The following is a 67606-nucleotide window of genomic DNA, read 5'->3' as shown; positions in this document are numbered from 1 at the left end:
TTGCAACCAAGGTCCTGTAGTGGCACCCAAATCTTGTATAAAGGGGGTCAAATGGGGTGTCTAGGACAAGGTTATGGTTTACTGGTTATAATTATGCTGTCTATATGTGTGTATCAGTTGGTAGTCAAAGTTATGAATATTGGCTCTATACTGTCTGTATGGCAAACTTATGCTATGCTTCTGGGTGACATCCCAGACAAGCTGAGATTAGCTCTGCCTAGCCTGCTTGATGGCCCATTAAGGCCCATCAGCTATACAATGGACCCATTGAGAGAAGGCAGATACGCCTTGTACCTCAGCAAAGTATGCAGGGACTGGCCCATGTGACTCCAGACTCCATTTTGCTGTAATTTTCCACAGTAAGAACAAAGAGGTGTTCTTACACCTGGAAAAGACTATATAAGGCTGATGCCTGATCTCCATCTGGTCTTCAATCCTGCTTCTTACCTCTGGAGGAACTTTGCTACAAGCTGAAGCTCTGAACAAAGGACTGAGGACCCATCCCAGCGGGGGATGTATTCCAGAGACTTGATTTGAACCTGCAGTTTATTCCATCGCTGCTGCAAGCCTGAACCAAGAACTTTGCCATTACTGTATGTAATTGATTCCATTTAACCAATTCTAACTCTCATCTCTATCTTTTTCCTTTTACGAATAAACCTTTAGATTTTAGATTCTAAGGATTGGCAGTAGCGTGATTTGTGGGTAAGGTCTGACTTGTACATTGACCTGGGTCTGGGGCTTGGTCCTTTGGGATCAGGAGAACCTTTTTCTTTTACTGGGGTATTGGTTTTTATAACCATTTGTCCCCATAACGTGTGGCACTGGTGGTAATACTGGGAAACTGGAGTGTCTAAGGAGATTGCTTGTGAGACTTGCGGTTAGCCAGTGGGGTGAGACCGAAGTCTTAGTCTGGCTGGTTTGGTTTGCCTTAGAGGTGGAAAACCCTGGCCTTGGGGCTGTAACTGCCCTATTTTAGCAATTTGTCCTGAGTTGGCACTCTCAGTTGGTTCCGCCAGAACCGCATTGTCACAAGGGGAGAGGGAGTTTGTTGTTACACAGGACCGGAGAGGGAACTTGGGACCCCAGCCAACGGCCTGGAGAATGGAGACCCCAGTGACTGGTGACTGGGAGGCCCAGCTCAGGAGTCGCAGCCGGTTCTGGCCAGTGGGAGGACAATGGGCTACGGAGAGAGGACCCCGGTAACCAGCTGGGAACAGGGGGGCTCGGAGCTGGGGGATCAGGCAGAGCCCACCTGGATGCTGGGAGTCTGGATGTGCTGGGCTGAGGGAGGCCAGCCTGAGGTCTGGGAGTTTCCTGTGCTAGGTTCAACACTCAATAAACCCTCCCGTTTTTACGCTGGCTGAGAGTCGCTCTAGTCTAGAGAACAGGGCGGGGAGGAGGGCATTATTCCCTCTGGGGGTGGAGGCCCCAGGGGTCCAGAACGAGGGGCGAGAGACAGGTGTGCTAAGGCTCCAAGAGGTGCGGCTCCAGGAGGTGGAGGGGCCTAACCCTGAGAGAGAGTGGACCGTGCTGTCTCACTGAAGGGGGTTCCCCCAGGGACTACACAGGGCCGTGACAACGGGACCAGGGGTGTGATTGTCACAGAGACCCTAGAGGGCAGGTGGGACTGCTGACGGGCTGCAGAGAACGGCCGACACTCGTAGCCTGGCAGCTGCTGGCTGGGCCCCATCCTCTGCAAGGAACAGGGGGGGTGGGGACGGGTTGGTGCAGCCCAGGTGACCGGCTGGACCCGGAAAGGGACAAAGGACGGGGGAGGGCAACGGGTGTGATGGAGGCCAGGCAGCTGGAAACAAGTCAGTCTCCTGGTTGGGGACTCGGGTCGAGGGCCCAGGGCCCTGCCCCTCCCCCCGATGGACTTTGCCGAAGGTCCCTGATCTCGGTGCTACCAAGCTCTGGGTTCCCAACAATAATAACCCGTCTGTGCCACACGCGGGCAGGGAGTCACAGCTGGCTGCGGCATGGGGGGCAGGGCCCTTTGGGGGTGAGGCTCCCCAGGGGTCCCGCCCAGGAAGACTCGCTGTGGGAAGCTCCCGGATGACCAGGGGGCTGAACGCTCCGAGGTCAGGAGGTGCTGAAGCAGAGCAGGGTCCTTGCCCTGGGACAGGTGCCCTGAGGGGAGATGCTGCCCCAGAATCCTGCTGGGTGTCATTCCAAGTGGGGCCAGAGCCCCCCGTCGGGGCGCCCAGGACAGGGGAGCAGTAATAGAAGTCCCCTGACTGCCCCCCCCCATCAGTATTCTCTCTCCCATCTCCTCCAGCACTAATTGGCCTGGCTGGTGCCTTCCCACAGTGGGGGAGCAGACCCAGCCCAGTGCTTGGGGGGCTGACGCAGGGGGAACACATACAGTCCAGTGCCCATGGGCAAGAGGGGAGGCAGACCCAGCAGAATGCCAGAAGTGGCGGGGGGGGAGGCAGACCCAGGGCATCAAACTCAGGTGGTGGCTGGGGGAGTGGGGGAAGTGTCACAGATCCACAGCATTGGGGCTACACCCTAGCTTTTAAACAGGCCTTTGGAGGAACCCTTCAATGTTCTGGACCCCCAAAGACTCCCACTCTTCCTCCAAGGCAGGCCACAGGGTCTGAGCGCCTCTGGGCTCCCGCCTCCTGCTTCCCAGCGGAGCTCTGCCCAGCGCCTCGTTTGCTAACCATGAATGTTCTGCTCTTGGGATGCTGCATTGACGTGGGTCACTTTCAGCAGCTTCCAGCCACTGCCTTAACAAGGTGACACCTGCACCTCCTGTCCTGCACTGCCCCCCAGAGCAGACAACCCCTGTCATAACTATAAAGGGAAAGGTAACAGCCCTCTGTGTACAGTACTATAAAATCCCTCCTGGCCAGAGACTCCAAAATCCTTTTACCTGTAAAGGGTTAAGAAGCTCAGGTAACCTGGCTGACACCTGACCCAAAGGACTAATAAGGGGACAAGATACTTTCAAATCTTGGTGGAGGGAAGGCTTTTGTTTGTGCTCTTTGTTTTTTGGGGGTTGTTTTCTCTTGGGACTAAGAGGGACCAGACATCAATCCAGGCTCTCCAAATCTTTCTGAACAAGTCTCTCATATTTAAAACTTGTAAGTAACAGCCAGGCAAGGTGTGTTAGATTTCTTTGTTTTCTCAACTTGTAAATGTTCCTTTTGCTAGAGGGTTTATTCTGTTTGCTGTAACTTTGAACCTAAGGGTACATCTACACTACAGGGGGGAGTCGATTTAAGATACGCAAATTCAGCTACGTGAATAGCGTAGCTGAATTCGACGTATCGCAGCCGACTTACCCCGTTGTGAGGACGGTGGCAAAATCGACTTCTGCGGCTTTCTGTCGGCGGCGCTTACTACCACCTCCGCTGGTGGAGTAAGAGCGCCGATTCGGGGATTGATTGATAAATCGATCCCCGAGAGGTCCATTTCTACCCGCCGATTCAGGCGGGTAGTATAGACCTAGCCCAAGGCTAGAGGGGGTTCCTCTTTAGATCCTGTAGAGTTATTTTCTATCCTGATTTTACAGAGATGATTTTTTACCTTTCTTTCTTTAATTAAAAGCCTTCTTTTTAAGAACCTGATTGATTTTTCCTTGATTTAAGATCCAAGGGGGTGGATCTGGACTCACCAGGAATTGGTGGGAGGAAAGGAGGGGGAATGGTTAATTTCTCCTTGTTTTAAGATCCAAGGGTTTGGATCGGTATTCACCAGGAAATTGGTGAAGAGTCTCTCAAGGCTACCCAGGGAAGGGAGTTAGTACTTGGGAATGGTGGCAGCAAAAGCAGATCTAAGCTGGTAGTTAAGCTGAGAGATTTTCATGCAGGTCCCCACATCTCTACCCTAGAGTTCAGAGTGGGGAAGGAACCTTGACAACCCCCTTTTTCCTCCAGAGGCGGTAATGCCAAATACAGACGGAAACTGAGGCACATGGCAGATTAATAAATAGTCCAGATGTGACAAAGTGGGGATTTTCCTTGTTATGATGGGAATAAGCAGGTATGACTTTTGTGGGGGTTGCTCTAGCTGCCTGCATGGATGCTATGGCCGCCCCTTCGTAACCTGAGACCCCAGAGGGGGATGCAACCCGGTGACTCTTGGCCCGGAAGCGAGACAAAGCCAGAGGAGCAACGGGCAGGGCAGGGGCCAGGCAGCTGGAAGCGAGTCAGTCTCGGCTGGCTCTGGGCTCCCCTCCGCACAAGCTGGACTTGGCTGAAAGTCACTGATTTCTGTACCTACAAGCTCTGCCCTACACTGTGTTCCCGTCAACGAATAAAGCTTCGGTGTTCCTGGCTGGCTGAGAGTCACGTCTGACTGTGGAGCTGGGATGCAGGGTCCTCAGGCTTCCCCAGGAGCCCCACCTGTGAGGACTTGCTGTGGAAGCGCACGGAGGGGCAGGGGAGGCTGAATGCTCCGGGGTCAGACCCAGGAAGGTGGAAGCTGGGAAGCTTCTTGCCCTGGCGACAGTCTGCTCACAGAGAGGAGGCTCCCCCAGAGTCCTGACTGGCTTCGTAGGGAGCAGTTCCAGAGCATTGCCAGCAGGACTCTGTGACAGCAGAAAATTCCCACTTTGTCACCGGGAGAAGCCGCAGCACAGTGCCAGGATGGAGGGCGCAAACAACACCCTGGGAGGGCAGGGGACAGACGCAGCCCGTGGTGCAGGAGGAGCCGACCCAACGCAGAGCTGGGAGGGGATGGGGGGAAGCAGGCCCAGCAGGCAGCACAGGGGAATATGGGGGGAGCAGGTCCAGCTTGGTGCCAAGGGGAGCAGACTCAGCACAGCACCTCGGGGGGGCAGAAGGAGCCGACCCAGCATGGTGCCGGGGGGCGGGGTGGCAGGAGCAGACCCAGTAGGGTGCCGGGGGAGGATAGCATACCTAGCAGGCAGCATGGGGAGTGGTATGGGGGGAGCAGATCCAGCACGGGGCCCAGAGGGGGCAGGGGGAGCAGGCTTAGCGCAGGTGCCCGGGGTGGGGGGCAGGAGCAGTCCCACCACAGCACCTGGGGAAGTGTGTGGGGGGGGAATCAGGCCCAGCGCAGTGCCCGGTGAGATGGGGGAGTGCACCCAGCAGGCAACACAGAGAGAGGGGAGCCCACTGGCACTGGGACATGGATCCCTGTCTTGAAACCGTTCACCAGAGCCTGGGTAAGGCCAGAGCCCTGGGGGTCAGGGGTTTGGTTCCCACAGGAAGGTCTGTCTGAAGCCATAGCTCCAGGAGGTTTCACTGCCGGGCTCAGGGTCCTCAGCGGGGCCCGGACAGGGCTGGGACCTGTGTGTGAACCAGTCCCCTGCCCCAGCAAGCCCAGCTGTTTCTCATGCTGTTGCTCTTGGAGCAGCTGGCGGGGGGGGTGCGCGTGCTGGCTGAGCGAGAGCTGAGGGCCGCATAGGACAGCCTGGAACAAACGAGGGAGCTTCGTGTTAATCTCTTTATTACCCATGTACAGCTCTGGGCATTCCACTTGGCACAGCTGCCCCTGAGTGGGAGAGAGGCTTTCCTCCCAGGGACAGGTGCTGCAGCCATCTCAGCACGAGAGAAGCTGGATCGCAGCAGAGCAGGGTGCTTCAGGCTGTGGTGGCCGCCATTCCGAACACCACACCCAGGCACTACCTCCTTGTTCTGACCCAGCCGGCTTGTCATTTGCTGTGCTCCCGAGGCCGTGAGGGGTCTCTGAGCAGGAGTCTACCTCGAAGGACATGCTGGGCAGGGCTCACCCTAGTGACGCAGCGTCGAAACCTGGGTTCGTGCAGGGGCCCTATGGACAGAGAGCGAGGGACAGAAGCAGTACCAGAGGGCCCCCGCCAGACGGCTTCAGGGCAGGGACAAATGACACCCTGTGAGGGTCCCAGGCCTTCCAGCAGCTGTGTGAGCGGGCGGGGCCCTGACCAAAGCATCCCACGCACCCGGGGAATCAAGAGGACACGGATTTACTGGTAACAGAAAATAGCCTTCCGGAGTGGCTGCTGTGACTGACGAGCCCTCAGCAGGGCACCCCCACAGACTGCTCCAGACGGCCCGACCCCGGGGGCGATGGGCCCGAGCAGCTGCTCAGAGCCCATTAGGCAGGCTGGCCCAGCCCAAACGCTGCTGGAACTTGCATGGTTCTGCTCTCAGGAGGCCCGGACTGCAGCTGGCAGTTGCATCTAGGGTAGTTCTGATGCTGGCACTAATCGGCCAGTCCCGAGTGAAGAGGGAGGAAGTGCCCATCTGGGCTGGATCCAGTGCTGGGAGGAAGCCCAGCCCACGGTGCACCTGCAATGCGCCAAGAGGCTCTTTCACACCACAGGCCCAAGTCCAGGTGCAGCCATGGGGGACGAGGAAACGCTGGGAGGCAGTGGGGCACTAGCTGACGGTGTCTGGGGCGCTCTCCGCACTGGGAGCCACCTGCCGGCTAGGGTGGGTTTCCGTGCCAACCGCTGCTGGCAGGGCTGCCGGGGCAGCACCAGGGACCTCCTGCGGGCTGGAGGCCGGGGCCACCTGGGCTGCAGCGGCCTCGTAGTCAGAGATGCGGCGCTGCACAATGGAAGGCATGAGCTGCACGTAGGCCCCCATCAGGCGGTGGTTGGAGTGGACGAGCTTCCAGCGCAGCCATCTAGACAGGCCTCCTGCAAGGACAAAGCACAGGTATCATGAGGGACCCGGCCTCCATGGGGAGCAGATTTCCATTTCTGCCCACAGCTCCCACTGCCTGGCCCCCTGCCATCCTCAGTACCCGTGCCCATGAAGCTGGCAGCCCACGGCTCTGACACACGGGGTGCAGAGCTAGGAACAGAGCTCCTCGGCCTGGAGGCAATGAGCTCCCCCGCAGCCCCAGGCCTTGGGGACTGGGCAGGGGGCTGAGCTCACCTCCTCCCTGGTGGGTGCCCGGTAGTTCAGGTTGGAGATACAGCGCAGGAAGCAGAGCTCCGTCATCCTGTTGTAGACGAGCAGGAAATCCCGCAGCTGGAACGAGAGCGGTGGGGGGGATGGGGTTAGACCCTGACTCTGGGACACTCCCCCAGGCCCCGGCTCTGCACAGATCCCCCCGCACCCCCCGCAAACCGGTACCCCACCCCCTGGCGGGATAGCCAGCTCCGCCTCCCCCCCCCCCCGCAGACCGGTACCCCACCCCCTGGCAGGATGGCCAGCCCCGCCCCCCATCTCCCCCCAGCCAAACCCCCGTCTCCCCCCCACCCCCGCAGCCCGGTACCCCACCCCCTGGCGGGATAGCCAGCCCCGCCTTCCCCCCCCCCCCCCGCAGACCGGTACCCCACCCCCTGGCGGGATAGCCAGACCCGCCCCCCATCTCCCCCCCCCCCGCAGACCGGTACCCCACCCCCTGGCGGGATAGCCAGGCCCGCCCCCCATCTCCCCCCCACCCCCGCAGACCGGTACCCCACCCCCCTGGCGGATGGCCAGCCCCCCCCCCCCCCGCAGACCGGTACCCCACCCCCTGGCGGGATGGCCAGCCCCGCCCCCCGCAGACCGGTACCCCACCCCCTGGCGGGATGGCCAGCCCCCGCCCCCCATCTCCCCCCCCCCAGACCGGTACCCCCCCCCCACCGGCGGGATGGCCAGCCCCCCCCCGCAGACCGGTACCCCACCCCCTGGCGGGATGGCCAGCCCCGCCCCCACCCCCGCAGACCGGTACCCCCACCCCCTGGCGGGATGGCCAGCCCCGCACCCCCGCAGACCGGTCCCCCCCCCCCCCCCGGCGGGATGGCCAGCCCCGCCCCCCATCTCCCCGCCCTGCAGACCGGTACCCCACCCCCTGGCGGGATGGCCAGCCCCGTCCCCCATCTCCCCCCCCCCGCAGACCGGTACCCCACCCCCTGGCGGGATGGCCAGCCCCGCCCCCCCCCGCAGACCGGTACCCACTGTGACGGAGCAGGGAGCAGGGCAGATTTGACCTGGGAATGTTGCAGGGGGGTTGCAGTGGGGATGTGGGACTTCCCTTGAAGGAAGCTACCTGAGCTGTAACCTGAGCCAGGAACGGGGGTGGGGAGATTAACACTTCTGCCGGGAGACTGGACAAAGGAGAGGAGCAGCGGGAGGAGTTTGGAGTTTAGTTTCGGTTGGGCTGGGTGGTGCAACGCAGGGAACCCCAAGCTGGGGTCTAAGCTCCCTGAACCTCCCCGAGGGACCTAATTGAGGGGGTCCGGTCGTACCTACACGCTCTGCTTGAGACTGTGTTCCTGTCCTTAAATAAACCCCGGCTGGATAGCCAGCCCCGCCCCCCGCAGACCGGTACCCCCGCCCCCCGGCGGGATGGCCAGCCCCGCCCCCCGCAGACCGGTACCCCGCCCCCCAGCGGGATGGCCAGCCCCGCCCCCCGCAGACCGGTACCCCCGCCCCCCGGCGGGATGGCCAGCCCCGCCCCCACCCCCGCAGACCGGTACCCCACCCCCTGGCGGGATGGCCAGCCCCGCACCCCCGCAGACCGGTCCCCCCCCCCCCCCGGCGGGATGGCCAGCCCCGCCCCCCATCTCCCCCGCCCTGCAGACCGGTTACCCCACCCCCTGGCGGGATGGCCCAGCCCCGTCCCCCATCTCCCCCCCCCCCGCAGACCGGTACCCCACCCCCTGGCGGGATGGCCAGCCCCGCCCCCCCCCCGCAGACCGGTACCCCACTGTGACGGAGCAGGGAGCAGGGCAGATTTGACCTGGGAATGTTGCAGGGGGGTTGCAGTGGGGATGTGGGACTTCCCTTGAAGGAAGCTACCTGAGCTGTAACCTGAGCCAGGAACGGGGGTGGGGAGAATTAACACCTTCTGCCCGGGAGACTGGACAAAGGAGAGGAGCAGCGGGAGGAGTTTGGAGTTTAGTTTCGGTTGGGGCTGGGTGGTGCAACGCAGGGAACCCCAAGCTGGGGTCTAAGCTCCCTGAACCTCCCCGAGGGACCTAATTGAGGGGGTCTGGTCGTACCTACACGCTCTGCTTGAGACTGTGTTCCTGTCCTTAAATAAACCCCGGCTGGATAGCCAGCCCCGCCCCCCGCAGACCGGTACCCCGCCCCCCGGCGGGATGGCCAGCCCCGCCCCCCGCAGACCGGTACCCCGCCCCCAGCGGGATGGCCAGCCCCGCCCCCCGCAGACCGGTACCCGCCCCCCGGCGGGATGGCCAGCCCCCCCCCCCGCAGACCGGTACCCCCCCCCGGCGGGATGGCCAGCCCCGCCCCCCGCAGACCGGTACCCCGTCCCCCAGCGGGATGGCCAGCCCCGCCCCCCATCTCCCCCGCCTGCAGACCGGTACCCCACCCCCTGGCGGGATGGCCAGCCCCGTCCCCCATCTCCCCCCCCCCGCAGACCGGTACCCCACCCCCTGGCGGGATGGCCAGCCCCGCCCCCCCCCCCGCAGACCCGGTACCCCACTGTGACGGAGCAGGGAGCAGGGCAGATTTGACCTGGGAATGTTGCAGGGGGGTTGCAGTGGGGATGTGGGACTTCCTTGAAGGAAGCTACCTGAGCTGTAACCTGAGCCAGGAACGGGGGTGGGGAGAATTAACACCTTCTGCCCGGGAGACTGGACAAAGGAGAGGAGCAGCGGAGAGGCTTGGAGTTTAGTTTCGGTTGGGGCTGGGTGGTGCAACGCAGGGAACCCCAAGCTGGGGTCTAAGCTCCCTGAACCTCCCAGAGGGACCTAATTGAGGGGGTCTGGTCGTACCTACACGCTCTGCTTGAGACGGTGTTCCTGTCCTTAAATAAACCCCGGCTGGATAGCCAGCCCCGCCCCCCGCAGACCGGTACCCCGCCCCCCGGCGGATGGCCAGCCCCGCCCCCCGCAGACCGGTACCCCGCCCCCCAGCGGGATGGCCAGCCCCGCCCCCCGCAGACCGGTACCCCGCCCCCCGGCGGGATGGCCAGCCCCCCCCCCCGCAGACCGGTACCCCCCCCCGGCGGGATGGCCAGCCCCGCCCCGCAGACCGGTGCCCCGCCCCCCGGCGGGATGGCCAGCCCCGCCCCCCGCAGACCGGTACCCCGCCCCCCGGCGGGATGGCCAGCCCCGCCCCGCCCCGCTGCCCCGGCTCTCGTGCCCCGCCCCCACTCACGCTGCGAAGCTGCTGTTGCTCACCCGGCGGCTCCATCCCCAGCCCACGTGACCTGCGCCGGCGCTTTGCATAGGCCACGTGACTCACTTCTCCTCCGCCTGACCCTGCTTGCCTTCAAACGTCACTTCCGCCCTGGCTACAACGTCACACACGGGACACGAGCCCTGGCTGCTCCGAGGAACGCTTCCCTGGTCATACCCTTACGTCACTTCCGTCCTGCTTTATAATCTGTTTCCGGGGTCAGGTGTCATTTTCATCCTCCTTACCTGGAGCGGCTTCCGGTCTCTGGTGATGTCATCAGTTCCGTTCCCCCTCCTGCGCCGCTGCCCGGCTCCTGACGTGGCTTCCGGTCTGTCCCGGCCGAAGCGGATCCGGAGCCGCCGGCGCTGGGGACCCGGCAGCGGCCGGAGCAGGTGGGGGCGGTCGGAGGGGCCCTGGCGGGGGGCGGAGGGGCCCTGGGGGGGGGCGGAGGGGCCCTGGGGGGGCGGGGGGCGGAGGGGCCCTGGCGGGGGGGGCGGGGAGAGAAGGGGGGGGCGGGGGGGGGCGGGGAGAGAAGGGGGGGCGGAGGGGCCCTGGCGGGGGGGGGGCGGGGAGAGAAGGGGGGGGCGGAGGGGCCCTGGCAGGGGGGGGGCGGGGAGAGAAGGGGGGGCGGAGGGGCCCTGGCGGGGGGGGGCGGGGAGAGAAGGGGGGGCGGAGGGGTCCTGGCGGGGGGGGGGCGGGGAGAGAAGGGGGGGGCGGAGGGGCCCTGGCGGGGGGGGGCGGGGAGAGAAGGGGGGGCGGAGGGGCCCTGGCGGGGGGGGGCGGGGAGAGAAGGGGGGGGGGGTCGAAGGGGCCCTGGCGGGGGGGGGCGGGGAGAGAAGGGGGGGCGGAGGGGCCCTGGCGGGGGGGGGGCGGGGAGAGAAGGGGGGGGTCGAAGGGGCCCTGGCGGGGGGGGGGCGGGGAGAGAAGGGGGGGGTCGAAGGGGCCCTGGCGGGGGGGGGGCGGGGAGAGAAGGGGGGGGTCGAAGGGGCCCTGGCGGGGGGGGGGCGGGGAGAGAAGGGGGGGGTCGAAGGGGCCCTGGCGGGGGGGGGCGGGGAGAGAAGGGGGGGGCGGGGAGAGAAGGGGGGGGCGGAGGGGCCCTGGCGGGGGGGGGGCGGGGAGAGAAGGGGGGGGTCGAAGGGGCCCTGGCGGGGGGGGGGCGGGGAGAGAAGGGGGGGGTCGAAGGGGCCCTGGCGGGGGGGGCGGCGGGAGAGAAGGGGGGGGTCGGAGGGGCCCTGGCGGGGGGGCCGGGGAGAGAAGGGAGGGGCCCTGGCGGGGAGAGAAGGGGGGTTGGCGGAGGGGGCCCTGGCGGGGAGAGAAGGGGGGTTGGCGGAGGGGCCCTGGCGGGGGGGGGCTCACTTCTGCTTAGCATCCCCTTTGTCCGGGTGTCCCTCACCCTGCACATGGGCTCGGCAGGGGGCACTTGTATGGGGAGCGCGTGACATCACTGGGTTCCCCTGGGGATCCCCGCTCCCTGCCCAGAGCTCTGTGGGGTGGCGGTCGGGGTAGTGCCCTGGTGGGGATGGGGTTTGTCTGGAGGCCCTGCTGGGAGCTGCCTATCTCCCTGCCCCGCATGTGGGACAGAATGGGGTGGCCATGCGGCAGGGTTCAGCTGTGGTAGAGAACAAGGGCTTTGGCCCCCAGAGCCTGGCTAAATACCCCCAGGGTGCAGGCCCCAGTGGCTCTGTGCCTCCTGGGCTCATAGGAGGGGGAGAGAGTTGGCTGATTCCCATTGCTAGACACCCCCCCCCCCCCCCATCCCCTTTCGCCCGGTGTCCCTCACCCCGCACATGCCTCCCAGTCTGGGCTGGTATCCCAGGCCTAGGGGCCAGGGGAAGGTAACAGGAGCGGTGGGGTGGGGTGTGGTGCTGCCTGCTGTGGAATGTGCCCTGGCCGGTCTGGGCAGGCTGGGCTTTGGCTTGTGCTGGAGCTTGCAGCCCCATGCCTGTCCCCCTTGCTGACTGCCCGCCTGCCTCTGGGCTGGGAGCTGGAGTAATGCTGTAACCCCCAGTGTGCAGGCTGCCCATAGCTCCCTGGCCCTCTGTGCAGGAGGGCTCGGTGCTGTCCCCTCCCCCTGGCCCGGCATGGGGGCCAGCTGGGCCCAGGTTTTCTGTCAAGCTGAGTGAAGTGCCCTTGTGGGGGCCTGGCAGTGCTGGGGTGGGTCCCTCTAGCTTGCTTTTCTGTGGGGTGCGGGGCTGGGCTGCAAGGCAGGCTCAAGGGGTCCGGTTGTGTCTTAATTTCTCCTGAACGTGCTGCCCTGGAAGCAGGAGCCAGTTGCAGATTGGCCTCTGCCTGCTGTTTGCGTGGGGTGGAGCAGTGCCCCCCACGGAGCAGTGCCCCTGGCATGGGCTGAAGGTAGCTCCTGCTGCAGAGCCTTGGGGACGTGGCTGTTGGCACCTGCTCCCTGGGCACCGGGCCAGGAGCTGCTCAGGTGTGTTCCCGGGGCAGCCTGCGCGTCCTGGCCCCATTGTGGAGCTGTGTGCTGAGAGCTCAGGAGATGGTGTGAGGCAGGGAGCTGTCGCTGCCCCAAGGGGAGGGGCCACTCAGCCTGGGAGGTGGGGAGCAGATGCTACTCCCTCTCTGTGAATCGAGGGCCTCCTGTTCCACACAACCCCCCCCCCCCCCCCCCGCACACACACACTGAAACTGACAGGGAACAAAGGAAACGCTTCTAAACACAGGGCACCTGGGCCTGTGGAACTCACTGCCAGCAGGTGCCATGGCACAGGAAGGTCCCAGCATCTCTGTGGAAGACGGGCCCCAGCTGTACATCAGGGAAGGGGTACACAGGGGAGACCTTCGGGGATGGGGGCAAGCTATTGTTTCTTGAGGGTGGGGAGCCGATCGCTTGGGCAGCCCTGGGGAACAGGCTGGGGACGGGGGGAGCCCAGGGGGACTCGGCTTCTTCAGCTGTGCTGTCTCTGGTGCTAAGGCAGCCACCTCTGGGGTGAGTCCCAGCCACACAGCTGTGTCTGCTAGGAGCACATAGTGTGTCCGTGAGCCCAGTCCTCAGCAATGCGATGCTGCCTCTAGCCAGCAAGGCCTATAGTCCACTCTGCTCCATGATCCCCAGCCCCAGGGGGCTGCTTTGAGCCTGGGGCAAGGGAGTCCCAGCCCTGGAGGTGGCAGAGAAGTGTGGGTCTGTGGGCCCTGGGCCTGCACTGCCCTGAGTGGTCCTGTGTTGGGAGTAGTGGGCACCCACCCACGCGCCAGGCAGGAGAGGCAGAGTGGGGGTGCCCCCTGCCTGGAGTCTTGGCAGGGATCTGGTAGCCGCTGCCTCTGGGGCAGGCTCCGGACCCCGTGCACATAGAGCCCATTGTTCTCAGCTTGTTTTTTGTTTTGTTTTAATGGAGATATCCCATCTCCTAGAACTGGGAAGGACATCGAGTCCAGCCCCTGCCTTCGCTAGCAGGACCAAGTACTGATTTTGCCCCAGACGCCCAAGTGGCCCCCTCAAGGATTGAACTCACAACCCTGGGTTTAGCAGGCCAATGCTCAAACCACTGAGCTATCCCTCACCCTATACTGATTTTGCCCCGATCCCTAACTGGCCCCCTCAAGGATTGAACTCACAACCCTGGGTTTATCAGGCCAATGCTCAAACCACTGAGCTATCCCCCCCCTTATCGGGCGTGACTGGCAGGTGTAGGCAGCGATGGCCTCTGGGGGTGGGAGCAGGAGGTCTTTGCCACAGGCTCTGGCGAGGGACTAACCTGACTTACCCACGAAGGTGCCTGTGGGCAGCAGGCGGCCGGTGATCGCTGGAAGCCAGGACATGCTGTCAGCACTCCTGCCATTCTGACCAGGGGCCTGGGGAGTGCCCAGGGGGCTGCCTCTATCGCCTCAGTGCTCAAGGCAGCCTGTGGGCAGGGCCAGGCCTCCTATGGGCAGACAAGATGCCCAGGGGTGGTGTGGGCTGTGCTCAGGGGCTGGTATCCTGGAGGGTGAGGGTAAATCTGTGCCACTCTCTGAGGGCCGTCCGGGCTGAGTCCCAGGAGAGCTCCTCGGAGAGCTGGATCTGGCCAGGGCAGTGTCTCGCAGGAGCCTGGGGGACAGACTGTGGAGAGCGAGGCTGGGACCTGCTGGCCCCTCAGCATCACCCTGTCTCTGCAGATCCTGACCATGACGGATGGGCTCATGAGCAAAGCTGCCACGATGGAGATCCCCATCAATGGAACCGGGGACACGGGCAGCCTGCCGGAGGACGATGGCCTGGAGCAGGTATGTGGGCTGGAACGGGGCTTTGAGAGGGAGGCCGGGTTAGATGGGCACGTTGGGGAGACAGCACCAGGCTGGTGGGAGGGGAGGCGCCGGCCTAGAGGGGCTCTGGAACTGCTCCCTACGAAGCCAGGCAGGACTCTGGGGGAGCCACCTCTCCCTCGGAGCAGACTGTCGCCAGGGCAAGAAGCTTCCCCAGCTTCCACCTTCCTGGGTCTGACCCCGTAGCATTCAGCCTCCCCTGCCCCTCCGTGCGCTTCCCACAGCGAGTCCACCTGGGCGGGGTCCTGGGGGAGCCAGAGGGCCCTGCACCCCCACTCTGCAGCCAGACGTGACTCTCAGCCAGCCAGGAACACAGACGGTTTATTAGACGACAGGAACACAGCGTAGAACAGAGCTTGTTGGCACAGAAATCAGTGACTTTCAGCCAAGTCCATCTTTGGGAGTCCTGGGCCAGATGCCCTGGATTCCCCCCTCTAGTCCCCCCACGCAGACTTCCAGCCACCCCACCTCCGACACCCCCCTGGATGTCCCTCCTCCTTTTCTTTGTCCTGCTTCCCCAGCAAAAGGTGTCACCTGTTTGCACCCCCCTCCTGGGTCTCAGGTTACACAGGTGCAAACAGCTGGGCAGCCTCACCTGCCCAAAGGGCCTCAGCAAAATCACACCCCCAATTCCCATTGGTGCAGCACACAGGGAAACTGAGGCACACGCAGTATTGGTATAGGACAGTAAGACTCACGTGCACCATAACAAGATGAATAAAACCCCACTTCGTCACAGACTCACATAAACTTGAGTACAATATAACAAGGGAAAACCCCAATTTGTCATGGGGGCACCGGCCTAGGGGGGACGTGTCGGGGGGAGGGGAGGAGAGGTGCCAGGCTAGGGGGGCCTGTTGCGGGGAGGGGAGGGAGCGTCAGGTTACGGGGGAGGGAGGCAGTGTGTATTGGGCTCTAAGGACCCACAGCTCCCTCCTTGGCTGGGCCTTTGGCACCAGGGACCCGTCATTCCGCGTGGCTCCCTGCGGCGATTCCAGCCTGGTCCCGCTCCCCGGGAGTGTTTGCAGCGAGTCACCGTTTGTCAGTCACCCGGCTACAGAGCCTGGGTGCCTTGGCCAGCACACAGGGCAAAGGTGAAGCCAGGCCACAAGCAGGTTCTTAAGAAGAGCTCTGTGGCTCCTGCAGTCATTGGCCCAAGGAGAGGCATTACCTCACCGTTGTCTGTCAGTCCCAGGGGAGAGCCGGGGGGTCCTTCCTCCGGGCAGCTCCATTCCAGCCGCCTGACCCTCCAGCAGCATCCACCCGTCCAGGGGTTACTGCCCTCGGGGTTCGGTGTGGGCGGCTGGAAGTGCTTTGGGGGAGGAGGGGCTGATTTGTCTCTCTGGATCTTCTGTTGATCTGGGTCAGTTTCAGCCATTTCTTTAGTGGCCAGTCCTGCCCCCAGACACGAGGTGACCTGTCTCCTGTGCACCTGCCTCGCCAGGAAAGTACAGAGGGAAACAGACACACAGAGGAGTCACAGGGATGGTACAGAAAATCCCCCCTTCCTCCTAGGTTGGCAGCAGGGCCAGGCTGACTCCTAATCCCAGGGGCCAGGCTGAGCCCAACTTCCCTGGACTCTGCTCTTGTCCGTTTCAGGACCTGCAGCAGGTGATGGTGTCGGGGCCCAACCTGAACGAGACCAGCATTGTGTCGGGGGGCTACGGGGGCACCGCCGAGGGGATTATCCCCACCAGCAGTGTCAAAGGTAAGGAGCCCTGGGGCAGGGAGCTGGGGGTCCCTGGAACTGGTGCCTCTGCTGGGGCACTGCCGCCTGCAGTCTGCCAGGCAAAGGGTGCTGCAGGGCGAGAGATGGGCTGCCTCAAAGTCTGGGTCAGGAGTGGGCCCCTGGGGGCTCTAGAGGGCAACGGTGTAAGGGAGGAGGCAGCTTTGCTGTGGGGCAGGAGCTCTGCGGTGGGGCACTAGAGCCCCTCCTCTGCAGTGCCCCCGGTGGCACAGCGCCCCATTGCAGAGGAGGGGCACAAGCCTCTGCTGCCTGCGTCCCTGCCAGGGCAGCCAGATTGGGTCTGCTGAAGTCATGGGGAGCCCCGACTCCCCTGGGCAGCCTAGGAGAAGGGAGCCGCTGAGCCGCAGCGCCAAGCCAGCCCAGCCCCGTCTGGCCCCGGGGCTCTGCCGGCAGGAGCGCTGGAGCACAACTGCTGCCCCTCCCCTGGAGTGGGAGGCTAGCTCGGCTGGCCGTGCCCAGCGGGCAGCTCATGGGGCAGAGGATCTGGCTTGCCGCATTGGGCCCCAGGCTGGGAGGCCAGGCCCGCTGGGTGGGGGCACCCGGGGTGTGTGCCCCGCTCCGACCCTGTTGTGTGGTTCTGTCTAGGCCCTGCGGTGCGATATAACGCCTCCTTCCCGGGACTGCGGCTCCTCCATGCACAAGGTGGCTCCGTTTTCCCTCCTTGGGGCTTCACTAACTGGCTCTCTGTAGCCTGGCCCGGGGCTGTCAGAGGCCCGTGGGCTGGCTGGGCCCTGGGGGGCGTCCGGGCTGCTAACCTGTCTGCTCCCTGCCGCCTGCTTCACACCCGCACTGACTGGTGGGGAGGCCTGGCTGGGGGCTCCCCTCACTAATGCTTCCTGGCCTTGGCTGGGCCCTGGGACCCCACCTCACTCCCCGTGGGGTCTAGTGCTGGGAACGGGGCCTGGGCTCGCTGGAGGAGCGTGTTGGGGAGGGGAGCGCTGTTGTGTGGTTCTCGGGCCATGTGTGGGTGTGTACAAGGCACCCTCAGGGGGCACTAGCTCATTGGGAGCCCCCTGCCTTGTTCCGGTGCAGGCCTGGCCGCCGGCTAGCACAGGAGGGAGAGTGCTGTCCCCGGCCTGGGAGGGGCAAAGTAAAGCCAGACAATTCCAGTGTCCTACCCCCTGGGCAGGTCCCCACCATGGGCCCATGAGGGGCGGGGTTGGCATCTTGTCCCCACTGTGCACATCCCCATGGGTGGGGGAGGGGGGGGGTAAGAACCTGCCAGGTTGCACTGGGGATCTCTACCAGGGCCAATGTCCAGATGCTGGTAGCCAAGACCCCAGCCTGGCCCCCCCGCTCTCCCCCCCCCCCCCAGCCTCTGTTCTGAGGCAAGGGCGTCAGGGCTGCCCTGACCATGAGGCTCCTGCCCCATGGAGGGAGGCAGCCCAGGCATGGGGTCCCCTGCTACCCAATTAGCTGAGCCGCTGGCTTCACCCCTGCAGTCCTTTGGCTCAGAGACGGGGTGGTGAAGAGGCTGCGTTGGCAGAGTCCCGGCAGGTGGCCTGCGCCTAACAGCCAGGTGTGTAAGTGGCCCAGTGTGTCACTGCTTGGAGTGAGAAGGACAGAAATCTGTAAATTCCGACGGGGGCTGTGCAGGGGGAGGGAGATTGGGGCTACAGCAGAGGGGCGGGGGGACGGTCTATGGCATGGAAAGGTGCGAAACGGGAGTGTAATTAGCCTGTGGCACTCTCTGCCACAGGATGTCCCTGAGGCCAAGGACCTGGCCATTCTGTGGGGACGCACATAGCCAGAGGGATCGGAGGGAAGGACAGTTCTGGCAGGGATAGGAAACCTGGGCCGAGGTTTATGCCAGTCTGAGCATTGGTGTCCCGGATGAGACCTTCCAGGGGCAGGTTCCTCACCACCACCTCGGACACAGGGCCTCTGGTGGGTGAGGCTAGCTGGGCCCAGGTCTGGTCCCTGTGTGCAGTGCTGCTGCCTGGGGGTGCCTGTCCTGGGACAGTCACCAGGCCGGAGACAGCTGGCTCAGCCCCCCCTTCTCATTGTCCCCTCACGCCATCTCCATTTCCCGCCCTGGCACTGCCCTGCCTTTCCAGGCGCCTTTGTCACATCTCATTCCTCCCGAGGACCATCCATCTCACCCAGTGAATCTGCTGCCAGCCGGATCGCCAGCCAGGCAGATGCATCAGCAGGTACCGCAGGGCCCCTCCTTGACCCCTCATGGACTCCCTGCCCCGGGCCAGAGGGTGCCTTCCAGTCCCTGCGAGGGAATCGGCCCTGGGGAGCTGCCCCTGCCCTGCCGTGGTGTAGGGTTGAGGCCCCCGGGGGGGCTGTGGAGCCCCCCTGCTGTGGCTGGCATTGCAGGGCAGCCTGGAGGGGCCCAGGCAAAGGTGCCACTGCCCCGTGAGGCTACAGGGGCACCATGGCCTGGTGACTCGCACCGCAGTGACGCTGGCCCCTGCCAGCCCTCCCTCCCCCCAGCTGTTGTCCTGGCCCTGCGTGGCTGAGAGGCTGAACTTGGCAGCGCCCGCCCAGAGAGGGCTTGCCGTCCCAGCTGGCTCGGAAACCATGGGACGACGGGGGTGGTGTACATGTGCCAGGGCCAGTGGGGCTGCTGCGGGGGGGCAGTAGGGCTGCCATGGGGGCAGGGGAGCGTGTGTACCCTGGGGCCAGCGGGGCTGACGTGGGGGCTGGGGTGTATGTGTGCTGGGGCCAGTGGGGGGAGCGGGGGATGGGTGCGCTCTAAGGCCAGGGCTGACGGGGATTACGTGCCCTGGGGCTGTCATGGAGGGGACATACGTGCGCCTGGACCAGTGGGGCTGACCGGGGGGGGGGGGGAATGTGTGCCCTGGGGCCAGTGGGGCTACCCGGGAAGGGGGACTCGCCCTGGGGCCAGTTGTACCGCCAGTGTGTGTGTGTGTGTGCTGGGGCCACTGGGGGGAGCGGGGGATGGGTACGCTCTGAGGCCAGGGGTGAGGGGGGTGGGCTTCCCTATGGGCACCCAGTGGGTCACTGTTTTGAGCTTTCCCTCCCACCTAGGTGGGCTGTGAAGTGGTTTCTCCTCAAATCCACTGGCTCCGGGAGCTGGGGCTTTAGGCAAACCTGGGAGAGTTGGTGGCACCAGGTCCCCCGTCCTCCTGTTGGTGGGGCACTGGCCCCACCTTCCCCGTGCTGCTGGGGGCACCAGGGCGCTCAGCCCAGCCGTGCGGAGTGGGTCTCGGGCTGGGGGGTCCCCCAGAGCAGGGCCCCCAGGGACAGTGACTAGGCCTTGCAGGAGATGCTACCCCACATCCCATCCAGGGGGCTGAATAAAGGCCTCAGTGCAGGGGGGGAGGGTGTGTCTCACTGCCTTGTCCTGGGCCCCCTGTGTTCCAGGCTCTGGGCTGCACCCGCCCCACCCCAGCCCCCTGGCGGCAGGAGACGAGGCCACCCGGGGCATCGCTGTGGAGAAGTTTGATATTGTCAAGAAATGGGGTATCAACACATACAAAGTGAGTCTGTCTCAGGCCATGGGCGGGTGGGAGAGGGAATGGGCAGTCCTATTTGGGGAGGGGCCAGCTGTCCCATGGGGTGGGTGGGGAGGCCCAATGGGGGGATGGGCTGCCCATGGCGGCGGAGGATGGGCTGCCTAGGGGTGAGAGACCAGCTGTCCCATGGGGCGGGAGGGGGGAATGGACTGCTTGGGGTGGGGGGAGGCCGGCTGTTGCATTGAAGTGGGGGGCGAATGGGCTGCCCCTGGAGCTGGGGAAATGGGCTGCCTGGCAGAGGGAGGGGTGGCTGTCCCATGGGGTGGAAGGGGGGAATGGGCTGCCTGAGGGGAGGGACCGACTGTCCCATGGGGCCAGGGAGGGGGCTGGAATACAAATTGCATGAACTTCCCTCCTAAATATTCAGTGGGGGGTTGTGGGAGCTGCCCCTCGTGGAGCCCCTCCTCCCCCGGGGCCCTGAGGAGCTCTTGACCCATCCCCCTCCCACAGTGCACCAAGCAGCTGATCTCGGAGCGCTTCGGCCGGGGCTCGCGCACGGTCGACCTGGAGCTGGAGACGCAGATCGAGCTCCTGCGTGACACGAAGCGCAAATACGAATGTGTGCTGCAGCTGGCGCGGGCGCTGACCCACCACTTCTACAGCCTGGTGCAGACCCAGCACGCCCTGGGCGACGCCTTCTCCGACCTGAGCCAGAAATCCCCCGAGCTGCAGGTGTGGGCCCGGGGCGAGGGCCGGCCGGCTGGGGCGGGGCCCGGGGCGAGGGCCGGCCGGCTGGGGCGGGAACCACTTGGTACCACTATCATGGCCTGTGACCTGGGCCCGGAGCCTCCCCTCCTGTGCGAATGGGAGGCTGATAGGGCCCGGCCACACGGGGTGGAGAGGGGAGGTGCAGTGGAGGTTGCAGAACTGCAGTCAATGGGCCAGGGAAGTGCCCCAGGCTGGACCATGGCACAGGAGGGATGGGCTCTTTCATGGGGGGGCAGGAAGGCTTCCAGCATCCTTGGGGCCCTGACCCGCCCCATCCCAACCCCAGGAGGAGTTTGGCTGTAACGCAGAGACGCAGAAGCTGCTGTGTAAGAACGGAGAGACCCTGCTCGGGGCTGTCAATTTCTTCGTCTCCAGCATCAACACCCTGGTGAACAAGACTATGGAGGACACGCTCATGACTGTTAAGCAGTACGAGACGGCCAGGTGAGCGGGTGAGGGGGGCCCAGCCAGGAAGCGCTGGGGGCCGACGCAGTGGAGAGAGCAAAGGGTTACGGTTCCCCGGCTCAGGAGAGGGCGGGTGGGGATGAGGGGGGCCCAGGCAGGGGGCGCTGGGGGCCAGCACAGTGGTAGGGGTGAGGGGGGCCCGGGCCAGGGGGCACTGTGGGCCGGCACAGCAGAGGGAGCGATGGGTTACGGTTCCCCGTGCTTGGTAGAGGGCCCATAGGGGCAGTGTGGCTCTGACCCCGTCTCTGCGCAGGTTGGAGTACGACGCCTACCGCACAGACCTGGAGGAGCTGAGCATGGGCCCGCGGGACGCCAGCACCCTGTGCCGCCTGGAGGCCGCCCAGAGCCACTTCCAGAGCCACAAGGGGAAGTACGAGAAGCTGCGGGCCGACGTGGCCGTCAAGCTCAAGTTCCTGGAGGAGAACAAGGTGAGGGGCGGGGCCTGGCAGCCATGGGTGCCAGGGGCTGGGCCGGCCTCCCTGCGGCAGGAGCAGGGCCAGGCCTCCCGAGCCACTCCATCCTGCCCAGTGCTCGGCGGCCTGCCCCACTGTGAGCCCCAGAGCCCCCGGTGTCGCTGGGCCAGGGGTGTGGTGACCCCATAGAGGTGTTGGGAGGGCAGGGCTGGGGGGCGGGCTCAGGGGGTGTTGGGCAGCAGGGGGCCGGGGCGCGGGCTCAGGGGGTGTTAGGGGGGGCAGGGCCGGGGAGCGGGCTCGCGGGGTGTAGGGGGGGCAGGGCCGGGGAGCGGGCTCGGGGGTGTTGGGGGGGCAGGGCCGGGGAGCGGGGAGCCAGGGCGGGCTCAGGAGGTGTTGGGAGGCAGGGAGCCGGGGGCCTGGCCTGGGGTTGATCTCTGCCCCCCCCCCCCCCCCCCCCCCGCGCAGATCAAAGTGATGCACAAGCAGCTGCTACTCTTTCACAACGCCGTCTCCGCCTACTTCGCCGGCAACCAGCAGCAGCTGGCGCAGACCCTGCGGCAATTCAACATCCAGCTGAAGACGCCGGGCGCCGAGAAGCCCTCGTGGCTGGAGGAGCAGTGAGCGGCCTGGACTCTGAGCTCTGGCCGGGGCCAGGCGCCTGTGGGCGAGGGGGACCCTGCACAAGCCCCGCGGCCTGGACCCCGGCTGGGTACATGGGGTCCCCGTGCCTCGGACGGCCCTGGGCTCTGTGCCCGGGTGGGGGCTGGAGAGGGGCCCCCGTCTGCAACTCTGCCCTGGGAGTTCGGTGCCCCCAGCCTGGGCTGCTCCTAGGGGTGCGGCGCTTCAGTGACCCCCACCCAGTGCAGCTGCAGGGCAACGGGGGTCACTCCTGGGGGGCCGACGTGTCCTGTGTCCCATCCCCCACCCCCAACAGGCCTCACTCCTGGGGCAGGGGCGACGTGTCCTGTCCCCACCAACAGGCCTCACTCTTGGGGGAGGGGGGGCGACGTGTCCTGTCCCCACCAACAGGCCTCACTCCTGGGGGTGGCAGTGTCCCAATCCCCACACCCCAACAGGTCTCACTCCTGGGAGGGGCTGGTGGGTCCTGCCCCCCCCCCCAACAGGCCTCATTCCGGGGGGGGCGTGCCTCTCCCCCCTGCACTTCAAGGCCTTCTTGGGAGTGGGAGGGGGCAGTGTCTCCTGTCTTGCCCCTCCGTGTTCTTGGGGGGAAGGGTGGGGGGGGCTGGGAGCCAGGACTCCTGGGTTCTATCCCAGCTCTGGCTTGTGACCTGGGGCCAGTCCTTCCCTCGCCTTGTGTAGTTGGTCTCTGGCATTTCCGGAGGGGGCGGGGTCAGCTGCTTTCATTACTTCCTCCCTCCTCGGACTCGCACACTACAGCCCCTTCTTCCCCTGCACTGGGGCAGCAGGTGTCTGGGGACTACCCTGTCCCTGGGCTCCAGCCCCCTCCCCAGGGGCAGGGCAGGGGGGCGGGTTGGGCTTGGCACACTCCTGCCGGCTGCAGCCTTTCCATTTGCACAGAGCTGGCCTCCCGTGGCCAGTGCCGGCCACTCCAGCAGCACTGGGCTCCTTCGGTGGGCGGGGGGGTGGCCTTGTCTGACCTGTACTGGCCACGCCAGGGCCCCTCTGCCGCCGGGCCAGGAGTGCTGGGCCCTTTCTCCTCTGCCAGGGGAGAAGTGGTTTGTTTTTCTTGCTAATTTAATCCCTGGTTCTACCCCATCCCCCACGTCTGTGAAGGTTCCAGAATAAAAGGGTACGAAGTCACCCTGCTTGTGCTGGGGCTGGGAGCCGGAGCCGGGCTGGGCATGGGGCAGGGCTGAGGATCGGACGGGGGCTCAAACTGCGGGACTGGGCAGAGGGGAGGGGGTGGCCTCTCACGGGGGCTGTGGCAGGACTCCTGCCCTTCCCCAGGACCTGCCAAAGGCTCTGCCCAGGGCCTTGCCGGGCTTGGGCAGGAGCCCCCGGGAGGCAGCCTCGGCGGGGCTGTCCTTCAGGGGGGTTGCTATGCTCATGCTGCCCCGTCCTGGCTGGTGCTCTGGGAAAGGACTGGGGTCATGGCAGAGCTGCTGCCGATAAGCTGCCCGGGCCGTGCAGGCAGGGGATGACTGGTAGGGGGCAGAGCCTCTGTATGCATCTGTGAGCTCATCGCTGTATATCAGGGCTGCAAGCATGGGCTGCCGTCCTACCGACTGGGCGCTAGACGCCCCAGCTGGCCTGCTGGATCCCAGCTTACGGGGAGCCCAGTACTGGTGCCAGACTCTGTCCACCCCGCCCTCACAGCAAGGTTCACTGGGCTGGGGCTCCCACCCACCACTGCCAGGCCTGTGCCCTGCAAGTGTATTATTTACTAGGGGGCTGCCCGTTTCCTTATTGCTGCAGGCAGACCTGTACCCTGCCGGGCCCCGGACTCCCAGGCCAGTCTGGGGCCCTGTCGCTCGGAGGTCTTTACCTCCCACTGCCATCCTGGCTCAGCAGCGTCTTTTCCTCGGGATGCCGCGAAGGCTCCCTGACGTTCTGGACCGGAGCGGCTGTGTGTTTCCACGTTACTGCTTGCGGACAGGCAGTGCAGAGTCGTGCCCAGTTGGATGTAGGACCATGTTTCCCTGGCCAGCCGTCGGTGGCCCAGGGGCGGCTCCACAGAGATCTGCTGTGGGCCCCATGAGCTGCAAGAAAACAGTCGTTGCTGCTAACGCTTGTGGATGCCTCTGATGGGTTGTTGCGGATTGTGGGGGAGTTAGGGCCCTGCACCCCTCTTCCCGAGATTCACTGCGACTCTCAACCAGCCAGTAAAGCAGAAGGTTTATTTAAGGACAGGAACACCGTCTCAAGCAGAGCGTGTAGGTACGACCAGACCCCCCCCAATTAGGTCCCTCTGGGAGGTTCAGGGAGCTTAGACCCCAGCTTGGGGTTCCCTGCGTTGCACCACCCAGCCCCAACAGAAACTAAACTCCAAGCCTCTCCCGCTGCTCCTCTCCTTTGTCCAGTCTCCGGGGCAGAAGGTGTTAATTCTCCCCACCCCCGTTCCTGGCTCAGGTTACAGCTCAGGTAGCTTCCTTCAAGGGAAGTCCCACATCCCCACTGCAACCCCCCTGCAACATTCCCAGGTCAAATCTGCCCTGCTCCCTGCTCCGTCACATCTCTCCCCCCTTCGAGACTGAACTGAGCGGGGTCACTCTGACCAGTGACCTGGGGAAGTTCAGGGCTCCCTCTCCGGGACAATGCGTCCGCTATCAGGTTGTCACGTCCCTTCACATGGACCACGTCCATGTCATAATCCTGCAGGAGCAGGCTCCATCTCAGGAGCTTGGCGTTGGCTCCTTTCATCTGGTGCAGCCAGGTCAGGGGAGAGTGGTCGGTGTGCACGGTGAAGTGACGCCCAAAGAGATATGGCTCTAGTTTCTTGAGGGCCCACACCATATTCCCCCTGTCATAATATGGCTTCATCATATTCACATGGTACACCCGCTGGTGGTGTGCCCGGTTCGACAGCTCCACCACATAGTTTACCTCGTTTAGTTGCTTGACAACCTTGAAGGGCCCTTCCCAGGCGGCCTGGAGTTTGTTTTTCCTCACGGGGATGAGGACCATCACCTGATCCCCAGTGGCGAAGGTACGGGCCCGTGCTGTGCGGTCATACCAGACCTTCTGCTTCCTCTGGGCTCTGGCCAGATTCTCCCTGGCCAGGCCCATGAGCTCGGCAAGTCGTTCCCGGAAGGTCAGGACATACTCCACCACCGACTCTCCGTCAGGAGTGGCCTTCCCCTCCCATTCGTCTCTCATCAGGTCCAGGGGCCCCCTTACCCGCCTTCCATATAGCAGTTCGAAAGGCGAAAACCCGGTAGACTCCTGGGGTACCTCCCTGTACGCAAACAGCAGGTGAGGTAAGTACTTGTCCCAGTCCTGCGGGTGCTGATTCATAAATGTTTTCAGCATCATTTTTAGCGTCCCATTGAACCTCTCCACCAGCCCGTTGGATTGGGGGTGATATGCTGAGGCCCAGTTGTGCTGGACCCCACATCTCTCCCACAAGCACCGGAGTAGGGCCAACATGAAGTTGGACCCTTGGTCCGTCAAGACTTCCTTGGGGAACCCCACTCGGCTGAAAATGGTCAGCAGCGCATCCGCCACAGTGTCTGCTTCAATGGACGATAAGGGCACTGCCTCGGGGTAGCGGGTGGCGAAATCGACCACCACCAGGATGTATTTCTTCCCAGACCGGGTCGTCTTGCTGAGAGGTCCCACTATGTCCATGGCCACCTTCTGGAAAGGCTCCTCTATGATGGGCAAAGGTCTCAATGCTGCCTTCCCCTTGTCCCGGGCCTCTACCAAGTTAACCCGGTGCGGGTTCGGTCTGCTCAGTCTGTCCTTGAACTTGGGGCACTGGGCCCGAACGTGGCCTCTTCGGCCGCAGTAATAGCAGCTCATGTCCCGTGGGTCCCCTCGAGCCGGTCGGTTGTCCCTGATGCTGGGCATTCCCCGTGGGAGGGGATTCCCCATATTCCCCCTTTGGGAGGTCCCAGGGTGACTCTCTCTCTGCATCGCGGCGGGCCTGTTCCTTTGGGGCTCCTCCCTGCCACCCCCTGACCGGCTCTTTACAAACTCATCAGCCAGCTGCCCGGCGTGTCGCGGGTTCTCTGGCTTTCTGTCCACCAACCACAGCCTCAGGTCGGATGGGCACCGCTCATACAGTTGCTCCAGTACCAGCAGTTTAATCAGGTCCTCCTTCGTCTGGGTCCCACCAGCCCACTTGCTGGCGTATCTTTCCATGCGGACGGCTAGTTGCAGATATGAGATCTCAGGGGTTTTATCTTGACTCCGGAACCTTTCCCGGTACATCTCAGGAGTCAGCCCAAACTCATGTAGCAGGGCCTTTTTGAATAGTTCGTAGTCCCCTTTCTCTGCCTCTCCCAGTTGGCGGTACAATGCCACGGCTTTGGGGTCCAGTAAGGGGGTAAGGACCCGGAGTCTGTCTGCGGGATCAACCCGGTGCAGCTCGCAGCCCGTCTCAAAGGCCTCCAGGAAGTCATCCATGTCCTCCCCCTCCTTGTATGGGGCCATGATGCACTTATCAAAGCTCCGTGCAGTCCTGGGTCCCCCCTCACTCACCGCAGCCGGGGGTTCGCCGCCCTTCAATCTCGCCAGTTCCAGGTCATGCTGACGCTGTCTCTCATTTTCCTGTCTCTGTCTCTCTTTCTCCTCCCGTTCATGCTGTCTCTGTTGTTCACGATCCTCCAGCTCTCTCAGTTTTAGCTCTTTCTCCCATTCCAGCCAATTCCGCTCCACGGATGCCGAACGTCGCCGGGAGGATCCTCTGCTGGCCGGCGAGCTTCGCCGGGAGGATCCCCTGCTGGCCGGGGGGGTCACGGCGCCCTCGGTGTTTGCTGGGCTCCTCCCCACCCTTCCCCTAGGCATAGGAAGGAGGGGTCTCGGGAAGCCCTCAGCAGCCGGCTGACCACTCCCAGCTGGGACAGACACTGGTGCCTGCGCTGCATTTGCCAGGCTGCTTCCCTGAGACACAGGGATCAGTTCATTCGCGCGATCTTCCGCCTCCAGCTGGGCAATGAGCTGTTCTTTGGTGAGCCTCCCAATGCGCAGCCGCCTCTGCTTGCACAGCTCCACCAGGTCGCTCTTAAGCCGCTTGGCATACATCTTCCTGCTGGCCACTCACCGGCCTGTGTGCTCACAGCTCCCCACAGTTCCCAGGGGGCCCCCTAGTGTGCCAGCCCTTCTCGAGGTCACCACCTCTCTGCCAGGGTCGAGCTGCAGACTCCTCCGCCCCTGGGACCACTTGCTGCGATCCCCCCGGGGGACCCTGTTACTGCAAAAGTCCTTCTCGCTGGTCACACACTCCCAGGGGTAATAACCATCTCTCTCCCACTCTTCAGCAGGCCTGGTCCCCGTCAATCCCCCTTCGTTTTACTGCTCCCCAGTCACTTACTGCAGGAAGCGCCGTCCACGGGGTGCAGTAGATCCCGCCGCTGCCACCAGTTGTTGCGGATTGTGGGGGAGTTAGGGCCCTGCACCCCTCTTCCCGAGATTCACTGCGACTCTCAACCAGCCAGTAAAGCAGAAGGTTTATTTAAGGACAGGAACACCGTCTCAAGCAGAGCGTGTAGGTACGACCAGACCCCCTCAAGTAGGTCCCTCTGGGAGGTTCAGGGAGCTTAGACCCCAGCTTGGGGTTCCCTGCGTTGCACCAACCGAAACTAAACTCCAAGCCCCTCCCGCTGCTCCTCTCCTTTGTCCAGTCTCCCGGGCAGAAGGTGTTAATTCTCCCCACCCCCGTTCCTGGCTCAGGTTACAGCTCAGGTAGCTTCCTTCAAGGGAAGTCCCACATCCCCACTGCAACCCCCCTGCAACATTCCCAGGTCAAATCTGCCCTGCTCCCTGCTCCGTCACATGGGTGGCGTGGTCAGTGCTGCTGGGAGCAGGCCAGTCCCTCTGAGCTATCTGTCAAAGCATGTTTTAATCCCGCCACAGGCAATGTCACGCATGTAGGCCCAAGGCCGGGGGGCTGCATCCTGGAAAGCTGTCACTCTGAGCAGGATACAGAGGCTGGAGCAACTCGACATGCGCTCCCAGCGCCATGCTGTGGCCCAGAGTGCTGATGTGATCCTTGCAGATGTAAACGGGAGCAGGGAGGTGATTTTTCCTCTTTGTACAGCACTGCAGTGATGCTGGGCAGTAGGTCGAACGCAGCACTGAAATGCTGGAGAGGGGCAGAGAGGAGCCAGGGACCTGATTGAAGGGCTGGAGAAAAGGCCTGAGGTCCCTGAGTGAGAGCTGTAAGGAGCGTGATCTGTTTAGCTTACCAAAATGACGATCAAGAGGTGACTTGAGTGCAGGGTCCTGGGGGACATCGCTGGGTCTGAGCAGGCTCGTTACGCTAGTGGGGAAAGGCAGTACAAGAGCCTGTGCCTGGAAGATGAAACCGGATTGGAAACAAGGTGCAAACGCGTCCCAGGGAGGCGATTAGCCGCTGGAACAAGGCCCAGGGGAAGTGGGGGATTCTCCATCTCGTGGGGTCTTCACATTCCCGCTGGAAGCGGGTTCAGCCAGTCGCAAGTTATTGACTCAATACACAGGAACTTGGGTGTGGTTCTTGGGCCTGGTCTACGCAGGATCTATTCAATATGTAAATTAGCTCATGTGATTTGCATCAAATACCACATGGGGCTGACCCACACTTGGCTGCCTGTGCCAGTTCTGGGGTTCCCATGGGGGGAAGGCTTGGAAAACTGATGGGATCAACACAAAGGCTGCAGAGCTTCCCTGGAGTGAGACGGAAGGAGCTCAATCTGTAGTGGAACAAAGAGAAGGCGAAGGTGACTTGGTCATGGTCACAGGGTGATGCTAACACTTTTCATTCCATTAGTACCTCTGGACGGTCATAGAATCAGAATATCACTGCTGGAGGGGACCTTAGGAGATCATCTAGTCCAACCCCCTGCTCAAAGCAGGACCAATCCCCAGCTAAATCATCCCAGCCAGGGCTTTGTCAAGCCGGGCCTTAAAAACCTCTACGGAAGGAGACTCCACCACCTCCCTAGGTAACCCACTCCAGTGCTTCACCATCCTCCTAGTGAAAAAGTTTTTCCTAATATCCAACCTAGACCTCCCCCATTGCAACTTGAGACCATTGCTCCTTGTTCTGTCATCTGGTACCACTGAGAACAGTCTAGATCCATCCTCTTTGAAACCCCCTTTCAGGTAGTTGAAAGCAGCTATCAAATCCCCCCTCACTCTTCTCTTCCGCAGACTAAACAATCCCAGTTCCCTCAGCCTCTCCTCATAACTCATGTGCTCCAGCCCCCTAAACATTTTTGTTGCCCTCCGCTGGACTCTTTCCAATTTTTCCACATCCTTCTTGTAGTGTGGGGCCCAAAACTGGACACAGTACTCCAGATGAGGCCTCACCAATGTCGAATAGAGGGGAAGAATCACGTTCCTCGATCTGCTGGCAATGCCCCTACTTATACAGCCCAAAATGCCGTTAGCCTTCTTGGCAACAAGAGCACACTGTCGACTCATCCAGCTTCTCGTCCACTGTGACCCCTAGGTCCTTTTCTGCGGAACTGCTGCCTAGCCATTCGGTCCCTGGTCTGTGGCAGTGCATGGGATTCTTCCGTCCTAAGTGCAGGACTCTGCACTTGTCCTTGTTGAACCTCATCAGGCTTTTTTCTGCCCAATCCTCTAATTTGTCTAGGTCCCTCTGTATCCGATCCCTACCCTCTAGTGTATCTACCACTCCTCCCAGTTTAGTGTCATCTGCAAACTTGCTGAGAGTGGAGTCCACACCATCCTCCAGATCATTAACAAAGATATTGAACAAAACCGGCCCCAGGACCGACCCTTGGGGCACTCCGCTTGATACCAGCTGCCAACTAGACATGGAGCCATTGATCACTACCCGTTGAGCCCGACGATCTAGCCAGCTTTCTGTCCACTTTATAGTCCATTCAACCAGCCCATATTTCTTTAACTTGCTGGCAAGAATACTGTGGGAGACAGTATCAAAAGCTTTGCTAAAGTCAAGGAATAACACATCCACTGCTTTCCCCTCATCCACAGAGCCAGTTATCTCCTCATAGAAGGCAATTAGGTTAGTCAGGCACGACTTCCCCTTCGTGAATCCATGCTGACTGTTCCTGATCACTTTCCTCTCCTCTTAAGTGCTTCAGAATTGATTCCTTGAGGACCTGCTCCATGATTTTTCCAGGGACTGAGGTGAGGCTGACTGGCCTGTAGTTCCCTGGATCATCCTCCTTCCCTTTTTTAAAGATGGGCACTACATTAGCCTTTTTCCAGTCATCTGGGACCTCCCCTGATCGCCATGAGTTTTCAAAAATAATGGCCAATGGCTCTGCGATCACATCCGCCAACTCCTTTAGCACCCTCGGATGCAGCGCATCCGGCCCCATGGACTTGTGCTCGTCCAGTTTTTCTAAATAGTCCCGAACCACTTCTTTCTCCACAGAGGACTGGTCACCTTCTCCCCATACTGTGCTGCCCAGTGCAGCAGTCTGGGAGCTGACCTTGTTCGTGAAGACAGAGGCAAAAAAAGCATTGAGTACATTAGCTTTTTCCACATCCTCGGTCACTAGGTTGCCTCCCTCATTCAGTAAGGGGCCCACACTTTCCTTGATTTTCTTCTTGTTGCTAACATACCTGAAGAAACCCTTCTTGTTACTCTTAACATCCCTTGCTAGCTGCAACTCCAAGTGTGATTTGGCCTTCCTGATTTCACTCCTGCACGCCTGAGCAATATTTTTATACTCCTCCCTGGTCATTTGTCCAATCTTCCACTTCTTGTAAGCTTCTTTTTTGCGTTTAAGATCAGCAAGGATTTCACTGTTTAGCCAAGCTGGTCACCTGCCATATTTACTATTCTTTCTACACATCGGGATGGTTTGTTCCTGCAACCTCAATAAGGATTCTTTAAAATACAGCAGCTCTCCTGGACTCCTTTCCCCCTCATCTTATTCTCCCAGGGGATCCTGCCCATCTGTTCCCTGAGGGAGTCAAAGTCTGCTTTTCTGAAGTCCAGGGTCCGTATTCTGCTGCTCTCCTTTCTTCCTTGTGTCAGGATCCTGAACTCGACCATCTCATGGTCACTGCCTCCCAGGTTCCCATTAGGGTGACCAGATAGCAAGTGTGAAAAATCGGGATGGGGGTGGGGGGTAATAAGAGCCCATATAAAAAAAAAAGCCCCAAATATCGGGACTGTCCCTATAAAATCGGGACATCTGGTCACCCTAGTTCCCATCCACTTTTGCTTCCCCTACTAATTCTTCCCTGTTTGTCAGCAGCAGGTCAAGAAAAGCTCTGCCCCTAGTTGGTTCCTCCAGCACTTGCACCAGGAAATTGTCCCCTACACGTTCCAAAAACTTCCTGGCTTGTCTGTGCACCGCTGTATTGCTCTCCCAGCAGATATCGGGGTGATTGAAATCTCAACTTCTGTTAGTTGCCTGAAGAAAGCCTTATCCCCCTCCTCTGGCCGGGCTGGTGGTCTGTAGCAAACCGTTAAACAGCAGCTCCTATTTTAAAATCATCAGATCCCTAGAACTTGCATCCAAGAGTTTAAAAGAGCTGGATGAGGAGCGTGCTGGACTGTTACGTTGATTTTTTGACCTTGGGGAAGTTCGAGACGATTGGAAGAAGCTAATAGGCCAATTTTTGTAAAGGGTAAATGGGGCTGACGCAGGTAATTACAGGCCTGTCAGCCTGACATCAATGCAGGGCAAGGTAATGGAGTGGCTGATACAGGACTTGATTCATAAAGAACTACAGGGGCGAAATGTAATTAATGCACATCAGCAGGGGTTTATGGAAAAGAGATCCTGTTAAACTGTTACGAGAGCACAGGCTGGGGGCCCTGGCCCCGCTCGGAGTGACGCCAGGCAGGGCTCTGGGGCAGCATCTCCCCTCAGGGCACCTGTCCCAGGGCAAGGACCCTGCTCCGCTTCGGCACCTCCTGACCTCGGAGCGTTCAGCCCCCTGGTCACCCCGGGAGCTCCCCGCAGCGAGTCTCCCTGGGTGGGACCCCTGGGGGAGCCTCACCCCCAAAGGGCCCTGCCCCCCACACCATAGCCAGCCGTGACTCCCCGCCCGCGTGTGACACAGACGGGTTATTATCGTCAGGAACCCAGCATAGAACAGCTTGATTGCTGAAGGTCCCTGACTTCAGTGGTAAGTCCGGGTGGGGGTGGGGGAGCAGAGCCCTGGGCTCCCCCTCTTCCGTCCTCCACCCCTCCAGCTGCCTGCCTGTCCTTTGTCTCTTCCCTGGGCAAACCGGTCCCCCGGCATCCACCTCTCACTTTGTTCTCCAACACCTCCCGCTGGCTCCTGCAAAGGGTGGGCTCCAGCCATCAGTTGCCAGGACCCAGAGTCTCCAGCCATTCTCTGTGCCCAGGCAGCCCGTCAGTAGTCACACCTGCCGTCTGGGGGTCTCTGCAAAGATCACACCCCCTTGTCCCACCATCTCGGTAATACATAGGGGAAACTGAGACACACACACTATTCAGAAACACATTAAGAACATTCCCTGATAGCTCTCTTTGATGAGATTACAAGTTGGGTTGATAAAGGTAATAGTGCGATGAAGGTGGTGGTGGGGGGTGTCTTAGGGGTTTGCATTAAGACGGTGTGTGTATTTCCCTATGTGCTGTATGTTTAACAAGGTGGTGGGAGAGGGTTTGTAGTTTCAGAGGGCCAGGGGTGACCTCGCCTACCAGCCAGGACCCTGGCCAATGGCCTGGAGATGGAGTACTCTGGTGACCAGAAGGCCCAGCTCAGGGTGGCAGTCAGCCGGTTCTGGCCAGTGCGAGGACAATGGGCGGACAGGACCCCAGTGACCTGACCAGCCGTTCCGCCCAGTGGGAACAAAGGATAGGGGAGCGGGGGGCCCCAGCAACCGGTTTGCCTGGGTGTTGTGGAGTGTGGGGGAGTTAGGGCCCTGCACCCCTCTTCCCGAGATTCACTGCGACTCTCAACCAGCCAGTAAAGCAGAAGGTTTATTTAAGGACAGGAACACAGTCTCAAGCAGAGCGTGTAGGTACGACCAGACCCCCCCAATTAGGTCCCTCTGGGAGGTTCAGGGAGCTTAGACCCCAGCTTGGGGTTCCCTGCGTTGCACCACCCAGCCCCAACCGAAACTAAACTCCAAACTCCTCCCGCTGCTCCTCTCCTTTGTTCAGTCTCCCGGGCAGAAGGTGTTAATTCTCCCCACCCCCGTTCCTGGCTCAGGTTACAGCTCAGGTAGCTTCCTTCAAGGGAAGTCCCACATCCCCACTGCAACCCCCCTGCAACATTCCCAGGTCAAATCTGCCCTGCTCCCTGCTCCGTCACACTGGGACAGAAGATGCAGGAGGGGTTCTTGGGGAAGGTGATATAGGGGGCTCGACTGCAAGGAGGGGGCAGCTGGACGGGTGACAGACAGACTGGGACGGACCCAGCTCGACGGGCTGAGACGGGCCAGGCCCGAGGCCTTTGAGAACTCTCTGGGCTGGGTTCAGACGCTCAATAAACCTGTTTGATGCTGGCTGAGAGTCACCGCAGGCTAGTGGGACGGAGTCACAGGTCCGAGGCTCTGGCTGCTCGGTATGAAGCCAGCAGGACTCTGGGTAGCGTGACTCCCCTGGGGGCTGGCCAGGGCAAGAAGCCTCCTCGGCTATGGCCTTTGTAGGATCTTTTCAGGGGGAATAAGACAAAACGCCACATTTATTAGTAATACATGTATTCATTAACACTGTATCATATGCATACAATATATTACACTTACACTCTCACACACACACAAACACACTCCGTCTTGTTGTTACCAATTAGTTGCTCCCCTTAACTTCACTGGCCAGGTGAGTTAGATGGGGGAGGGGGTGGAGCCGGGCTTCTGCCGATCCGGATCGATGCTCCCATGTTGACAAGACGAGACCCGGGGTCCTCTGCAAGACACCTCACTTTTATAGCAGCTTTCCTCTTATGCAAATCTAGACCAGATTCAAACTCTGTGTCTGTGTCCATTGGTCCTTTGTGCTGCTTTCTTTTGAGTGTTGTCCCAATGCTGCAAAGAGGGTGTTTCCAAAAGAAGGTGCTTGCTTCTAACCCCCGAGGCCGTCAGTATGTCTGCTTGTCTTTAATGAGCCCACTTGACACGTTTTATTGTCCTTGGGTCTGGCTCCCAGCCCCTCTCCAACAGTTGAGGCTGTCTGGAGGTGCTGCCTTCCATGCCTTGCTCATCCACACCTCATTCATTCAACAGGGCAATTGATTAAGGGTGGGGGGGTGGGGGAGAGCTCTTGTTCTACTGCTAGCAAAAAGACATTTTTCTTCTATCTTATCCTATCCTTAGGGGCTATAATATTATACCAAGGGAATGCAAAGTTTCTAAATGAGGCTTTGATACAAAGTCCCATGAAAACAGAGGTCACACGTGGGTAGACCCACCACAAGGTTATATGAAGAGGCACAATGTAAAGTCATATGAAAATTATCAGAGATTGATCTACACCTTCCTGGTCTGACCTGGGAGCATTCAGCCCCCTGTTCTCACCATGCACTTCCTGATCGCAGGTCCACCTGGATGGGACCCTGGGGAAGCCAGAGGGCCCTGCACCCCAATGCTGCAGTCAGCCGTCACTCTGAGCCAATGCGTGACACAGATGGTCTTTGTCTCCCTTCCCAGGCAGTGTCACCTGGTCACCTCCCCCTCTTGGGTCTCAGGTTCCGAAGGGCACCAGCCATCGCCTCTGTGCAGGCACCTTCAGCCGCCTCACCTGCGCCTTCCGCCGCCTCGCCTGCGCCTTCCGCCGCCTCGCCTGCACCTTCCGCCGCCTCGCCTGCACCTTCCGCCGCCTCGCCTGCACCTTCCGCCGCCTCGCCTGCACCGAGGGCCTCAGCAAAAGTCACATTCCCACCACCTGGGCATTGGTTCACACACAGAAACTGAGACACACACAGCATTCATGCAAAACAGTAACATCCCATGCAACCTAATGGGAAAACCCCACTTGGTTACAGCTAGAGCGCGGGGGCATTGTTCCCTCTAGGAGTGGGGGTCCGGAGGAGGGGACTCCCTGAGGGGGCCCACGGCAGAGACAGGCCTGCTGGAGGCTGGACCCCGAGAAGCGCTGCCACACTGAAGGGGGTTCCTCCCCAGGACCGTATGAAGCTGAGAGAACACGGGGCCTGGGAGTCCGTGACTTCCGGAAGGTGACCTTTTGATTTAAAACACTACAGTGCTATCCAATTAGCAGAGTGGTATGGCTGTGTCCATCCCAGGATATTAGACAGCAGGGGTGAGGTCACATCGCGGAGTAGCTCGCAAGCTTGTCTGTCACCAACAGAAGGTTTTTATTTCCCCTGCCTTGTCTCTGTGAAGTTATCGTACACACGTATAATGGATTTAAAACGGGCTGACCGCCAACTCTCCGAAGGGGTGTGGGGAGCGTCAAGCTGGGCTGTATCCAGTGGGGTCCTGCAGGGAGCGGTTCTTGGCCCTGCACTATTTAATATTTCATCAGTTACCTGAAAAAACCTAAATGCATCACTGATAAAGTTTGCAGCTGACGCAAAAACTGGGGGCTTGGTAAATAACGAAGAGGACAGGCCACTCCTGCGGTGACCTGGATTGCTTGGTAAGCTGGGTGCAAGCAGACAGTGTTTTAACACAGCTGAATGTAGGAACAGAGGCTGCAGGCCCCGCTTCCAGGCTGGGGGAACCTCACCTAGAAAGCAGCCACAGAAGGAGCTGGGGGGGATAATCAGCTGAACATGCGCTCCCAGTGTGATGCTGTGGTCAAAGGAGCTGATGTGATCCTGGCATGAACAGGATCGCGCTAGAGGTGAATTTCCCTCTGTCTATGGCACCGCTGCTGGAATCCTGTGTCCAGTTTTGGAGCCCACAATTCCAGAAGGAAGTTGATAAACAAGAGGGATCAGAGAAGAGCCACACAATTGACTGAAGGGTTAGAAACCTGCCTTCAAGTGATGACTCCAGGAGCTCGATGCAGTTTGCTTACCTGAGAAGGTTGGGGGGTGACGTGGTCACAGTCCAAGTACCAACAGGGGGAACCGATGTTTAACGATGGGCTCTTCAGGCGAGCAGGGAAGGTCTGACGCTCCAGTGGCTGGGAGCTGAAGCCAGACACATTCAGACTGGAGTGACATGTACATTCGTCAGCCCGGGGTGCTGGGCGATTCTCCAGCCCTGACAACTGTTAAATCAGGACAGGCTGTTCTGCTCTAGGAGTTACTGGGAGCAGGGCTCTGGCCTGTGACACATGGGTCAGCCTAGTTGGTCATAATGGTGCCTTCTGGCCTTTGAATCTATGACCCAGCCCCTCTCCCTCCCCAATCGACACAGCTGCCCTCCTCCCACCCCAATGGCACAGCCCCTCTCCCTCCTGGCCTGATTAGTGCACACCCCCCCCCCACTGTGAGATTCAGCTCTCCCGGCCTTGGGCTTTCCCGGTGCAGCCAGTCCCTGCTCCCCCGACGCACGGCAGGGCTGGTGGGGAAGTGCGTGAGCGTCACAGGCTGAGTGCACTAACTGGTGCTTCTGCTAAAATGACCAGCAGGGAACAGTTAACATGTCTGTCATTAGGGCTCAGAGTGAACATGCTGTTGTGATGCCTGGGGCAGTGCCCCTCCCACACCTGTCCCTGCTGAGGCTCTGTGCACACTCAGGCAGCATTGCGTATCCTGGGGCCCCTCTGCCCCTCCCACCTGCCATGTGCCCAAGGCCAGAAGGGATTAACACGACTGACTTCTGGTCTGACTCCTTCTCACGCGAGCCTGGCAGGGTTGGAGAATCCGGCGTGACCCTGGGAAACTGCCCCAGTGGCTAATTCCCCTCCCTGGTGTACGCCGTGTCCCTGTGTTTCCAGGCTGAACGTGTCTGGCTTCAGCGTCCAGCCACGGGACCGCTTCCGCCTTCTCCGTTAGAGGGAAGAGCCCGTTAGCGCATCCCCCCAGCAGGATCGGGCCCCCGAGGCACTGACTGCGCTGCCCCCAGGGAGAGAGAAGGTCTAGCTGTAGGGCCGACACCTGGAGCTCCAGCTGCCCAAGGGAGGGCCCCGGCCCCCAGTTCGAGCTGCCCGGGGCTGAGGTCCAGCAGAAACACCTGGGGATGCCCCAGCCCCGTCACCTGCGACCAGGGCAGCAGGGGCTGGTGCTGACAGACCCACAGCAAGCCAGGCCCAGAACAGGCACCACCTGGGGTCGGCATCGCCCTCTGGGTTTGTGTGAAGGGGCCCATGGCACCCCTCCTGCTGGGACGTGACCCCAGAGCTCTTCCTGGCGTGGCCTGGCCCCTGCCTGATTCCTGATGCAGCCCCTGTGGGCGCGCCCTGGCCCCCGCCCCCGCCCCCCTCCCGGCGCAGCCTGGCCCCTGGCTGATTCCTGATGCAGCCCCTCCCGGCGTGGCCTGGTCCCCACCCCCTCCCGGCACGGCCTGGCCCCCACCCGCTCCCGGCGTGGCCTGGCCCCTGCCTGATTCCTGATGCAGCCCCTGCGGGCATGGCCTGGTCACTGCCCCCCTCCCGGCGTGGCCTGGACCCTGCCCCCCCCCGGCACGGCCTGCCCCCCCCCCCGGCGTGGCCTGGCCCCTGCCCCCATTCTGGTGCGGCCCAACCTGACCATGTCTCTGTGACCCCAGGCGCAAGGTCCCCCAGAGGGAACAGGCAGGAAGAAAAGTCCCTGGGGGTGGGGGCACAGCAGCCCCTGGGGAACAGGGGGGCAGAGCATGGGGGGCCTGCCCACATTGGCTATGGGTTTGGCCGGGGCCCAGGTTTGGGATGGGCAGAGTGAGCCCCAGGCAGGACTAGTGGCCCAGTGGTCTGGAGAGGATCCTCCCAGCAGGGGCAATGGCTGTAACGGGCCAGGCCCGGGAGACCCCGAGGTATCCTGTCCCCTTGGGCCGCCTGCTGCCCCCCCCCCCGAGCTGTAGGGGGACACTGAATGCCCCCCCCCACCTGGGGTAACAGGGGGCACAGGAGACATTCAGCCAGCCCCCAGCTTTAACACCAGCTCCTGCACCCCTCTGACAGGCAGGTTAAAGGCCAGGAGACCTGGCCCCCCACGCCCCTCCGGAGCCAGGGAGAGAACCCAGGAGTCCTGGCTCCCAGCCCCCCTCCGAGCTGGGGAGAGAACCCAGGAGTCCTAGCTCCCAACCCCCACCCTGCTCTCACCCACCAGCCCCACTCCCCTCCCAGAGCCGGGGCAAGAACCCAGGAGTCCTGGCCCCCAGCCCCCCTGCTCTAACCCCCCAGCCCCCACTCCCCTCCCAGAGCCATGGCGGGGAGCTCTGGGAGGGGAGTGGGGGCTGGGGGGTTAGAGCAGCTCCCAGCCCCTCCCCCAGTGAGCAAAGCTCCCCCTTTCCATCGGAGACTCCCCCCGGAGATGCCCGGGCTGGGCGGGGGGGGGGGGGGAATAGCCCCGCCCCCGGCCCCGCCCCCAGCCCCGCCAGGGATAGTCCGTGCCCGGCCAGCGCCCCCTCCCCTGGGCCGGCGGAGCCGGGTGAGGGGGGGTCCTGCTGCGCGGGGGGGCCGGGCGGGGGGTTGGGGGTCCTGCCGGGCTGGGGGGTCCTGCTGCGCGGGGGGGCCGGTCTGAGGGGGGGTCCTGCCCAGCTGTTCCCGGTTCTGGGACCGGGTCGGTGCGGGGGGGGGGTCCCCCAGCGGTGCATTAATCCCTTTTCTCCCGCAGTGCCTGGTGCTGGAGGCAAGGGGGTGACCCGGCTCAGCGCCTCCCCATGGGCCAATCCCAGCAGCTCCCCTCGGGAGCCCCGGGGACCCCCGGGAGCCCCTCTCCAAAGCACTCTGCCTTGTTGCCCCTGCCCGGGGCCCCCGCTCCCTCTGTCCCCCCACCCCTGCCTGGGTCCCCTGCTCCCCGGGTCCCCCTGCCCGTGGCCCCTGCCCCCCCAGTCCCCCCACCCCTGCCCGTGGCCCCCCCAGTCCCCCCACCCCTGCCCGTGGCCCCCCCAGTCCTCCCGCCCCCAAGGGACGCGCTGATGCCCGCCCCACGCCGCAGCAAGATGCGCACCTTCCACTGGACGGTGATCCCGGCGGAGCGGGTCCGTGGGCGCCCCAGCGTGTGGACGGCCAGCAGCCGGCATGACCACACCCCCCTGGACGTGGAGCACCTGGAGGAGCTCTTTGGGGAGCAGCCGGGCTGGGGCCCACGGGGGCCCTTGTTGCTGGGCCGGCCCCAAGGCCAGGTGAGCCTGGGTCGGGGCTGGCCCCGTGGGGAGTCTGGGGTCCCTCCCAGCGGGACGTCTCCCCGGGGTCCCTGTTGCATCCTCCGTCCAGGACAGGCCCTTGGTGGGCTGGTCCCTGCTTCTGTCCTGCGGGCCCCTCGGGTGCTGCTCCCCATGGGGGGTGAGCCTGGGGGGGTTGCATGCTGCACCCTGCCTGGGGCTGACCCCCATCTCTCCTGTGGGCCCAAGCCACTGGAGGGGCTGGGCCGGCTCTGTAGGACTGGCCTCCGGAGCCTGCTCTGCTGTGCCAGGCTGAACTGCCCCCAGCCCCAGGGGCTGCGTGCCCCAGAGCTGGGGCAGACGCTGCTTTTGTGCCTGCAGGTCTCTGCCCCCTCCCCCCTCTCTTCTCCCCATGCTCCCCCTGCCCCTTTGCCCCCATTCTCCCTCTCCCCCCTCTCCCCAGGTCTCTCTCCTGGACTCAAAGAAGATCTTGAACTTGGAGATATTTTTGAAGCAGTTTAAGAGGTAAGAACAGGCAGGGTGGGGTGGAGCTGCCTGGCACCACAGTGACCCGTTTCAGGCCAGCGGAGGAGAGCAGGGTCAGGGTTGGGGAGCAGCTGGCAGTGGGAGGGGAGCCCCAAGCTACACCATACACCCCCACATGTGGGGGGTGGGGATGGCGAGGCTCCTGGGGGCAGGGATTGACGCATGGGGGTCTGGGGCTGCTTGGGGGCTGAGCTGACATCTCTTCCGCCCCCCCCAGGCCTGTGCAGCAGATCGTGGCCGATCTCCGGGCCGGCGCCGGTGCCCTGTACGGGGCTGAGAAGCTGCTGGAGCTGTGCAAGATGCTGCCTGATGCGGACGAGGTGAGGGGGCAGGAGGGCACAGTCAGCCCAGCCCCTGCGGGGGCTCCCCGGCTAACGCTCCCCGGCTCTGTCCCAGCAGGTCAAAAAACTGAGGGCGTTCCAGGGCCCCTGGCGCCAGCTCTCGGATGCTGAGACCTTCTCGCTGCTGCTTGTGGGGGTTCCCAGGTGAGAGCTCTGGGCACCCAGTGGGGGTGCTGGGGGTGTTTCCCAGCGGGGGTGCTGTGGGGAACAGGGTGGTGGCTGTGGGGGGGATCCCAGCATGGGGTGCTGTGGGGGGGGGGATTTTGTGGGGCAGGGTTGGGGTGATGGCTGCTACCTCCACATTGCTTGCGTAGGCTGCAGGCTGACTTCTCCCCCAGGGCACCTCAGTCCCAGCTCCCCCAGGTCCTCTGCCCTCCCCTGGCCCCAGAGCTTTCTGGGTAGAGGTGGGCACGGCCAGGGCTGAAACCAGGCCTGTTCTGGCTACAGACGTAGCAAATGTGTGATTTGTTGGAGGGGTGTAAGTGATCCAGGATGGGACGGGCTCTGCGTCCCAGGGCCTGGCTCGGCCGGGGAAGGACTGGGCTTTTGTAATGAAGTGGGAATGGTTTTAATGTTTTGTCTGAACACTGTGTGTGCCTCAGTTTCCCCATGTGTTACTCAAGTACCGAGGCGGTGGGACCAGGGGGTGTGATTGTCACAGAGACCCTAGAGAGCAGGTGGGACTGCTGACGGGCTGCAGAGAACGGCCGACACTCATAACCTGGCAGCTGCTGGCTGGCCCCCCCCCACAAGGAGCAGGGGGTGGGGTGGTGCAGCCCAGGTGACCGGCTGGACCCGGAAAGGGACAAAGGACGGAGGAGGACAACGGGTGTGATGGAGGCCGGGCAACTGGAAGCGAGTCAGTCTCCTGGTTGGGGACTCAATAATAACCCGTCTGTGTCACACATGGGCGGGGAGTCACGGCTGGCTGTGGCGTGGGGGGCAGGGCCCTTTGTGGGCGAGGCTCCCTATGACGAAGTGGGAATGTTCTTAATGTGGTCTTTGAAGATTTAATAAGTTCTTAAAATGCTGAGTGGGGAGTGTTGGCCGGGGAAGGTGGCAGGGGGGTTTGGCTGGGACGGTCTGCATAGGGGATGGGAGACTGGCCTTGAGGGAAGATACCTGAGCAGGTAAAGTGAGAACCCAGGAGCGGGGTGGGGCCAGGTGATATCTCTCCCCAGGAAACTGGACAAAGGCTGGGGGAGGAGCCGGGGGAGGCTGAGTGAGGCGCTGGAGGGAGTTTCAGTTTGGAGCTGGCTGGGAAAATGGAGGGGAGCCCAGACAGGGCTCTGGCCTCCCTGGCCACTCAAGATGGACCTAACTGGGGGGGGTCTTGTTGTCTGTACCTGCAAGACCTGTCTTGGACTGTGTTCCTGTCGTTTAAATAAACCTGCTTTACTGGCTGGCTGAGAGTCATGGTGAATCGCAGGAAGCCGGGGGTGCAGGGCCCTGAGTTCCCCCACACTCCGTGACACTCCCCCAGGGGTCCCGCCCAGAGAGACTCGCTGCGGGGAGCTCCCGGGGTGACCAGGGGGCTGAACGCTCCGAGGTCAGGAGGTGCCGAAGCAGAGCAGGGTCCTTGCCCTGGGACAGGTGCCCTGAGGGGAGATGCTGCCCCAGAGTCCTGCCTGGCGTCACTCCGAGCGGGGCCAGAGCCCCCAGCCTGGGCACCTGGGACAGCTCTGCGTTCTGGGGCCTGGCTCGGACGGGGACGGGACGGGTTGGGCTCTGCGTTCTGGGGCCTGGCTCGGACGGGGACGGGACGGGTTGGGCTCTGCGTTCTGGGGCCTGGCTCGGACGGGGACGGGACGGGTTGGGCTCTGCGTTCTGGGGCCTGGCTCGGACGGGGACGGGACGGGGAGGGCTCTGCGTTCTGGGGCCTGGCTCGGCCGGGGACGGGACGGGTTGGGCTCTGCGTTCTGGGGCCTGGCTCGGCCGGGGACGGGACGGGTTGGGCTCTGCGTTCTGGGGCCTGGCTCGGACGGGGACGGGACGGGGAGGGCTCTGCGTTCTGGGGCCTGGCTCGGACGGGGCCGGGGCCGGGGCCGGGGTGGACTCTGTGTTCTGGGGCCTGGCTCGGACGGGGTGGGCTCTGCGTTCTGGGGCCTGGCTCGGACGGGGCCGGGGCTGGGGCCGGGGCCGGGGTGGACTCTGCGTTCTGGGGCCTGGCTCGGACGGGGTGGGCTCTGCGTTCTGGGGCCTGGCTCGGACGGGGACGGGGATGGGGACGGGGTGGGCTCTGCGTCCTGGCTCGGACGGGGACGGGATGGGGTGGGCTCTGCGTCCTGGGGCCTGGCTCGGCCGGGGACGGGATGGGGTGGGCTCTGCGTTCTGGGGCCTGGCTCAGACGGGGACGGGACGGGGTGGGCTCTGCGTCCTGGGGCCTGGCTCGGCCGGGGACGGGATGGGGTGGGCTCTGCGTTCTGGGGCCTGGCTCGGCCGGGGACGGGACGGGTTGGGCTCTGCGTTCTGGGGCCTGGCTCGGCCGGGGACGGGACGGGTTGGGCTCTGCGTTCTGGGGCCTGGCTCGGCCGGGGACGGGACGGGGTGGGCTCTGCGTTCTGGGGCCTGGCTCGGACGGGGCCGGGGCTGGGGCTGGGGCCGGGGCCGGGGTGGACTCTGCGTTCTGTGGCCTGGCTCGGACGGGGACGGGGTGGGCTCTGCGTTCTGGGGCCTGGCTCGGACGGGGACGGGACGGGGAGGGCTCTGCGTTCTGGGGCCTGGCTCGGACGGGGCCGGGGCCGGGGCCGGGGTGGACTCTGTGTTCTGGGGCCTGGCTCGGACGGGGTGGGCTCTGCGTTCTGGGGCCTGGCTCGGACGGGGCCGGGGCTGGGGCCGGGGCCGGGGTGGACTCTGCGTTCTGGGGCCTGGCTCGGACGGGGTGGGCTCTGCGTTCTGGGGCCTGGCTCGGACGGGGACGGGGATGGGGACGGGGTGGGCTCTGCGTCCTGGCTCGGACGGGGACGGGATGGGGTGGGCTCTGCGTCCTGGGGCCTGGCTCGGCCGGGGACGGGATGGGGTGGGCTCTGCGTTCTGGGGCCTGGCTCAGACGGGGACGGGACGGGGTGGGCTCTGCGTCCTGGGGCCTGGCTCGGCCGGGGACGGGATGGGGTGGGCTCTGCGTTCTGGGGCCTGGCTCGGCCGGGGACGGGACGGGTTGGGCTCTGCGTTCTGGGGCCTGGCTCGGCCGGGGACGGGACGGGTTGGGCTCTGCGTTCTGGGGCCTGGCTCGGCCGGGGACGGGACGGGGTGGGCTCTGCGTTCTGGGGCCTGGCTCGGACGGGGCCGGGGCTGGGGCTGGGGCCGGGGCCGGGGTGGACTCTGCGTTCTGTGGCCTGGCTCGGACGGGGACGGGGTGGGCTCTGCGTTCTGGGGCCTGGCTCGGACGGGGACGGGGATGGGGACGGGGTGGGCTCTGCGTTCTGGGGCCTGGCTCGGCCGGGGACGGGGCCGGGGCTGGGGCCGGGGCTGGGCTGGGCTCTGTGTTCTGGGGCCTGGCTCGGATGGGGAGGGGGACGGGGTGGGCTCTGCGTTCTGGGGCCTGGCTTGGCCGGGGACGGGACGGGTTGGGCTCTGCGTTCTGGGGCCTGGCTCGGCCGGGGACGGGGTGGGCTCTGCGTTCTGGGGCCTGGCTCGGACGGGGATGGGGACGGGGTGGGCTCTGCGTTCTGGGGCCTGGCTCGGACGGGGTGGGCTCTGCGTTCTGGGGCCTGGCTCGGATGGGGACGGGGACGGGGTGGGCTCTGCGTTTTGGGGCCTGGCTCGGATGGGGACGGGGAGGGGGTGGGCTCTGCGTTCTGGGGCCTGGCTCGGATGGGGACGGGGTGGGCTCTGCGTTCTGGGGCCTGGCTCGGATGGGGACGGGGACGGGGACGGGTTGGGCTCTGCGTTCTGGGGCCTGGCTCGGATGGGGACGGGGTGGGCTCTGCGTTCTGGGGCCTGGCTCGGATGGGGACGGGGACGGGGTGGGCTCTGCGTTCTGGGGCCTGGCTCGGACGGGGTGGGCTCTGCGTTCTGGGGCCTGACTCGGATGGGGACGGGGACGGGGTGGGCTCTGCGTTCTGGGGCCTGGCTCGGATGGGGACGGGGACGGGGTGGGCTCTGCGTTCTGGGGCCTGGCTCGGATGGGGACGGGGACGGGGTGGGCTCTGCGTTCTGGGGCCTGGCTCGGACGGGGACGGGGTGGGCTCTGCATTCTGGGGCCTGGCTCGGCCGGGGACGGGGTGGGCTCTGCGTTCTGGGGCCTGGCTTGGATGGGGATGGGGACGGGGACGGGGTGGGCTCTGCGTTCTGGGGCCTGGCTCGGATGGGGATGGGGACGGGGACGGGGTGGGCTCTGCGTTCTGGGGCCTGGCTCGGCCGGGGACGGGGTGGGCTCTGCGTTCTGGGGCCTGGCTCGGATGGGGACGGGGACGGGGTGGGCTCTGCGTTCTGGGGCCTGGCTCGGCCGGGGACGGGGTGGGCTCTGCGTTCTGGGGCCTGGCTCGGATGGGGACGGGGACGGGGTGGGCTCTGCGTTCTGGGGCCTGGCTCGGCCGGGGACGGGGTGGGCTCTGCGTTCTGGGGCCAGGCTCGGCCGGGGACGGGGTGGGCTCTGCGTTCTGGGGCCTGGCTCGGCCGGGGACGGGGTGGGCTCTGCGTTCTGGGGCCTGGCTCGGATGGGGACGGGGACGGGGTGGGCTCTGCGTTCTGGGGCCTGGCTCGGCCGGGGACGGGGTGGGCTCTGCGTTCTGGGGCCTGGCTCGGATGGGGACGGGGACGCGGTGGGCTCTGCGTTCTGGGGCCTGGCTCGGATGGGGACGGGGACGGGGTGGGCTCTGCGTTCTGGGGCCTGGCTCGGACGGGGACGGGGTGGGCTCTGCGTTCTGGGGCCTGGCTCGGACGGGGACGGGGTGGGCTCTGCGTTCTGGGGCCTGGCTCGGACGGGGACGGGGTGGGCTCTGCATTCTGGGGCCTGGCTCGGCCGGGGACGGGGTGGGCTCTGCGTTCTGGGGCCTGGCTTGGATGGGGATGGGGACGGGGACGGGGTGGGCTCTGCGTTCTGGGGCCTGGCTCGGATGGGGATGGGGACGGGGACGGGGTGGGCTCTGCGTTCTGGGGCCTGGCTCGGATGGGGACGGGGACGGGGTGGGCTCTGCGTTCTGGGGCCTGGCTCGGACGGGGACGGGGTGGGCTCTGCGTTCTGGGGCCTGGCTCGGACGGGGACGGGGTGGGCTCTGCGTTCTGGGGCCTGGCTCGGACGGGGACGGGGTGGGCTCTGCGTTCTGGGGCCTGGCTCGGCCGGGGACGGGGTGGGCTCTGCGTTCTGGGGCCTGGCTTGGATGGGGATGGGGACGGGGACGGGGTGGGCTCTGCGTTCTGGGGCCTGGCTCGGATGGGGATGGGGACGGGGACGGGGTGGGCTCTGCGTTCTGGGGCCTGGCTCGGCCGGGGACGGGGTGGGCTCTGCGTTCTGGGGCCTGGCTCGGATGGGGACGGGGACGGGGTGGGCTCTGCGTTCTGGGGCCTGGCTCGGCCGGGGACGGGGTGGGCTCTGCGTTCTGGGGCCTGGCTCGGATGGGGACGGGGACGGGGTGGGCTCTGCGTTCTGGGGCCTGGCTCGGCCGGGGTGGGCTCTGCGTTCTGGGGCCTGGCTCGGATGGGGACGGGGACGGGGACGGGGTGGGCTCTGCGTTCTGGGGCCTGGCTCGGATGGGGACGGGGACGGGTGGGCTCTGCGTTCTGGGGCCTGGCTCGGATGGGGACGGGGACGGGGTGGGCTCTGCGTTCTGGGGCCTGGCTCGGCCGGGGTGGGCTCTGCGTTCTGGGGCCTGGCTCGGATGGGGACGGGGACGGGGACGGGGTGGGCTCTGCGTTCTGGGGCCTGGCTCGGATGGGGACGGGGACGGGGTGGGCTCTGCGTTCTGGGGCCTGGCTCGGATGGGGATGGGGACGGGGTGGGCTCTGCGTTCTGGGGCCTGGCTCGGACGGGGTGGGCTCTGCGTTCTGGGGCCTGGCTCGGATGGGGACGGGGACGGGGTGGGCTCTGCGTTCTGGGGCCTGGCTCGGATGGGGACGGGGACGGGGTGGGCTCTGCGTTCTGGGGCCTGGCTCGGACGGGGACGGGGTGGGCTCTTCATTCTGGGGCCTGGCTGGGACGGGGTGGGCTCTGCGTTCTGGGGCCTGGCTTGGATGGGGATGGGGACGGGGACGGGGTGGGCTCTGCGTTCTGGGGCCTGGCTCGGATGGGGATGGGGACGGGGACGGGGTGGGCTCTGCGTTCTGGGGCCTGGCTCGGCCGGGGACGGGGTGGGCTCTGCGTTCTGGGGCCTGGCTCGGATGGGGACGGGGACGGGGTGGGCTCTGCGTTCTGGGGCCTGGCTCGGCCGGGGACGGGGTGGGCTCTGCGTTCTGGGGCCTGGCTCGGCCGGGGACGGGGTGGGCTCTGCGTTCTGGGGCCAGGCTCGGCCGGGGACGGGGTGGGCTCTGCGTTCTGGGGCCTGGCTCGGCCGGGGACGGGGTGGGCTCTGCGTTCTGGGGCCTGGCTCGGATGGGGACGGGGACGGGGTGGGCTCTGCGTTCTGGGGCCTGGCTCGGCCGGGGACGGGGTGGGCTCTGCGTTCTGGGGCCTGGCTCGGATGGGGACGGGGACGCGGTGGGCTCTGCGTTCTGGGGCCTGGCTCGGATGGGGACGGGGACGGGGTGGGCTCTGCGTTCTGGGGCCTGGCTCGGATGGGGACGGGGTGGGCTCTGCGTTCTGGGGCCTGGCTCGGACGGGGACGGGGTGGGCTCTGCGTTCTGGGGCCTGGCTCGGACGGGGACGGGGTGGGCTCTGCATTCTGGGGCCTGGCTCGGCCGGGGACGGGGTGGGCTCTGCGTTCTGGGGCCTGGCTTGGATGGGGATGGGGACGGGGACGGGGTGGGCTCTGCGTTCTGGGGCCTGGCTCGGATGGGGATGGGGACGGGGACGGGGTGGGCTCTGCGTTCTGGGGCCTGGCTCGGCCGGGGTGGGCTCTGCGTTCTGGGGCCTGGCTCGGATGGGGACGGGGACGGGGACGGGGTGGGCTCTGCGTTCTGGGGCCTGGCTCGGATGGGGACGGGGACGGGGTGGGCTCTGCGTTCTGGGGCCTGGCTCGGATGGGGATGGGGACGGGGTGGGCTCTGCGTTCTGGGGCCTGGCTCGGACGGGGTGGGCTCTGCGTTCTGGGGCCTGGCTCGGATGGGGACGGGGACGGGGTGGGCTCTGCGTTCTGGGGCCTGGCTCGGATGGGGACGGGGACGGGGTGGGCTCTGCGTTCTGGGGCCTGGCTCGGACGGGGACGGGGTGGGCTCTTCATTCTGGGGCCTGGCTGGGACGGGGTGGGCTCTGCGTTCTGGGGCCTGGCTTGGATGGGGATGGGGACGGGGACGGGGTGGGCTCTGCGTTCTGGGGCCTGGCTCGGATGGGGATGGGGACGGGGACGGGGTGGGCTCTGCGTTCTGGGGCCTGGCTCGGCCGGGGACGGGGTGGGCTCTGCGTTCTGGGGCCTGGCTCGGATGGGGACGGGGACGGGGTGGGCTCTGCGTTCTGGGGCCTGGCTCGGCCGGGGACGGGGTGGGCTCTGCGTTCTGGGGCCTGGCTCGGATGGGGACGGGGACGGGGTTGGCTCTGCGTTCTGGGGCCTGGCTCGGCCGGGGACGGGGTGGGCTCTGCGTTCTGGGGCCTGGCTCGGATGGGGACGGGGACGGGGTGGGCTCTGCGTTCTGGGGCCTGGCTCGGATGGGGACGGGGACGGGGTGGGCTCTGCGTTCTGGGGCCTGGCTCGGCCGGGGACGGGGTGGGCTCTGCGTTCTGGGGCCTGGCTCGGACGAGGACGGGGTGGGCTCTGCGTTCTGGGGCCTGGCTCGGATGGGGACGGGGACGGGGTGGGCTCTGTGTTCTGGGGCCTGGCTTGGCCCCCTAGCCAGGCATGTCAGGGGTGTATCTGGCCTGGCACATTGGGGGCAGGGCTTTTCCAGAGAAGGGCGCTGTGGGGATGGGACCAGGCCCCGGATTGAAGTGGGGGTCACTGCAGGTGGACGAGGGTCTCGGGCAGAGCCTGGTCGCTGGGCTGGATCCCATGGCCTCGCTGCCCCAGCATGTCCGCAGCCTGGGCACCCGCGGTCACCTGCTCTGCTTCCCCCTAGCTACGCCCGGCGCCTGGAGTTGCTGGTCCTGAAGGAGGAGTTTTTCCCCCAGCTCAACTCGCTGAAATCCTCCATCCAGATTCTGACCGAGGCGGCTCGGGGTGCGTGTGGGGCTGGCTGGGGCACTGTGCTTGGAGGGCAGGGGAGGGGCTGGGCCCCTGGAGCAGAGCCCCCCACTCACCTCCCCCGTCCCCTCTCCGCAGAGCTGCTGGGCTGCGAGGAGCTGCACGTCGTCATCCGCCTGGTCCTGAGAGCTGGCAACTACATGAACATGGTGAGCGCCCGCTCTGGGGCCGGGCCGAGGGGGCTTGGCTGGGTCTGAGGGGCCAAAGGGGTGTCGCGGATCCAATGGCATGGTGCCCTCGCCTGGCTCTGGGACAGCCCCTGGCAGGCCCCTGCAGGGCGTCGACCCCCTCCGGGTCACAGTCGCTGGTGTCAACCCCTCGGCTCCCCCCCAGGGACCGACCCTCAGAGCCCCCAGCCCCTGCGTCACGCCGGGAGCCCCCTCAGCGAGTCCCCCTGGTGGGAGCCCGGCACCCCCCTGCCTGACTCTGCAGTGACTCTGCCGGTGGGAACAGCATGGGGGTGCCTGGGGGTCTGGACCCAGTGCAGAGTCCTGGGTTAGCGCCGGGTCAGATCAGAGCCCAGAGCCCCCCGGCCCCTCTGTAATCCCCCTCCAGGAGTGTCTCCTTGTGCCACCCATCCTTAACACCCCCCCGGCTCTCCTCCGCCCTTTGCTCTCCAGCTGCTCGCACCGGCTGTCTGCCTGCGGAGGGGGGTCCATCCCTGGGCGTCAGTTGCTAGGTGCCAAATGTCTGGACAGTGTCTTCTGGGCCTCTCCGTGGGCCCGGGCCCGGGCCCAGCCAGCCAGGCACAGTCACACCTGGGTCTCTGCACGAGCAAATGCTCCCCCCCCCCCCCAGATAATTCTGCAGCACATGGGGAAAGTGAGGCACGCAGAGTATTCGTACAAAACATGGTCATAGGTTGCCACCTGGCCAGTATCTCCTGACCCCTCACAGCAGATCCCTCTCACAGCCACTCCAGCCTCATTCCCCACGCGTCTCTGACACCTCCCTAGTACAAGTGAAGATGGGAGAAGGGAAGGAAGTGGGGACTATTAGTTAGAGCGGGGGTGCTGGGAGCCAGGATTCCAGGGTTCTCTCCTCAGCTCTGGGAGAGGAGTAGGGACTAGCGGTTAGAGCGGGGGGGGGGGAGCCTGGACTCCTGGGTTCTCTCCTGGCTCTGGGAGAGGAGTAGGGACTAGCAGTTAGAGCGGGGGTGGAGGGGAGCCTGGACTCCTGGGTTCTCTCCCGGCTCTGGGAGAGGAGTAGGGACTAGCGGTTAGAGCGGGGGTGGGGGGGAGCCTGGACTCCTGGGTTCTCTCCCGGCTCTGGGAGAGGAGTAGGGACTAGCAGTTAGAGGGAGGGAGGCCGCTGGGGGTACCTGTTTCCATGGGGTGCACTTTTCTCATCAGGGGGGCTATGCTGGCCATGCCGCAGGCTTCCGGATGGCCTCTCTCCTCAGGCTGGCAGACACCAAGGCCAACAAGCCAGGCGTGGACCTGCTGCACTTCGTGGCCATGGTGAGTGGGGAAGGGGGCTCACCCCCAGAGTCAGGGCTGTGAGGGGAGAACAGGGACTCAGGAGGGAGGCTGTCTTGTGGGGGTGGTATGGGCAAGCTGGTGGGGGGGGACTTGGGGCTGTCACGGATCCATAGGATCGGGGTTATGCCCCTGTTTTGGAGCAGTCTGGGGGGAGACCCCATCAGTGTGCTGGACCCCCTGGGGGCTCACTTCCTCCAGGCTGAGCCTTGTGGCCCCACTGAGACTGGACCTCTGGGCCTGCTGCCCCCCCCCCCTCCTCCCCGTGAGCTCTGCCCTGCGGGAGCTGGGCTCCCACTGCAGGGATCAGTGCCCCTTGCCCAGCATGGGCAGCGACGCTCCCAGGTGCTGTCACAGCCGGGTTACCAGGCACCTGGAGCCCCTAGGGAACCCAGCCTTGATGGTCGGTCAGCGCGGCCGGGGCTGCAGTGAGCGCTGTGTTCGAGCACAGTGTGTCTGTCTGACCCCCAGGTGAGCCCCGACTGCTTCCTGCAACCCACGCTTATCCCCCACCCCACCCCACCCCACCGCAGCCCCGTCTCCTGCTGCTCGGCTCCCGGCAGAGAGGTGGGGAAGTCTGGGTCATGGTACCGCTCCTGGGGGGATTCTGCCCCCAAAATAAACAATTCTGCATGTTTCATTTGTCAAAATACCACAGTATCATTGCGCCAGTTTCAATGGTTTTGGTCATTTATTTCGAAACACCCGCCATCAGGTGTGTCTGCGACAGTATGGCCAATGGGGAAGAGTCAGGAAACGTTTTTGACCAATAGATTCCATACTAGGCATGTTACTACAGAGCGCTGAGACCGAACCAGATTTCCCTTCCCCCAGCGGCTGGAGGGAGTCGGGGTAACTGAGGAGCTGAGGGAGAGGGAAGGAGCCTGGGTGTGAATGGAGAGGGGTAACTTGTGGTGTTCCCCAAGGGTCAGTCCTAGGACCAATCCTATTCAACTTAGTCATAAATGATCTGGAGAAAGGGGTAAAAAGTGAGGTGGCAAAGTTTGCAGACGATACTAAACTGCTCAAGATAGTTAAGACCATAGCAGACTGTGAAGAACTTCAAAAAGATCTCACAAAACTAAGTGATTGGGAAACAAAATGGCAAATGAAATTTTATGTGGATAAATGTAAAGTAATGCACATTGGGAAAAATAACCCCAACTATACATACAATATGATGAGGGCTAATTTAGCAACAATGAATCAGGAAAAAGATCTTGGAGTCGTCATGGATAGTTCTCTGAAGATGTCCATGCAGTGGCAGTCAAAAAAGCAAACAGGAAGTTAGGAATCATTAAAAAGGGGATAGAGAATAAGACGGAGAATATATTATTGCCCTTGTATAAATCCATGGTGTCAAGGCTCCTTCCCCACTCTGAACTTTAGGGTACAGATGTGGGGGCCTGCATGAAAACTTCTAAGTTTAACTACCAGCTTAGATTTGGTCTGCTGCCACCATTCCCAATGTGCTAATTCCCTTCCCTGGGTAGCCTTGAGAGACCTTCACCAATTCCCTGGTGAATACAGAGCCAAACCCCTTGGATCTTAAAACAAGGAGGAATTAATCATTCTCCCGCCGCCCTTCCCTTTCCCCCAACCAATTCCTGGTGAGTCCAGATCAATCCCCTTGGATTTTAGAACAAGGAAAAATCAATCAGGTTCTTAAAAAGAAGGCTTTTAATTAAAGAAAAAGGTAAAAATCATCTCTGTAAAATCAGGATGGAAACTAACTTTACAGGGTAATCAAACTTAAAGAGCCCAGAGGAACCCCCTCTAGCCTTGGGTTCAAAGTTACAGCAAACAGAGGTAAACATCCTAGTAAAAGGTACATTTACAAGTTGAGAAAACAAAGATAAAACTAACACGCCTTGCCTGGCTGTACTTACAAGTTTGAAATATGAGAGACTTGTTCAGAAAGATTTGGAGAGCCTGGATTGAGGTCTGTGTGACGTTATTGACATAAACTGGGACCATATAGATCATTGTTGCAACCAAGGTCCTGTAGTGGCACCCAAATCTTGTATAAAGGGGGTCAAATAGGGTGTCTAGGACAAGGTTATGGTTTACTGGTTATGATTATGCAGTCTATATGTGTGTATCAGTTTTGTAGTCAAAGTTATGAATATTGGCTCTATATTGTCTGTATGGCAAACTTATGCTATGCTTCTGGGTGACATCCCAGACAAGCTGAGATTAGCTCTGCCTAGCCTGCTTGATGGCCCATTAAGGACCATCAGCTATACAATGGACCCATTGAGAAAAGGCAGATACGCCTTGTACCGCAGCAAAGTATGCAGGGACTGGCCCATGTGACTCCAGACTCCATTTTGCTGTAATTTTCCACAGTAAGAACAAAGAGGTGTTCTTACACCTGGAAAAGACTATATAAGGCTGATGCCTGATCTCCATCTTGTCTTCAATCCTGCTTCTTACCTCTGGAGGAACTTTGCTACAAACTGAAGCTCTGAACAAAGGACTGAGGACCCATCCCAGCGGGGGATGTATTCCAGAGACTTGATTTGAACCTGCAGTTTATTCCATCGCTGCTGCAAGCCTGAACCAAGAACTTTGCCATTACTGTATGTAATTGATTCCATTTAACCAATTCTAACTCTCATCTCTATCTTTTTCCTTTTATGAATAAACCTTTAGATTTTAGATTCTGAAGGATTGGCAACAGCGTGATTTGTGGGTAAGATCTGATTTGTATATTGACCTGGGTCTGGGGCTTGGTCCTTTGGGATCAGGAGAACCTTTTTCTTTTACTGGGGTATTGGTTTTCATAACCATTTGTCCCCATAACAAGTGGCACTGGTGGTAATACTGGGAAACTGGGGTGTCTAAGGAGATTGCTTGTGAGACTTGCGGTTAGCCAGTGGGATGAGACCGAAGTCCTCTTAGTCTGGCTGGTTTGGTTTGCCTTAGAGGTGGAAAAACCCCAGTCTTGGGCTGTAACTGCCTTATTTTAGCAATTTGTCCTGCATTGGCACTCTCAGTTGGGTTCCGTCAGAACCGCATTGTCACAGTGGCGTAGTCGTGCTTGGATCCACAGAACCAGGTCAATTAAGCTTTGGGTCAAAACCCCACGCTATCCAAATTTGATTTTTGGGATTGAGAGTTTTGTTGGTTAAAGAGCTGCTGCAATGGCTGAGCAAAGAGCATATGAGGGACTTGGCAAAAAAGCCCTGGAAAATTTGTGTTCAGAAAAGAGGATAAGCTTTAGAAAGAAAGCTACAAAGGAAGAACTGAGAAATCTGCTAATAGCCAGTGATCAGGGGGCAGGAGCACAGCCCTTACCTGAGGCTGCAGAAGATGCAGAAAAAATTAGGATGCAAAGGGTGACAAGTAAACTGCAATTTGAGCATGAACAGAAGCTAGCAGATCTTCGATTGCTGGAGAAGCACAAAATAGCAGAATTAGAGAAAGAGGCTGCTGAGAGAGAGAAAGAAAGAGGCTGATCAAAGAAAGAAGGAGGCTGATGAGAGAGAAGAGAGAGCTCGTAAGGGACGTCTAGAGCTGCTCGCTGCTGAGCAGGAGACTCACAGGATGGAACAGGAGACGGCCAGACTTCAGCTCCAAGTAATGGAAGAGCGGAGAAAGTCGTCCCCACCTGGTACTTCACTTCCCCCCCACCATGAGAAAAACTGGGAAAGGATGTGTCCCATTTACAACGATACTGAGGATATAGAGGAGTTTTTGTCTACCTTTGAACGCCTCTGCAATCTGTACCAGATCCCTGAGGGTCAGCGAATGCCTGTCTTGCTGACCAGACTGACTGGAAAAGCCAGGGAGGTGTTCAATGACTTGGGGGAACAAGAAGCCTTAAATTATGACCGGTTTAAGGATTCTGTGTTAAGGCAGTTCAAGGTTACTCCTGAAACTTACAGAGTTAAGTTTAGAGAGTTTAAAATGTCTAAGGATTGTACTTTTGTAGAATGTGCTCATAAGCTGATGGGTTTTGTTAAAAAGTGGGTTATGGGAGCCAAGGTTCATGGGAGTTTTGAAAAACTGCTGGATTTAATAACTTTGGAACAGTTCTTAGACATTGTGCCTGACCATGTGAGAGCAGCTGTGTGTGACAGGGACCCTGAGTCAGTCCTACGGGCAGCAGAGATTGCGGATGCCCATACCCAAAACAGGGCTCGAGAAGGGTGTAAAACCCCAGGGAAAAGTAATCACCATTCTCCCCAGTTCAAGAGGAGGGAAGGATTTAAAAATAAACCTGACTCTTCTAAAGGAGTTCAAGGGGGCCCGGAGGGTAGGAACTCGCATCCCAGGACGGAACAGGTTACATGCTATCGCTGTGGTATGCTGGGCCACAGGAGACCAGACTGCCCGACACTGAAGGGCAGCCCAAAACCAGCAACCCCAAATGCCCCGGCCAATGCTAACCCTGTTGTTGTAAACTCACAGGCAAGCCACACAGAGCCCAGCATTGGTGCCCTGTGTGCAAATGCTGTTTCTGTGGTCTCGGAAGAATTTAAAACTCACATTAAAGCTAAATATGGGGGAAATAATGCAGAGTTTATTAGCAGTGCAGAAGTGAATGGAGTGAGGGGTATGGCATGGAGGGACACCGCAGCAGATATTACTCTGGTTAAAGCAAGTCTTGTCAGGAAGGAAGATTATTTGCCAGGTGAAGATGTAACTGTTGTAGCCTTATCTAAGTATTTTGTCAGGGTGCCTTTGGCTAAAATCCACCTGAAATGGAAGGGATTGGAGGGCACCATGGTTGTGGGAGTAAAAGACATAATCCCTAAGGATATTATGATTGGAAATGATATTAAAGCTATGGTCAGTCAAGTTAATACAAACCAGGCACAAGAGAGGATTGATCCTAAGGTTGTGCCTATGGAGGGTTTCTCCAAAAGTTTGTCTTTGGAAAGCAGCTGTTTGGCTGTGAATGAAGTTTCTGAATATCTATCTAATGTCTCAGAAGTAAATCTGGAGTTAGATCAAGCGAAGGGAGAGGAGAACAAGGAGATTTTGGATGAGCCTAGGCAGTCTTGTGAGCTGATGGCTTTATCTAGTCAGCAGTTTGGGAAGGCAAGGAGAGTGGAAGATGAGTGTCCCTATACCTTATCTGTTTCCTGTGCGAAGAATAGTGACAGTGAAGGAAATGTGCCTGTGTCTGTCAGGGGTATTGACTTGCCTATGGAGGAAGCTACCCCAGTCTCCAAGCAGTTGTCTGTGAACAGCCCGGTGTGCTGGGACAAGGGAAATGAAATCCCAAACCGTATGTCTAGTAAAGGAAAATGTGTCTCCAACTCTTTTTTGTCTGTGGAGCAGACAGAAGGTGCCTTTTGGCCTGTGATGGTTGAGAGTAATTTAGTTGTCTCAGAGTTGGTTCTGAATTCAACTAAAGCCCAGGAAGGGAATGGTCCTACGTTTGCATCTGCTGGGGAGAATGGCACCGTAACTAGGTTTAGGATGACCAGATCACCAAAGACAAATATCGGGACGCAGGGGGGGATGACGTGGGGGGGGGGGGGGGCGTGGCGGGGGGCGGGGCCAAAAAAAACCCAAAAAACCTTCCTCTGCAAGCGCTGGAGGGAGGCCCGGGAGACTCAGGGGAAGCGCGGGACCAGGGTGAGTAAGAGTCCGGCCTGGCCCCGAGCAGGCAGGACTCAGTCGGGCGGTAGGGAGAGGAGGGGGGCGGCCCGTGGGGCCAGGCGGCGGCTGTTCTCCCCCCCCCCCCCCGGGCAGCGGGACTCAGTCGGGCGGTAAGGAGAGGAGGGGGCGGCCCGTGGGGCCAGGCGGCGGCTGTTCTCCCCCCCGGGCAGCGGGACTCGGGAGCAGCCGCTGCTGCAGCTCTCACTGCCGCGGGGGAGGAAGCGGCCATGGCCTCCGCGGCTGCAGCTCTGGTGCCTGCGAACCCCCCGAGCCGGGGCCTGCTGCAGGGACCCAGCAGCGCGTACGCTGGGCCCAGCCCCTGGCCAGTCGCGTCTGGGCTGCTGCCCAGGTGGTGCAATCCCGCGGCGGCCCCGGGGCGGAGGCATCGGCAGCCCAGCCCCGTTCGTTCCCCTGCAGCAGGCCCCGGCTCGGGGGGTTCGCAGGCACCAGAGCCGCAGCCGCGGAGCGCCATGGCCGCTTCCTCCCCCGCGGCAGTGGGAGCTGCAGCAACGGCTGCTCCCGAGTCCCGCTGCCCGGGGGAGAGAACAGCCACCGCCTGGCCCCGCGGGCCGCCCCCTCCTCGCCCTACCGCCCGACTGAGTCCTGCCTGCTCGGGGCCAGGCCGGACTCTCACTCACCCCGGCCCCGCGCTTCCCCTGAGTCTCCCGGGAACTCCCTCCAGCACTTGTGGAGGGAGGGGGAATGGTGAGCCTGGGGAAGAGGAGGGAGCCAATCGGGGGAGGAGGGGGCGGAGTCGGGGCGGGGGGGGGGGGGCGCGAGCACTTCCGGGCTCTAGGCTCCGGGGCATTTCCTTGTTTGTCCAGTGTCCCGACCGCATGTTGGTCGGGACGCGGGACAAACAAGGAAATATCGGGACGGTCCCGATAAAATCGGGACGTCTGGTCACCCTAACTAGGTTGCATCCAGTTAGTGTCTTAGCAAAATCCCAGAGACCAGACAATTCTGGTGCTTGTATTTTGCCTGTTGCTCATGTGTGGTTGGGGAAGGGTGTAACAACTCTGTCTGATCAGGGTGATACCCTAGCCAGGGCACAAGGAGAGCAGAAAGGTAATTTGGTTGTGTTACCTACGGACAGTTTAACAACTTGTAGCAAAAAGGAAAAAATTCCTAAGCTTGTGTGTGGCAAAGAGAAGGGAAGTATTTCTAACCTTTTATCTAGGAAGTCTATGGGTTCGCCTAAAAGGGGATTGTGTAGAGATCTGCCTGATGGGCTAAAGGTGATCCTGAATGTAAGTAAGACCCAGACAGAGTCTGTTGTTGCTCAGGAAAGTGTGCCTTTAGAGCAAGCCCTAGGTGAAGAGGGTAAGGGCAGAATTTCTGAGAGGGGTGAATTGCTGCTTAGAAAAGCTCCTGGAGAAAGGAATCCTCATGGTACTCGGTGCAAGCAGTTCCCTGCAACTGAAGGGTGTGAGAGTGATTTAATCAAGGAAGTTTCAGTTCCTAGCAGCCAAAAATTGTCTGTTGTGAATGGATCCACTGACTTTCCTTTTAAGAGATCCAGTGTGGGTAGCTTTGAGAAGGTCTCAGGGGAAGTAAAAGTTGTTAAGGAATTGAGGCATCCCTATAACCAAGTGGCTGTGTGGGGCCAACTTGTTGGGGAGACAATGGTGTTGGAACAGGAATGTCTCCTTTCTGATTCTTTAAATGAGTAGTTTGTGCTTCAGGGTTTGAGGACAGATTTGGTTACTGATGTGTCAGAGCAGAGCAGTTATGGCTAAATGCTTGAGGATGCGGGGGAGAGCAAGCAAACTCTCACCCGCAGACTCTTTGGATTTGTGTGGTATCTCTTTAAGACAGAGTCCAGCCTTGGAGATGATAGCAGTTACGAATATGAAAACTGGTGGACTGGCTCTGGTCTGGGGTAGTGCAAATTACTTGCCTGGCTGGGAAAGGAAGGACTTGCTAATAGCTGTTAGCACAGAGGGCCCACCCCATCAGCCAGTGAATTCTGTTAAGCAAGAGAAATCGGGGTTTGATCCTGCAGGACAAGGAGGAAAGAGAACACTGAATTTTGCAAAGGGAAGCCACAGGTTAACCCTAAAATGCCCAAACTCCAATGGTATTGAGCCAAAGGTGTGGCATGACAAACATGACTGTAGATGGACACTTGTAATGAACTTGTTGTTATTGCTAAATTTTGTAATTAATGTGTTGCTATTGCCACAAACTGTAAAAATGTACAATGTGCCTAATATTCTGGAGAATCCCTTGAACATGTTAAAAGGAATACATGAGAACACACGTTATGTTAAAAGGCCTTGTTACACGGGGGTTTCACAGGTAATGCCTATAAACAATATGGGAACTTTTCACAGGGGAAAAGACATTCCAGACCTAATGTGCTGTATGAAAAGGAAGACTGAGGCACACTGCCATATTGCTTTCATGGCTAAATGCCAAGATTCCTGGACTATGAAGAACATTAATATCTGCATTTATTCGATGTTAATTGGGTTCCAAACATTTGCCCGAGCTTGTATGGATAAAGTAGCAGTTTTCTTTAGCTCTTGGCAAGATCACATGGCACATACAGGAACCATGCTGCCAGAGCAGATCCAATCCACTATTGTTCTAACTAAGTGTTACCTTGAGGTTGTAAAGAGGTTCAATCATGTGGTTGAACATGATTTTGATAAACCATTTCTGTTATACACTGGTACGGCTTCTAACCCAATACTAGCTGTAGTGAGACAGAACCCAGGATGGGGAGCTCTTGGGATGCAGTCAGTGATGTTTGTGTCATCCCTTCCTGCATCAATTTTGCGTTGGGGGTGTGACGTTATTGACATAAACTGGGACCATATAGATCATTGTTGCAACCAAGGTCCTGTAGTGGCACCCAAATCTTGTATAAAGGGGGTCAAATGGGGTGTCTAGGACAAGGTTATGGTTTACTGGTTATGATTATGCAGTCTATATGTATGTATCACTTTTGTAGTCGAAGTTATGAATATTGGCTCTATACTGTCTGTATGGCAAACTTATGCTATGCTTCTGGGTGACATCCCAGACAAGCTGAGATGAGCTCTGCCTAGCCTGCTTGATGGCCCATTAAGGACCATCAGCTATACAATGGACCCATTGAGAAAAGGCAGATACGGCTTGTACCTCAGCAAAGTATGCAGGGACTGGCCCATGTGACTCCAGACTCCATTTTGCTGTAATTTTCCACAGTAAGAACAAAGAGGTGATCTTACACCTGGGAAAGACTATATAAGGCTGATGCCTGATCTCCATCTTGTCTTTAATCCTGCTTCATATCTCTGGAGGGACTTTGCTACAAACTGAAGCTCTGAACAAAGGACTGAGGACCCATCCCAGCGGGGGATGTATTCCAGAGACTTGATTTGAACCTGCAGTTTATTCTATCGCTGCTGCAAGCCTGAACCAAGAACTTTGCCATTACTGTATGGAATTGATTCCATTTAACCAATTCTAACTCTCATCTCTATCTTTTTCCTTTTATGAATAAACCTTTAGATTTTAGATTCTAAAGGATTGGCAGTAGCGTGATTTGTGGGTAAGGTCTGACTTGTATATTGACCTGGGTCTGGGGCTTGGTCCTTTGGGATCAAGCGAACCTTTTTCTTTTACTGGGGTATTGGTTTTTATAACCATTTGTCCCCATAACGAGTGGCACTGGTGGGAGTACTGGGAAACTGGAGTGTCTAAGGAGATTGCTTGTGAGACTTGCGGTTAGCCAGTGGGATGAGACCGAAGTCCTCTTAGTCTGGCTGGTTTGGTTTGCCTTAGAAGTGGAAAAACCCCAGTCTTGGGCTGTAACTGCCTTATTTTAGCAATTTGTCCTGAGTTGGCACTCTCAGTTGGGTTCCGCCAGAACCGCATTGTCACAGTCTGGTCCCTCTTAGTCCCAAGAACAAACTCCCCACAAAACAAAGAGCACAAACAAAAGCCTTCCCCCCATCAAGATTTGAAAGTATCTTGTCCCCTTATTGGTCCTTTGGGTCAGGTGTCAGCCAGGTTACCTGAGCTTCTTAACCCTTTACAGGGAAAAGGATTTTGGAGTCTCTGGCCAGGAGGGATTTTATAGTATTGTACACAGGAGAGCTGTTACCCTTCCCTTTATAGTTATGACACATGGTACGCCCACATCTTGAATACTGCGTACAGATGTGGTCTCCTCATCTCAAAAAAGATATACTGGCACTAGAAAAGGTTCAGAGAAAGGCAACTAAAATGATTAGGGGTTTGGAACGGGTCCCATATGAGGAGAGATTAAAGAGGCTAGGACTCTTCAGCCTGGAAAAAAGGAGACTAAGGGGGGATATGATAGAGGTATATAAAATCATGAGAGATGTGGAGAAAGTGGATAAGGAAAAGTTATTTACTCGTTCCCATAATATAAGAACTAGGGGCCACTAAATGAAATTAATGGTCAGCAGGTTTAAAACAAATACAAGGAAGTTCTTCTTCACGCAGCGCACAGCCAACTTGTGGAACTCCTTGCCTGAGGAGGTTGTGAAGGCTAGGACTATAACAGCGTTTAAAAGAGAACTGGATAAATTCATGGTGGTTAAGTCCATTAATGGCTGTTAGCAGGATGGGTAAGGAATGGTGTCCCTAGCCTCTGTCTGTCAGAGGGTGGTGATGGATGGCAGGAGAGAGATCACTTGATCATTACCTGTTAGGTTCACCTCCTCTGGGGCACCTGGCATTGGCCACTGTCGGTAGACAGGATACTGGGCTAGATGGACCTTTGGTCTGACCCGGTAGGGCCATTCTTATGTTCTTATGTGTGAACCTGGAGGGTTGATGGGGTCAATGGGAGAAGTATGGAACGGTGTTTTGGGGGGAGGGATTGTTAGGGAGTTGGGGAGCCTCCCCCGTGCAGACGCTGGCTGACTCCAAGCTTCTCCCAATCAGTCAGGCACATCTGCCCCTTTCCACATGGGTCCCTGCACCCCCTCAGCCCCTGGCTCAGTGCTGTCACCCCAGTCTGTGTGACTCCCCAGCAGCCCCATGTCATACCCCACATATCCCGTGTCTCCTCGCCCTGCGGGCAGGGCACTGCCCCCTCCCCTTCCACGGCTGGCTGCTCCGGCCCATGAGCCCGCTGTCCTCTGGTGCGTAAGAACAGAGACCGGCCATAAGGGGTCAGAGCAAAGGTCCATCTAGCCCAGTGTCCTGTCTGCTGACAGAGGCCAGTGCCCGGTGCCCCAGAGGGAATGAACAGAACAGGGAATCATCCAGTGATCCATCCCCTGTCGCCCATTCCCAGCTGCTAGCAAACAGAGGCTAGGGACACCACCCCTGCCCATCCTGGTGCCACAGCAACCCTATGTGGGTGTAATTGCCGTGTGACCTTGGGGCGGGGGGGGGGGGGGGGGGAAATCTGCGGCGCACGTGAATTCTGAGCGTGTGCGGTGTCGCAGACTTTCCCCAGGTGTATGAAATGGAGGCTGAGGCCGAGACAGCTAGACAACGCCCATGTATGTCTTTTTGCCTGACCTGAGGGCAAACAGCCTTTTCCCATCCTCTGGTAACAATGCAGCATAGAGGAGAAACTGAGGCACACGTGGGCTTCATAGAAATGTAGCAAAATATTCCCAGTGTTGGAGAATGGGGGTGTATATTACTGCATGGGCGGTGGTGGGAGGGTGCTGTGCTGTGAGGCGGGGTAGGGGAGTGTTGTGGGGGTACTGTGTAGTGAGGTGGTGGTGTGCTGTAGGGGGCAGAGTGATGGAAGCAGGGCCGGCACAACCCATTAGGTGACCTAGGCGGTCGCCTAGGGGGCTACAATTTGGGGGGCGGCGACCGCGGCGGTATTTCGGCGGTGGGACCTTCCGCCGCCTCTGTGGGGGGCGGCATTTTGGGGTGGGACCTTCTGCCGCCTAGGGCGGCAGAAAAGCTGGCGGCACTCCTGGATGGAAGGGCAGTGGGTGCTGTGGGGGGCAGAGTGGTGGGAGAAGTGCTCTGCTCCAGGAAGTGTGGGTGGTGCTTTGGGGTGGGGGGTCGCTAGGTGCTGTGGGGATGGGGTGGGGGGCTGTGCTGTGCAGGGCAGGGGTCACTCTGTCTCTTGCCCCAGGAGGCTGAGCGGAAGGACAGGAGCCTGCTGGATTTCCCAAGCAAACTGGAGCACGTGGGGCTGGCGTCACGGTGAGCTCCCCCTCCAGCGCCCAGAGCTGTACCCTGTGGGCCCCTCTGCCCTTAGGGTCTGGGGCTGACTCTGCCCAAGGGCAGGGTCTCTGCTCTCCCCAGTGTGGGGCTGGAGCCCTGTGGGCCTGTCCCAGTGGGTGGGAGGGCAGATAGGCATCATGGAGTTGACGGTTCCCTCGCCCCGTCCACGTGCGCAGGATCCAGGAGCAAGAGGTGGCGTTGGAGCTGCAGGGCCTGGGGGAGCGCCTGGCGGGGGCCCGCGGCAGCCTGACGGAGCTGGGCCCGGAGCAGCTGGAGCCCTTCCTGCAGCTGGCGCAAGCAGAGCTGGACGTGGTGCAGGCGGAGCTGGAGCGGCTGCGCCAGGCCACGGCCGCGCTGCGCGACTTCTATTGCGAGGACGAGGCGCTGTTCTGCCTGCAGGAGGTGTGTGCCGTGTTGCATGTCTTCGGGGGGCGCTTCCGGACGGCCGTGCAGGTACCCCTGAGTCCCCCGAACCCCCTCTACCCCTCTGTGTCCCCCTGTATCCCCCAAACCCCCTCTACCTCCCCTGCCTCCGAGTGCTGCACGGCTTCGGGGGCGCTTCCGGACGGCCGTGCAGGTACCCCTGAGTCCCCCGAACCACCTCTACCCCTCTGTGTCCCCCTGTATCCCCCAAACCCCCTCTACCTCCCCTGCCTCCGAGTGCTGCACGGCTTCGGGGGCGCTTCCGGACGGCCGTGCAGGTACCCCTGAGTCCCCCGAACCCCCTCTACCCCTCTGTGTCCCCCTGTATCCCCCAAACCCCCTCTACCTCCCCTGCCTCCGAGTGCTGCACGGCTTCAGGGGGCGCTTCCGGACGGCCGTGCAGGTACCCCTGAGTCCCCCGAACCACCTCTACCCCTCTGTGTCCCCCTGTATCCCCCAAACCCCCTCTACCTCCCCTGCCTCCGAGTGCTGCACGGCTTCGGGGGCGCTTCCGGACGGCCGTGCAGGTACCCCTGAGTCCCCCGAACCACCTCTACCCCTCTGTGTCCCCCAAACCCCCTCTACCCCTCTGTGCCTCCCTGTATCCCCCAAGCCCCCTGTACCTCCCCTGCCTCCAAGTGCTGCATGCCTTTGGGGGGTGCTTCTGGACAGCCATGCAGGTACCCCCTTAACCCCCCCTGTGCCCCCTATAATAATTAATGGAGATATCCCATCTCCTAGAACTGGGAAGGCCATCGAGTCCAGCCCCCTGCCTTCACTAGCAGGACCAAGTACTGATTTTGCCCCAGATCCCCAAGTGGCCCCTCAAGGATTGAACTCACAACCCTGGGTTTAGCAGGCCAATGCTCAAACCACTGAGCTATCCCTCCCCCCCTGCCCCTGTCTGCTACCCGCAGTGCTCCCCCCACACATCTGTCCTGACCCCCCCCACCCACTGTGCTCATAACACCCCTGTTGCTCCTCCAGTGGGGTGGGGTCTAGTGATTAGAGTGGGCATGGAGCCAGGACTCCTGGGTTCTATCCTGGTGCAGTGCGGGCAGAGGGGGCCTGGGGGCCAGGACTCCTGGGTTCTCTCCCAGCACGGGGAGGGAGTGGGGTCTGCTAGGTAGAGGGGGCTGGGGGCCAGGACTCCTGGGTTCTCTCCCGGCACGGGGAGGAAGTGAGGTCTGCTGGGCGGAGGGGGCTGGGGGTCAGGACTCCTGGGTTCTATCCTGGTGCTGTGTGGGCAGTGGGGTCTGCTGGGTGGAGGGGGCTGGGGGCCAGGATTCTTGGGTTCTCTCCTGGCAGGGGGAGGGAGTGGGGTCTGCTGGGCGGAGGGGGCTGGGGCCCAGGATTCCTGGGTTCTCTCCTGGCAGGGGGAGGGAGTGGGGTCTGCTGGGCAGAGGGGGCTGGGGGCCTGTGCCCGCACCAGGTCCCTGAGCCCTGTTTCCTGCAGGAGAACCGGGCGCGGGAGCAGGCCGAGCAGCGCCGGCAGCAGCTGGAGCGACAGCGGCAGGAGAAGCGCCGCTCCATCGCCACGTGCTCGGTGCGGGAGCCGGAGCTGCAAGATGTGGAGCTCAATTTCCTGTTGACACGCACGCCCCAACCGTGCCGCCGGAGCCACGTCCCACGGGGTCCCCGCACCGGGCCCTGCAGCAGCCTGGACTTGGGGGCTGGGGAGTGCCCCGACTGGGTGGCCCTGCCGGAGCCCTTGGCCAGGGTGGCCGGCCAGAGCCGCCTGAGCCGGCGCCACACGCTTGCCATCCTCCCAGCCCACCCCGAGCCCCAGGACTCCCTGGGCCCAGCACCTGCCCCCCCACCAGGGCCCCCTGCCACCCCTGTGGGCAGGAAAGGGGGCCTCATGTCCTGGCTCCCTGAACGGCTCCCGTCCCCAGGGGCCTCACCAAAGGCGGAGGGCTGCTCCCCCGACACCTCACCCTCCCGCCCTTTCCCCAGCCTCTTCTGTAAGAAGGGGCCTCCCATGGGGGCTGAGGGGCAGGCTGCCCCCGGCTCCCCCACGGCCTCCCCCAAGGGCGTCTCCACCCTCGCTGGCTTCTTCTGGCGCCTCGGCTTGGCCGAGAAGCCGCTCAGGCCCTCCCAGAGCTGAGGGGGCGGCGGTGCCGGGGGTGGGGGTAGCTTTGCCCGCCCCTCCTGGCTGGGGTGCAAGGCTGCCTTGCAGCTTTAAGGGGAGACTGCCAGGGGGCGTGGTGCTCCTGCCCCCCCCAATGTCATGGCCAGGGCCTGGGGACTTTGGTCCCCACCCTCCCCTCAGGGTGTCCTGGCCCCTGCCTTGGGCCTCCGCCGGGCACCACCAGCCGCTCGGCCATTTTAACTGTCCCTGTCAGCGCCCGTTGCTGGGTTTATTTGTTAATAAATCATGAGGAACATGGTCACGCCTCCACCTGCCCCTCCTTCCGGCCGGGGGGGCACTGGGGCAGGGGGAGAGCTGCCCCAGGCAGGGCCTGGCAAGTGGCTTCGCCTGCCCCCGGCTCGTTTCCCAGGGCTGTGGATGATCTGAGCAGGGAGGTGCCCCTGTCGGGAATCTGGGCTGGGCTGGGCCAGTCAGGAGCCGAGGGGTCGAGTCACTGGTTAAATGGGACCAGGCACCGTCCCAGGGCCAGACGCGGGGGGCCGAGACGGTCGGGGGGCCGGGGCTGTGCAGTGTCAGGGACTCTGCACTTGCAGCCGAAGGGGGAACTCGGGTGGGGCTGGAAGCTGCAGCGAGAGGGGGCATGGCTGTAATAGGCCGGGCCGTTAGCCACGGGGAGGAGTTACCGAGGGTTGTGGGGAATTCTCCATCCCTGGCCCCTGTTCAAGGTTTGTCTAGCAGCTCCGCTCTAGGAGTCATGGGGGGCGGTCTCTGGCCTGGGCGATAGATGGGGGTCACACGGGCCCCATGCGCCCCGCTGGCCTGGGGATCCAGGAATCTCTCGAGATCCATGGCTAAGCGGCAGCATTGAGCTGGGACGCGACCTCTGAGCCGGGAGTGTGATCGGCCGCTGCCGGGGGGGGATGGCGAGTCCCCCGCACCAGTGCTGGTGAGGAGAGCGTAGCAAGGGCTCAGAAAAGCCTGCCGGAGCCCAGCTGCTGGGAGAGCGAGTCAGACCTGGGCCCGCCCGGCAATCACAGGAGCCGGGCCCATGGTCCCCTGTGAGCTTAGAGTGTGTGTGTGTGGGGGGGGGGGGGGCGCAAACTACGGCCCGGGGTCCGCAACTGGCCCCCAGATGTTTTAATTCGGCCCTCGAGCTCCCCCCGTTCCGGAGCTCCAGCCGGGGAGCGGGGTCGGGGGCTTTCTCTGCTCCATGCGTCTCTTGGAAGCAGCGGCATGTCCCCCCTCCATCTCCTACACGTAGGAGCTGCCAGGGGGCGCTGTGCGCTGCATGCGGCCCCTGCCCCAAGCACTGCCCCCAAGCTCCCATTGGCTGGGAACTGCAGCCAATGGGAGTACAGGGGTGGGGCCTGAGGACACGGCAGTGCGCAGAGGTGCCTGGCTGTGCCTCCGCATAGGAGCCGGAGAGGGGACATGCTGCAGCTTCTGGGAGCTGCTTGAGGTAAGCACCGCCCGGAGCCTGCACCCCTGATCCCCTTCCTGTGTGCCCCAGCTCTGATCCCCTCCTGTCACGGAGTCCCCGGGCGATGCTCTGGAACTGCTCCCCACAAAGCCAGTCAGGATCTGGGGGAGCCTCCTCTCCCTGGGAGCAGACCGTCTTCAGGGCAAGCAGCTCACACGGCTTCACCTTCCTGGGTCTGACCTTGCAGCATTCAGCATACGTCCCTCCAGGCACTTCCCACAGTGAGTCTGCTCAGGCGGGGTCCTGGGGAAGCCAGAGGGTCCTGCACCCCCACTCCGCAGTCAGACGTGACTCTCAGCCAGCCAGTAAAACAGAGGTTTATTAGATGACAGGAACATGGTCTAAAACAGAGCTCGTAGGTACAGAGGACAGGACCCCTCAGCTGGGTCCATCCTGGAGCCCAGCGAGCCAGACACCCATGTCTGCCCTCACTCCATGTCCCCAGACAGCCCCAAACTGACCCACCCTCCAGCCCCTCCTCCTCTGGGCTTTCCCCTTTCCTGGGCCAGGAGGCCACCTGATCTTTGTTCTCCAAAACCTTTAGCTGTCACCTTGCGGGGGGAAGGGCCCCAGCCATTAGTTGCCAGGAGACAGTGTCGGCCATTTATGCACACTGGCCCTTTGCTCTGCAACAATTACAACCCCCTTATCCCACCACCTAGAGACTTAAGAAATGCATAGGGGAAACTGGGGCACCCACACAGTATTCAGAGGAAACATTAAAAACAGTCCCACTTCGTCACACCTCCAAACCCCACGGTCCCATCTCAGAGCACCCTCCTGCACCTCCAACCCCACCTCAGAGCTTGCACCCCCAGCTGGAGCCCGCACCCCCGCCACACCCCAACCCCCAATTTCATGAGCATTCATGGCCTGCCACACCATTTCCACAGCCAGATGTGGCCCTCGGGCCAAAAAGTTTGTCCAGACGGGATTAGTCATGCATGTTGTCACGCAGTAGGGAATGGGGCGGATTGACCTAGGGATGTTGGGTGGGAGTTTTATTGAGACTGTCGGCATTGGTGATGGGATACCAGGGCAACGATACCTGAGCATGTATTCTGAGCCCGGGAGGGGGTTGGTGCCAGGTAACACCTTTTGCCCGGGAAACTGGACAAAGGCTGGGGGAGGAGCCAAGGGCGGTGGCTGGAGGAGACTGTGCGAGAGGTTTTAGTTTCGGGCTGGCTGGGGAAACGGAGGGAACACCAAAGCTGGGGTCTAAGCTCCCTGCCCCACCTTCGGACATGATAGAGGGGTCCCGATTGTACCTACAAGCTCTGCTTGGGACTGTGTTCCTGTCTAATAAACCTTCCGTTTTACCGGCTGGCTGAGAGTCCCGGTGAATCGCAGAACTGGGGGTGCAGGGCCCTGACTCCCCCCACACTTCGTGACACCTGTCCATACACCCCTTCCATCCATCCACCCCCACCTTCTACCCATTCACCCCATCTCCATCCATCCCCACCTTCTACCCATTCACACCATCTCCATCCATCCCCACCTTCTACCCATTCACCCCATCTCCATCCCCTTCCATCCATCCACCCCCACCTTCTACCCATTCACCCCATCTCCATCCACCCCTTCCATCCATCCACCCCCACCTTCTACCCATCCACCCCTTCCATCCATCCAACCGCACCTTCTACCCACTCACCCCATCTCCATCCACCCCTTCCATCCATCCAACCCCACCTTCTACCCATTCACCCCCATCTCCATCCACCCCTTCCATCCAACCCCACCTTCTACCCATTCACCCCATCTCCATCCACCCCTTCGATCCACCCCCACCATCTACCCATTCACCCCATCTCCATCCAACCCTTCCATCCATCCCCCCGCACCATCTACCCATTCACCCCATCTCCATCCACCCCTTCCATCCATCCACCCCCACCTTCTACCCATTCTCCCCATCTCCATCCACCCCTTCCATCCATCCATCACCACCTTGTACCGATTCACCCCATCTCCATCCCCTTCCATCCATCCACCCCCACCTTGTACCCATTCACCCCATCTCCATCCATTCCCACCTTGTACCCATTCACCCCATCTCCATCCACCGCTTCCATCCATCCACCCCCACCTTCTACTCATTCACCCCATCTCCATCCTCTACCATCCATCCACCCCCACCTTCGACCCACTCACCCCATCTCCATCCTCTACCATCCATCCACCCGCCCTTATGCCCATTCACCCCATCTCCATCCACCCGTTCATCCATCCACCTCCACCTTCTACCCACTCACCCCATCTCCATCCACCCCTTCCATCTGTCCACCCTCACCTTGTACCCATTCACCCCATCTCCATCCACCGCTTCCATCCATCCACCCCCACCTTCTACCCACTCACCCCATCTCCATC

At 61.7% G+C, this 67606-nt stretch overlaps 3 protein-coding genes across 11 annotated transcripts; 2 read left to right on the top strand and 1 right to left on the bottom strand.

Annotated features, from left to right (window-relative positions):
• Positions 1-5407: 5407 nt before the first annotated feature.
• Positions 5408-10363, bottom strand: TIMM10B (translocase of inner mitochondrial membrane 10B). Its single transcript, XM_054016105.1, is given in 4 exon segments — positions 5408-6571; positions 6574-6598; positions 6840-6935; positions 10286-10363. Coding segments are annotated over 3 exon segments (327 nt in total). The 5' UTR covers positions 6906-6935; positions 10286-10363; the 3' UTR covers positions 5408-6335.
• ARFIP2 (ADP ribosylation factor interacting protein 2) lies at positions 10343-22900 on the top strand. 6 transcript variants are annotated; one of them, XM_054016101.1, is made up of 10 exons: positions 10343-10432; positions 14151-14258; positions 15897-16005; positions 16630-16686; positions 18132-18197; positions 19381-19496; positions 19983-20204; positions 20527-20684; positions 20959-21133; positions 21584-22900. In XM_054016101.1, the coding sequence occupies exons 2-10, from the start codon at positions 14160-14162 to the stop codon at positions 21737-21739; spliced, it is 1158 nt and encodes a 385-aa protein (XP_053872076.1). In that variant the 5' UTR covers positions 10343-10432; positions 14151-14159; the 3' UTR covers positions 21740-22900. The 6 variants fall into 6 exon arrangements, with proteins under 6 accessions (XP_053872076.1, XP_053872073.1, XP_053872078.1 ...); XM_054016098.1 differs by having other exon boundaries at positions 18102-18197; XM_054016100.1 differs by lacking the exon at positions 10343-10432 and adding an exon at positions 12295-12468 and having other exon boundaries at positions 18102-18197.
• A 15694-nt stretch (positions 22901-38594) lies between these two features.
• On the top strand, positions 38595-64047 carry LOC128830289 (FH2 domain-containing protein 1-like). 4 transcript variants are annotated; one of them, XM_054016094.1, is made up of 10 exons: positions 38595-38846; positions 39289-39350; positions 39589-39691; positions 39771-39856; positions 47858-47958; positions 48061-48131; positions 49335-49442; positions 61144-61214; positions 61412-61688; positions 63115-64047. In XM_054016094.1, exons 1-10 carry the CDS (start codon positions 38640-38642, stop codon positions 63763-63765), a joined length of 1737 nt encoding a protein of 578 aa, XP_053872069.1. In that variant the 5' UTR covers positions 38595-38639; the 3' UTR covers positions 63766-64047. The 4 variants fall into 4 exon arrangements, with proteins under 4 accessions (XP_053872069.1, XP_053872070.1, XP_053872068.1 ...); XM_054016095.1 differs by having other exon boundaries at positions 39768-39856; positions 61412-61637; XM_054016093.1 differs by having other exon boundaries at positions 39768-39856.
• Positions 64048-67606: the final 3559 nt, after the last annotated feature.

This window comes from Malaclemys terrapin, chromosome 1 (assembly GCF_027887155.1).
Source record: "Malaclemys terrapin pileata isolate rMalTer1 chromosome 1, rMalTer1.hap1, whole genome shotgun sequence".
Taxonomy (NCBI): Eukaryota; Metazoa; Chordata; order Testudines; family Emydidae; genus Malaclemys; species Malaclemys terrapin.
The sequence above is the reverse complement of the archived record's forward strand: the minus strand, read 5'-3'. Positions and strand labels throughout refer to the sequence as shown.

Bases quoted from the DNA above. Each gene is read 5' to 3' on its own strand.
- ARFIP2 (XM_054016098.1), top strand. From the start codon at position 14,160: ATGACGGATGGGCTCATGAGCAAAGCTGCCACGATGGAGATCCCCATC. The intron at 16,006-16,629 runs GTAAGGAGCCCT...GGTTCTGTCTAG, and splicing joins CCCCACCAGCAGTGTCAAAG to GCCCTGCGGTGCGATATAAC. The intron at 16,687-18,101 runs GTGGCTCCGTTT...CTGCCTTTCCAG, and splicing joins GCGGCTCCTCCATGCACAAG to GCGCCTTTGTCACATCTCAT.
- LOC128830289 (XM_054016093.1), top strand. From the start codon at position 38,640: ATGCCCGCCCCACGCCGCAGCAAGATGCGCACCTTCCACTGGACGGTG. The intron at 39,351-39,588 runs GTAAGAACAGGC...CGCCCCCCCCAG, and splicing joins TTTTTGAAGCAGTTTAAGAG to GCCTGTGCAGCAGATCGTGG. The intron at 61,689-63,114 runs GTACCCCTGAGT...TGTTTCCTGCAG, and splicing joins GCTTCCGGACGGCCGTGCAG to GAGAACCGGGCGCGGGAGCA.